At 50.6% G+C, this 69267-nt stretch overlaps 4 protein-coding genes and 1 long non-coding RNA gene across 7 annotated transcripts; 2 read left to right on the top strand and 3 right to left on the bottom strand.

Moving 5' to 3' along the window:
* Positions 1–15438: 15438 nt before the first annotated feature.
* On the bottom strand, positions 15439–20240 carry LOC309686761. Its single transcript, XR_014270579.1, has 3 exons — positions 20175–20240; positions 18303–18382; positions 15439–15497 (listed from the first exon to the last, which is right to left on the bottom strand). It is a non-coding gene; the product is annotated as an uncharacterized lncRNA (long non-coding RNA).
* A 3061-nt stretch (positions 20241–23301) lies between these two features.
* Positions 23302–38916, bottom strand: GUK1 (guanylate kinase 1). Of its 3 annotated transcripts, none has more exons than XM_082479316.1 (8): positions 38858–38916; positions 32242–32355; positions 30357–30398; positions 29105–29201; positions 25380–25518; positions 24337–24421; positions 23935–24020; positions 23302–23477 (listed from the first exon to the last, which is right to left on the bottom strand). In XM_082479316.1, the coding sequence occupies exons 1-8, from the start codon at positions 38898–38900 to the stop codon at positions 23442–23444; spliced, it is 642 nt and encodes a 213-aa protein (XP_082335442.1). In that variant the 5' UTR covers positions 38901–38916; the 3' UTR covers positions 23302–23441. The 3 variants fall into 3 exon arrangements, with proteins under 3 accessions (XP_082335442.1, XP_082335443.1, XP_082335444.1); XM_082479317.1 differs by lacking the exon at positions 38858–38916 and adding an exon at positions 33061–33257; XM_082479318.1 differs by lacking the exon at positions 38858–38916 and adding an exon at positions 32740–32757.
* A 35-nt stretch (positions 38917–38951) lies between these two features.
* MRPL55 (mitochondrial ribosomal protein L55) lies at positions 38952–40059 on the top strand (the record flags this gene model as incomplete). Its single annotated transcript, XM_082479754.1, has 4 exons — positions 38952–38980; positions 39358–39456; positions 39606–39789; positions 39864–40059. The coding sequence occupies 4 exons, from the start codon at positions 38952–38954 to the stop codon at positions 40005–40007; spliced, it is 456 nt and encodes a 151-aa protein (XP_082335880.1). The 3' UTR covers positions 40008–40059.
* Positions 40060–40295: 236 nt separating this feature from the next.
* On the top strand, positions 40296–44350 carry LOC309669303 (multiple myeloma tumor-associated protein 2 homolog). The gene is made up of 9 exons (XM_082479929.1): positions 40296–40312; positions 40790–40891; positions 41039–41192; positions 41292–41337; positions 42299–42381; positions 42520–42592; positions 42941–43020; positions 43337–43477; positions 43669–44350. The coding sequence occupies exons 2-9, from the start codon at positions 40798–40800 to the stop codon at positions 43925–43927; spliced, it is 930 nt and encodes a 309-aa protein (XP_082336055.1). The 5' UTR covers positions 40296–40312; positions 40790–40797; the 3' UTR covers positions 43928–44350.
* A 3797-nt stretch (positions 44351–48147) lies between these two features.
* On the bottom strand, positions 48148–62655 carry ARF1 (ARF GTPase 1). The gene is made up of 5 exons (XM_082499663.1): positions 62533–62655; positions 52407–52586; positions 51586–51696; positions 50812–50936; positions 48148–49738 (listed from the first exon to the last, which is right to left on the bottom strand). The coding sequence occupies exons 2-5, from the start codon at positions 52552–52554 to the stop codon at positions 49577–49579; spliced, it is 546 nt and encodes a 181-aa protein (XP_082355789.1). The 5' UTR covers positions 52555–52586; positions 62533–62655; the 3' UTR covers positions 48148–49576.
* Positions 62656–69267: the final 6612 nt, after the last annotated feature.

Raw genomic sequence — 69267 nt, 5'->3', positions numbered from 1 at the left:
ATCTAAACATAGTTAAAAGAGAGAAAGAGAGACTTGAACATGATAAATGAGGAAACACACGGGTTGGACGTGCTCTTGCCAACTGTTCTTAGATAACAAACAAAGCAGAAAATAAAGAAAAAAAGGAAACGTTATTACTACAAGTGCTTTCCTATCCTTCTGGCTGGGTTCCCAGCATGAGCGGGGCAGGTTTCTACTCTGCTCACCCAGATTTATTGTTACACCAGTATCACCAGTAAATATTTAAATAACCACTTAGGTAATTATACACAGAGCTAATTATACGGTCATGTTTACACGCAGAAAAGAGGAGGATGAGAGAGAAATGCCCGGAGGAGTGCCCGGCACCGGGCGAGCGGTACAGTACCTTCCCCGGGAGCCTTGGGGACAGGAGCATCAGTGAAGGCTGGCTGATCTGATCCGAAGGCGAGCGTGGGGTGGGAAAGGGACGGGAGCCTTCCTGGACGTGTTTACATAGGTGGGCCCCCACCCGCTGACGCTGGAGAGGTCAACAGCTCATGTCTCACATCTGGACGCCACTGGGTCACCCCGTGCCAAGAAGAGAGACCACGTGTCTTTTCATCCCCAAAGCTCGCAGGACTGGAAGGGCGTTGAATCAGTGTCCCTCCTTCCTTTCCAGAGGTAGATAGTGGGGTGGAGAAGGTGCCCTCAGGCTGGAATCCAGGAATGGAGCCAGTCCCATCTGGCCCTGGGCCATGCTGATGCTTGAAGCAAAGGTTGACTCTCAGATCTGCAGTGCCAAAGGTCCAAGCTCTTGGGCATCCAATGGGGTGATGGCAGCACCTTCTCCACCTCCACCACCACACTAGGCATGAGTACGCACCTGCCTGTCTGCCGTGCTGAGCACCCAGCTATCCAAACCCTACACCACCACCACCAAACCCTACACCATCACCAGCAAACCATACACTGCCTCCACCAAACCCTACAGCATCACCACTAAACTGTACACCATCTCCATCAAACCCTACGCAACTTCCACTAAACCCTTCACCACCACCACCAAACTCTACACCACTACCAGCAAACCATACACTGCCTCCACCAAACCCTACAGCACCTCCCAATGCATGATGTCCCTAGATTGGGACCATGGGTCTGAGCGTTTGCTATGGTCTCATCATGCCCCACGTACAGGGCTAAGGCAGACACCCCCCACCCCCAACCTTGCTGTCTGCCCTGTCCTACCAAAGAATGAACCAAGCTGGTCCCTGCTGCCCATCTGTCTTCACTCCACACAGTGCCGGGTGGGAAGGAACCAGGAGAGCTGGGCTGCCGCCAGGTGCAGAGGACCATCATGGGATGGCACCCTCCTTGCTGTAGCATCACCCTCGCAGACACAGGACCCGCTGCATGACCCCCGCAGTAGGACAGCATAATCTCTTATGGTCTCAGTCCTTATGGTCTCAAACCTGTGCAGGTCATTGGTCCTGAGGTGGACAGCCATGCTCGCTGCCCCTCCGGAAGCCAGCAGCCGGTTGGGCTTCAACGTGACTATGCACACTGCTTTGCAACAGGTTGCTCCGGGGATTGAGCAGCAATGAAAAGCTGGAGAGAAGAAAGAGTAATATCGAATCCAGCTGTGAAAACAAAGATTTAAACTCGCTGAGCCTACAACCTCCCTTGGCCAACGCGCGGGAAAAAACGCGCCAACATTTATTCCTCTCCCCACGTCCATCCAACAGATATTTTTTCATGAATGAGCGTGTTGAGGCGGAAGGGGAAGGAAGGGAGATGCAGGAGGAGGAGGCGGACAGCCCTTCCACGCCTTTTACACAGGGGAACCTCTGTGGTTCATGGAGAGGCAGGGCCGTGGGGCTGAGCCAACAGTGCTCCAGTGCTTGGGGCTGATCCACAGCCCGAGACAGACGGGCAGCTGGGTGAGGTTTTTCTCTCTTTGCTTATACAAGAGGCTGGTCCTGAAGGTGGAGATCTTCCTGAGAGAGCACCAGGCACATGGGAGCAGTCTTTGCTAGACACATGAGCGGCTTAGGTGCGTGCTTCCCTGCTCACACCAGACCCTCCACCACCCCACTGGGATGCGGTGGGCTCCTGCTGCCAGAGCAGGTACCCCTGGTATCACTAGGGCTTGCACAGGGGTTGAACATCCCCATACCATGGCGTTCCCAAGCAGGGATGTGTGAAGCTCCACTGTGAGGCCAGGGATGGAACACAGAGGATGCTACAGTCACAGTTTAATCTGCAATAATATTAAAATCCGCTCCCTCCCCCCTGAAATGCAGCAAGCCCCTTCCTCATCTCCCAGTTTTGTGCTCACATTTCTTTTCTTCCACGCTCTCTGCCAGCCCGGAGGCCGGCTCAGCATCCTCCGCTAATTGGAACATTGCTAAGTGCAAAGAGGTAAACAGCATGGAAAACGCTGCGGAAAGAGGGAGCAAAAGAAAAAAAAAACCCTCATCCTCCTTCACTTTGCAATGCATCACCCTTAGAAACACCAAATCAGGGTCTCTGACCTACAGGCAGCTGTTGGAAGACGTCTAGGTTTCTGCCGGTCAGTTGAGGTCCATCCTCTTCGCTGCGGCTCTGGTGGTGGTCACTGGCTGGGCACCCAGCCCACCACATTTTGGTATTCCAGGAAATCCCCCTGGAAATTTTCTGGAGCAACTAGCTGCAATCAGTGACTCGGCCATTACTAGAGGGTGGAAAAAGAAGATGAAGTTGTGGGAGGCTCTTCTTGAAAATTCAGTCTTTCCATCTCCGGTTCTTTTCCTCCCTTCCTCTCCAAGGCATCCTCCCTTTAGCTTCCAGTCAGAAATAAATAAGAAACCGCAACACCATCTGTGTTTCTGAGAAAAATTAAGAAGCAACAACTTAAGGGACATGAACCAAAACCCCAGATTGCGTTCTGCACCATTGCTATAAGATGGGTCGGTTTGCACACAGATGGAGCCTGTAAAGGGTAAAGGCCTGTGGAGTATCTGTGCAGCCATGAGGGGCTGAAGCCAGAGGAGCAGAGTCCCGCAGCCAACTGGTGGTACCCAACTCACCGAGCCATGATGAATATGGAGCCTGTGAGCTTCCTTGCATCCCTGGCTGCTTTTTGGGTCCTTACTGACCTCAAAGCCTGGGACGTTTCACCTCAACCCTCTGGAGCCCACATAAGTGCTGTCTGGTCAACTCTCTGCTGTCCCTAGGGTGACCCAGGCAGAAATGAGCAGGACACCCCAATTTCCAGCTCTCCCAAAGGCAGCAGCCCAAGGGAGATATGGTTTTGCCTTCTCTCAAGCAGTAACAGTGCTGTAAACCATGAGTCCCAATCACTAGCACCAGACACAGCCCTGTGATGGAGAGCAGCAGAGACACAGCAAGGGAAGGGAGTTGCCTGGTGGTACACAGTATTCAAACCAAGCCCAGGAGGTCCCACAGAGGGTCCCTCCCATGGCACTGCCACCCTGTCCCATGTGGGACTCACCCCCCAGCCAGCTACATCATGGCCTCCCACTTGGATGTGTCTCCTCTGCCTACACCCTTGACAAAATGTCATCGTATCGCCCTGCCATGATCCCAAGCTGCACTTTGTGTCCATCCCCACTGGTTTTATCTACACTGCTGGCTCCAAAAATGAGCAGGCCTTCTCCTGGCACACCTAACGTCCCATCTCACCACCTTCAGGATGGCAGATACAGACCCCAGACAGCCCTTGCTCTGCTGCTGTTCATTCAAAGGTCCTCATTCCAACCCCGTTTCAGAAATTCAGCTGACCAAGTGGGTTTTCTCCTTTGGCCGGAGCCCTTCTTTTCTGCTCTTGATTTAATTGTTCAGCTGCAATAGCCAAGAATTTCCAAAACCTGGCGGAAAAATTAAAGAACCGGTGCAGGAGCAAAACCACCCCTGCCTTGGAGAACGGCGCTTTCGTTTCCTGCCAGCCATCCTCTTTCAGGCACTGAGAGCAAAAAACTTTGGGCCTTTCCAACCACTAAATCACCCCATTGGACTCATAACAGGGGCAGTTGAACTACACCTAGTTCCACCTATTGAAATGACGGCAACAGTCTCCATCCCACAGGAACTGACCCCTCTACTGTCGCCGATGCTGGTGGAAGTGCTGATGACATATGAACGTTAGTGACCGTTATGAATTTCCAGTGGTGTTTGCTGAAGTCGGAGCCGATGCAGAGCCAGGGGTGGAGGGGAGTGAGCTTTGAGGGACTGGAGATGGGATGGGGGGATGCTCAACCCAACGGAGAAGCCAAGGGCTGCACGGAGGGGGAATTATGGCTTTGCTTAAGAGACTAAGCAAGGTGTAGGCTGGCTAGCCAGGATGCTCTGCATGTAGGGTATCTATCCCAGTCATCACACTGAAGTCCTGCATTCAAAAACACATGATGTGGTCGGTGGGCTTCATAGGACCAAGAAATGGGGTCATCACAGAGCAGCGCACATGGCCTCCTCTTGCAGCTCTCAGCAAAGTCAGCCCAGCAGAGAAGTCCACCCACATACTCAACCCATCACCTGCCCCATCCTGGCCAGCCCCGAGGAGAAGTCATCACTCCCCCACCAGCTCCAGTCCCTGCCCAGCCCCTGCTTACAAAATTTCAAGTGCTTTTACCTGCGATTTGGGGAATGACTAATTTCATCATTTTTCATGCTTGTCCACGCAACAGCCCCATTAACGCGGTGGAAGAGAAGGGGAACTGGGGGACGTTTGGCCTTTCAGCTGTGCGATGGAAGGGGATGGGTGAACCCTGCATCCCTGGGCTGGTCTGTTTTCAAAAAGCAATTACTGGCAGGGAAGACGGCAAATCCTGCATTCCTCAGCGAAGGAATCCGGATGATGTCACCTCCTGCCCGGTGGCAGGAGCGTTCCTGCCCGCCACGGGCAGCCCCTGCCTTTGCTACAAATATTTGTTTTGGCTTGTTTTTTGGAAGCTTCCCATTACAAGGAATAACAGCAGGATGGACTCTCCTACTGTAAGGCTTGTCTCTGTACCAGCACATTAGCACGGGCCACAGGTTAATAGAGGTTCACACACGCCAGCCGAAATTTTACTGCCAGTAGCAGAAGTGGGGTGGGTTTTTTCTTTTACTGTTTTGTTTTGTTTTGTTGTTTTTTTTTCTCATCTGTGGTGGAGTGCAGACTGAGACATCAGAAATCTCTTAAAATAGAAGGCTGCCTGCTCCAGAAAACCAGTTTCAACCAAATTTTCTCAATTTTTTAGCACCTATATTTAGATTGGAGGCATGCAGATGTGCCTATAGTGCTGTGGCTTTCTCTCCTTCCCTTTCTAGTAGGATGCACCCAGTAGGATATATCTAGTAGGATACACCCAGTAGGATACATCTAGTAGGATACACCCAGTAGGATATATCTAGTAGGATGTCTAAAGCAAGTCAGGATCTTTCCTAACCAACTGGCCCAGAATAAAGTGCCCTTTTGCCTGGAAGGGGAGTCCCAGTAGATGTTTCTAGGAAAAGAGTCGCAGGGTTATGGGGCAATTGTGGGGTGGGGTGGAGGCAGGACCACGCGCAGGGTGGTGGCTTCTCCTCAAAAGGAAAAGATCTCTCGTTGTCTCCTCCAAGAGTGTTTTTAAGGCACTTGGGTGGGATTTAGTTGCCTAAACTTGGGTGTTCAGTTCTCCTTGGAGATGAGCTCAACGTCTGCCTGGCCTCTGAGGGCTGGTCTGGGATGTGGCTCAGTTTCCAACTCTTCTCTCTGCTCCTCTAAATTACACTACTGCATGCTTTCAGGAACCAGGAGACCAGAAGCACACCCCGTCCAAGACGCGGTATCCTCCTGCAAGTCTTTCCTGCTAGTTTATATTTTTAACTACCCTTAAAAACACCCATCCCGTGCAAAGGTGCTGTTTGCACCCCACTGTTCACCCACTTCTCCTTAGCACCTGTGGTGCTGGAGGAGGAAAGGTGGACACAACCGGAGGGGTCAGGAACCGATCGTAAAGTTGGTGTGTTATGGCAGAGGGATAAATTGCTTCCTTATGCTCCAGGATGACCCATTGTTGGCACCTGAAGGAGTTTCATGCTCTCAGACCCCGACTGCAGGTCTGACAGGAGCAGGACAGTTCTGCCCTTCAGTGGAAAATGTTAGAAGAGCAGTAGGGTGCTTTTCATGAGATGCTTGTGAGGTTAGACTACTCTGAATGCCACAGATGTTGATAGGATCTCACTAAAGTCCCTGATTTTATTAAAACATGAGTTATGTCACTGAGATCCCAGCAAAGGCACAAAAAGAGGAGTAATGGGAATGGAAACGAGCTCTAACACCAGCATAAGGTATTGCCCCTGTATTTGAGTGTGTGGATGAGCTGGTTTGGGTTATAAAAAAAAACACGTTTAAGCAATCGCTTTTGGAGGTTTCCCAAGCTGATGCCTCTTGCATCTGCTGATCATCTTGTTCTGCCAGGCCAAGGAGGCTGTGAGCGCGGACGGGAGCCCCAGGCATCACGGTCTGGCGCTCTCGGTGCCAGATATGGCCTTCAGTGGCACAATGGCTAAATCTGGACAGATTCCCACCATGCTGATGGGGGAAATCATCTCTCCTTCCCCACGGGGACTGCAAGCTGCTGAGGAAGCAGGCATTTTGCACAGCTGCTGGGCAACCTGAGCCCTAAATCATAGAATCATAGAATGGTTTAGGTTGGAAGAGACCTTAAAGATCATCTTGTTCCAACCCCCTGCCATGGGCAGGGACACCTCCCACCAGCCCAGGTTGCTCCAAGCCCCGTCCAACCTGGCCTTGAACACCTCCAGGGATGGGGCAGCCACAGCTTCTCTGGGCAACCTGTGCCAGGGGCTCACCACCCTCACAGGCAAGAATTTCTTCCTGGCATCTCATCTAAATCCCCCCTCGTCCAGTTTGAAGCCATTCCCCCTCATCCTATCATTACACGCCCTTGTAAAAATCAACCCTTCTTCAATTAGTGCAGGACTTTCATCAGCGCTCTGTTGTTTTTAAGCTCCGGCGATAAGAGGTTTCAGTGAATATTTCAAACCATACATAAACTACAGCCGGCCAACATAAACACCGTAAAAACGCTCCCTATAAATCACGCAACAGACTTCACCCTCACTAGAACTATTAACATTTTCTGGAATGGCTAAAAAAAAAAGTGCTGTGGGCTGCCAGGAGGCTCTGCGGCCACGAGATGTGGGAGAGAGAGAGAGAGAGAGAGAGAGAGAGAGAGAGAGAGAGAGAGAGAGAGAGAGACACGCAGCGCAAAAACTTGCAAGAAAGCAGCTGCTGGGAGCAGTCCTTCCTCCTCGTCCTCCCACCTCGGGGTCTCCGGGCGAGCTCCATTCACGCTGGACTAAATAAATCAGCCCCAGGCCCACACGTGTCCTGGCCAGCGTGCGAAACTCGCGTGTGTGTACCGTGAGACGCGGTATTTCTTGCAGAAAGTCGCCTGCTTTTTCCCTGCTGCTCTTCTGGCCTGGCTGTATCCATCTCCTCCCATTTCCCAGGACATCCCACTCTGCTCTAGCAGGTAGGAGTTAAGGTTCTCTGGCAAACCAGCTTCAGAAGTGCCCCGTGGACCCCCACAACCCATGCTGACCTTGAGGACCGAAGCCGGAGATCAAAACCTCCTGCATTTGCCACCGGAGCTTTCTCTATCTCCAGACACAACCAACCTCGGTCAAACCCTACAGCAACTCAGAGAGCAGAGAAGGGGTAGGTCTGGAGCAGCCCCAATGCAGGGCCAGCCCCAGCTCTGGTCTCCTTGCCGTGGGTCCCACCCCCTGAAAGACCAGCAGCGATGCAGCATGGCCCTGGGCCATCTCCCAGGCTGGTCCAAAGGAGAAGACATAGCCACTCTCCCCCTCTCCCAAAATGATGGCAGCCTGCAGTCTGTCTCACCACCCCAGGGACATCCGGGAGAGCTTTGCTCACCTGCTGGAGCTCCTCACCTCTCCACTCACATGGGGATGCCAGGCAGCTCTCCATGCCCCAGCCAGGGTGGTGGGACGTCTCATACTCCACCAAACTGGCGTTCCCCACCAAACGCCACATCCATCCTGTGCAAACCTCTGGGTTCATTCAACCAGGAGCTGAAGCTACAGCTGACCCCTTCTCGCCCATCTCCCTCTGGTCCCAGCGTGTGAGAAATGCTTTGTCCGGGGAGTTTGCAGCCTGAGAGCAACCACCTCCTGCGAAGCCAAGCCAAGCACGCAACAAAGCCCCATTGAAAGGCAGCGCTTCCTCCGGGTGGCCTTGGAGAAATGGCTACATGAGGGCTGAGCAGCTCCTCCCAACCTCCCTATCGCTGCTCCAGCAACTGGAGCATTGCGCCAGCCAGCAGCTCGCTCCGCCGCCCCAGCAAACCTAATGGGTTGTGGCATCTCGGGTGACCCTCAACACCTACATGCGGGCAACCAAAACCAGCCCGGGGTGTTCCATGTGGAGTCTGGGTGCTGGGGTGAGCATAGGGTCCTGGCCCCGGTGGTCTCCCCTTTCCTGGGGGACTCAACCACAACCCTGGGAGAAGCCACACTATCAAATGAGGTTCTTCTACAGCAGGGATTGCTTTGAAATGCCCGCAGCATCATCTTTTCTCTCTCTCCTCTCCCTCCCCTCCTCTTCTCCAGCATCGCTTCCTTTTTATTAGCTTGATCCGTTTTGACTTGAAACTCTCCAGAGCCAGGGCTGGCTGACGTCTTCCCCGGAGCCACGAGGTGCTCCCACCCCACCGATCACAAGAGAAGAGGAAAGGGCTGCAGAACACCCCGCGGGGGGGAACCTGGCAGCGCTTGCAGGGGTCACCCGAAACACTGCCAGGGCGAGGGAGACGAGACCACATCTGTTCTTGCATCGTGTCACCAGATAGCGGCTCCTCCGCGGGGCTGGGAGCAGAGAGACAGGCAGGGGGGGAGGCAGCGGGGAGCTGCCTGCGCTGGGAAGGAAACGAGGACATTTATTTCTTTGTGCGGCCGCTTAACTATTTCTGTCGGGGAGCAGAGAGGAAAGGGCTGGGCAGAGCGGCGAGCAATACCATTGTGTGTCCCCCCACACCCCCTGGCAGGAAAAATAAAAGGATGATAAAAAACGTGCCTGGAGGAATTTGGCTCAGGCTCAGGTTTGAACCTGACATCAGGTTTCCGAAGCAGAGGCTTTCCAGATGAAGGGCAGGGCGTTCTCCGGTGGGGAACGTCATTTGGGGTCATCAACTGGGTTGGATTAACTCTGCGTTGACACAGAGGGTCAGATGGAGAAGGGGTTTAAGCACCCGAAGATGCCCCGGGGCCAGACGGGAGCCAGCAGCGATGCTTCAGCCCAGTGGCTTGGCCACTGCGGGGGACAAGCCACATTTCTGGGCCGTTTTCCCATGATTTTGTCCATTTACATCCCGCTGGTGAGCCCACAGGTGCCACCTGCAGCTCGCTGCCTTGCTGGCCTCCACCTCACCTTTGAAAGGCGCTTCGCACGAAGCAGACGCCTGTAAGGCTCTTGGCCAAGCATGTGTTTTAAGAAGGTATTAAAAGTCGCAGACAGAAATAACAAAGCAGAGCAGAAATGCGGCCTTGGGAGATGCCGAGATCCCTCGGTCCTTGCTGTGTCACAATAGGTCTCATCCCCATTGAAATGGGGATGCTGCATGTAAATTCACCCAGAAAATAGGGCCTCGCGACCTCAACACCATCCTGGCCCCTGTGGAGCCGCTGGTGCCACCCTGTCACCCCCCCCGGTGCTGCTGGGTCCCCTCCTGGCAGAGGCCAGCTGGTGGTGGCATCTCCCAGGGGTGATGGTTGGGGCCAAGGCTGTTATCATTAATGATCAGGGTGATGGGACCAAGTCTGGGGCCAGTCCCAGTTGGGGGGAGCAGTGGATAGGTGAGGTGGGGCAGTGCTGCTGCGTTTGGTGAACCTCGGCAGGCTGGAGAAACGGGCTGGTGGGACCCAGGTGAAGTTCTACAGAGGAAAAGGCAAAATGGTGGCCCTGGTGGGGGACAGAACACAGGACAGTGGGGAGTGACTGGCCAGGAAGCAGCTCTGCAGACAAGGATCAGGGGGCCTGGCGGTCAAGTTGGACGTTAATCAGCAGTGTGGCCTTGCAGCAGAGAAGGCCACCCCTACGCTGGGCTGTCTTGGTGTAGTCAGTGGGGTGAGCGCTGTTATGATCTTCTCTGTTCTGCCCTTGTTAAGACCACAACTGGATACTGCATCCAGTTCGGGGCTCCCCAGTGCAAGAAGGATGCTGGAACGAGTCCTACAGAGGCTTCCAAAATGGTTGTGGGCTGGAGAATGGAATGTCCGAGGAGAGGCTGAGAGAGCTGGGTCTGATCAGCCTGGAGAAGTGAAAGAGAAGAGCTTACGGGTGCGTGTAGCTGCCTTATGGGAGCTTATAGACAAGGTGGTCCAGATGCTTCTCAAAAGCGCACACTGAAAGGCCAAGTTGCAGCCAGAACAGTTTCAACTGGATATGAAATTAAAAAAAAGTCTCCATGACAAACACTGGCACAGAGAGCTGGTGGCATCACCGCCCTTGGAGATAACTCGACTGGACAGGGCCCTGGGCAGCTTCATCCAGTGTCAAACTTGGCCCTGCTCCGTGACCTCCTGAGGTACCTGCAGCCTCTGTTGTCCTGCAATTGCACAACTCACCCTCGAGATTCCTGTCAGTCCCACCTTGCTCAATATCTCCCAACACCTCCTCACCCACCAGTGGCCGGGAGAGGTTGGCATCCTCCCCCAGGAGACTGCTCTGTCCCCAGGGTGAGCAAAGACAGACCACAGAAGAGGGTGTGAAGGTCTTAGAGGAGCTCTGTGGGTTATAAATGGACCCTGTATAGAGCCACTACATGTCCTAGGGACAGCCCAGGCCACCTGGCAGGCAGACCCGGGGTCCCTCTCAGCCAGAGAGCCATTGGGACATCCTACAGCGCCAAAAAATGCCACCAGGCCCCTCTGCAGAGGCTAGAGCGATTGGTTTATCTCCTTGCGAAGTCAGAAATGAAGAAGTTGTAAGTTTGGGGTGAAATAGCAATTAACCCCCACGTGCCTTAATTAATTAATAGGATGGGGCTCCTCATTTTCTGTCCGTTTCCCCGGTCCCCTACTGCTACAGCCCCGCGTTGCGCTGATGGCGCTCAGCAGCCCCCCCCAAACTCCTTTCTTTTCTCTTTTGCTGGCAGCAAAGAGCAGAAAGCACAGCAGTTTACGTGGCCGGTCCCCAAGCTCTCCAAGCAACAGACCGGGTCAAAGGGAGCCGTGCAGCCTTAGAAATGACCCTTGTGCTGGTTGGATGAACCTTGGGTGGAAGAACTCCAAAGAAGCCATAAATTATGGGAGAGGCAAGTCCTCCGCAGTCCTCCTGCAGAAATACGGTGATCCACCTCCGCAGTGCATTGCGGGGGAAGGAGGGGTTTCCTTATTACACGCACCGAAAAAAAAAAAAAAAAAAAATCTTCTGTTATTTTGGTCTTGGACAACACCCAAGGATTGTCTCAGAAATAGCTCTCCTAGCTTGCAGGAGTACAAGGCGCAGATTCCCCGTCCGTGACATGCCCCTTTCCCCCGGTTCCATTGGATTTCCTTCCTCCAGGCTTTGTAAGGAGGCTTTGGACAGAGGACAGATTGCCCTCCTGTGGCATTTCAAGGTAATTTGGGTGCAAGGAGAAGATGCCTGTGGCCTCCTAAGACTCTTGGGATATGGGGTGTTCGCTCACCCCCTGCCAGTAGAGGGGACAGCTCTCTACCATTAAGCACAGCTTAAATAAATTTATCAAGCCAAGCTCCTGTGCTTAGTATAGAGGGAAAGGGCATTTTGGGATGGGAGGAGATGGACTCCCCGGGGCGTGCGAGAGAAATGCCTCCCTACCATGCATGGGGCACAGCACGGACCAGGAGGTCCTTCTAGCCCCACTCTCAGGGACAAATGCTGGTTGCAACCGAGTTTTCTATGACTGTACCAGTGACCTGGAGGTAGAAGGGATGTATTTATGGGTCACCCGTCAACCATGAGGAACTTCTTAGGGTTTTAGTGAGGATGGAACCGATAAAGGCTATGGAAATCTCTACATGAGATTCATCTAAGGACCCAGAGGTGTTGATAGGGAATACAAGTTGGAGAAGGAGATCCCACCCCAGAGAAGCATCCTGTGTGTTTGGTAGCCAACAGAAGAGTTTGCTCTCAAGGAAGGCCGGTTGGCCAAGAAGATGAAGCCACCAAGGAGCAAGTTCAGCTCTTGCTGGCGGTGATGCTGCCAAGCCACTGCCCTCCCTGTGCCTCAGTTTCCCCAACTGCACAGGAGAGAAGACAGCCTTTGTGAGATGTAAGGATGAAAAGTGTGCTCACATCCTTGGACATTATTTTAAAAACCAATACAAAAGCACTTTACAGAGAACATAAACTTATCAATGGACCTTTTGTGCATGGGTTAGAGACACCAGCTGCAAAACCGCATCTCCTGCTGGGCTGAGCTCCTACGGGTGCTGGTCTCCGCCTGCGCCTGGTCTTTAAAGAGAAGCTCGTGATATGTGAGCACGTACCACCCAAGCTGATGCTCCAAAAGCAAGCAGGCTGCGGACCCCAACATTTGCTGTACGAGCAGAAGTCTCAGAAACATAACCCAAAGGACCAAGAGCAGGACTAGCAGGACAACCAGACCCCGAAGAATCTTCCTCTCCCCACTTCTGGTGGCCCGAGACAGGGAGGAGGTTTGGGCTGGGGACATAGAGCACGTAGGGGTTTCCATCAGGAAAAAGCTAAACCACCGATGGTTTAATCCCAAACTCCCCGGAGATGGATTCGCACTGCCCCACGATGCGACGGGGGGTGATTTATGCTGACAAAGTGTGCACAAACTGACGCCAAATAGGGACTTTCTGTCTCTTACCACCGGCAGGAAAGGCAATACACGAGCGTTAGGGTCGCGGCAAACGCGTTCCCCACCCAAATGATGGGTAAAAGGCAGAAAACGAAGAGCAGAGGAGAGCGGGGAGGGAGCAGAAGTGGATCAAAGCAGAGGGAGGGGGTCTGCAAAGTGCCAGCCACCGTCCAAGCTAAAACCATCCGGCAAAACATCAAAATAAAGCAGAGGGGAGGGGAAAAAAAACACACCGAAACCAAAACCAAACCGAAAAAGTAACATACAGAGAAGCGCTGGGCTCAGTCCTCGGCAAAAACGTCCCATCCTTCCCCGCCGTGGCGCGCGGAGCCGCAGGCAGCGCTCCCGTCCCCGCTTTTCCTCCCCTCCCACCCCTTCAAACCCAGCGCTCGTCCCGCCGCACCGGCCCGGAGACGATGACGTGGAGACCTCCACCGGTGAAGCTTCCCGAGACGGGAGAGCTCCTCCGAGTCTGAAGCTGCAAACCCCATCGTTCCCCAGGACACCAAACATTTCTTTCCCTTTCTTTTGTGTTTTTGTTGGGTTTTTTTTTTTTTTTTTTTTGATTCCCTTATTAAGCACCCAAGAAAAGTCCAGGAAAAAACTGAGAATACGGCGATGCTTCGAGGAGCCAAGAGCTTAGGGAAAAATCAAATAATTCCTATAGTCGAAGGGTTTAGGGCTAAGAATAGCAAAAAGAGAGCTCCTTGGAGGAGGAGAGGGGAGGCGGAAAGTGGAGGTGATGAGAAACGCTTCCTTCTTGTTCGGGTTTTCTTTTTCCTTTCTGTTCAAACCGGGGCGAAGCGGAAAGGAAAGACGGCTGCAACCGCGACCCGTCCTTCCAGCTATGGTGACACACCGCAGCGTCCTCAAAAACCTCTTCCCCCCTCCCTCCCCGATTTTTCCTGTCGAAGCAAACAGCCCAAAGCCGCACTCCTCGCTCAAATTTTACATTTTTAGTCTTTTACGGTGGCCCGGGGTGGGGGGTCCCTACCAGCCCCATCCCAGCCCTTCTTCACCCCTTTGCTCCCTTCCCAGCCCCGTTTGGAAGCGGGGGCGGCTGGAAGCATCGCTCCGCTCTGCGGATAACAGCTGGAAAGGAAAACAGCTGGAAGGGGACAAAGAGGATGTTTTCTTCCTCCTCCAGCCCCTCCTGCTCTCAAGCCAGAGGGTTTTGCCCCCCTCCCTCCCCCCCGTGGGGCTCCAGTTGAGGAGTTGGGGTGATGTTACCCCGTGCTGGAACGCAACAAGCGGGGATTAAATAATTGCTGCCGTCCGGAGGCTGCGACCTTTGGCGCGCCGTTATCTGTTCCGTCGCGTTGCCAGCTCGCATGATTTTATGGCTGATCTCACAATAATTGATGTTTTCCTTAAAGGCCCCGTGCTGCGAGGCGAGATTGGGCTCTCAGGGGTTCAAACCAACAAGGTTTCGCTCGCTGCCGTGGAAGAATCTCCCCCCAAAACATCGCAACCCCAGCACGAAAATGGCCCTAAGCCTTTAAAATCTGGTGGTTCTTCGCTCTCCTGATCATACAGGGACCTGGTGCGCGTCCCCCGGCATTTCTTAAGCAGCGCCCGCCATGTGAAACTACTCAGAATAACTTGTTTTTCCCCCGGTTTTAAAGAGAAGGGGATGTCCTTGCTCCCCGGCACAGCTGGGCTGGGGCAGCCAAGTTTGCATCCTCTTATTTAATTTTTCAAGTGTCTCTCTTCTCACCAGCTGCTTTCGGGGAGGAATGAGCTGGGAAACAGCCTGGCTGACCGTGCAGGGGGGACGCGTTCCCAGAAGGGGCTTTTTTCAAGAGGGAATTAGTTCATAAGATGCTCCGGGGTTGGAGGAGGATGGAGAAGGGAGGCATCACCGCGGCGCTTGCTCCTGCGGCTGCTGCCACCCTTGGCGCGGTCACAAGCCAAACCTTCCACCCAAATTTGAGCTTTTCGAACAGATTTTGGGGGAGGAAAACACCCTCAACTAGAAACAGTTTAGGGAAATCCTTTTGTAGGCGCCCAGCTTGAAAACAACCTTAAATGTCCCTGGCCCAGGGAAGGGGGGTTGGAACTTCGTGATCTTCCAGGTCCCTTCCAACCTAAACCATTCTGTGATTCTAAATACGCTTCTAAAAAAAACTTCAGCCTCGCTCTGTTTCGGACGCGGAGCGAAGTCTCATTCGGCCTCGTTTAAAACAGCTTCAAGCGAAACTCCGGATCCAAATGTTACGGGATTGCCCGGACCCCGAGTGGAGTTGGTTTTCTGTAGCTTAAGCACTTACTCAATACAAAACATCTTATAGGCATAAAGAGATGACAATTTTCACGGCTCACAATGTTGGCTTTATATGTATTAGATATGATATATAAAATATATGCTATATATAATATATACAGTACAATATATATAAAATATATTATGAGTATCAATGAGAGGGACATGCCCCCACCCCCCGCATGAGGAACAGAGCGTCCTTTTGTCCCCAAATCCACATTTTCTCCCAATCAGCGATACCCCCCAGAGTCACCTCTCAGTACGGAGGCGATTCGGCGAGCCGTACCTTTCACAGCCAGGAAAAAAAAAAAACGGTGCGTCTGAGCCGCGGGTCTTCACCGCATAACCGGAGACCTTCGGGGGCAGCAGGAGGCGGGGGGGGGAAAGCCCTGCAGCACGACCGACCGCAGCCCCTGCAACAAAGCCAAGGAGGAGGCGATTATTCCCGGGCATCTCTCTGCCAGGCACAATACGGCAGCGTTTCAGTGCCCACCCTCAATGCTGTCATTGTCCCCTCCGGAGCAGCGGCATAGGGTGAAGCTTCTGCTCCTCTGCAAACTCCCAAAGGCTCCATCCTACCGCTGGAGAGGACCGGGAGACTTTGTTTTCCTCCTAGGGTGGGACAAAAGACCTAGGGATAGGGCAGAGCTCGGTTTTGCCTTCCTGGTACGCTATTGCCTGGTGTGAGGTTCCTACGAGAGAGGAAGGAAATAGGATCGTAGATAAAACGCATCAATGGTACAGAGGTGATGGGAAGATTGGTTTGAGAACGGGCGTTAACAGCTCACCGATAAAAGAGAGGGATGCTCTGGGGGGGTATTTTGTAGGGATCCTTCCAGGGACTTGGCATCTGGATGCTGCATCCCGTGGAGGAGCACACCGAGGAGCTGGAGAGGATCGGGTGGTGGCCACCAAGATGGTCAGGGCTGGAGGATGGGAGGCAAGAGGAGAGGCTGAGCTGGGTCTGATCAGGCTGGAGAGAGCAAGGGAGAACTTAATGATAAATGTAATTATTAAATGGGAAGATGGAGAGAAAACAGAGCCAAACTCTTCTCAAGGGCACCCCGGGACCGGAGCGGCAGCAAGTTTGCTGCACCAAGACGATGTGAAAGCACGAAGGAAGATCCTGCCTGCAAGAAGACCGGTGAAATGTCTTCCCTATGACCACGGTGGATAGGACAAGGGCAGTCAGGTTGGATTTCAGCAAGAAAAACAGCAAAAGAGCCCAGAGATGCTACCACAGCGGTGCCGTCTGCTTTCTTTTTGCTCCTGGTGTCTGCGGGTCCTAAAGCCGATGGAGCGAAGCTGCAGTGCGACGGCCCCGTGAGCGGCAGCGCCCATGCGCTGAGGGCAGATGGGGTGAAAAAACTGCAGTGCCTTCAAAATATATATATATATATATAAACAAATTAAACCGTGGAAAAGCTGCTGTGCTGGAGCTGGGCTGCTGCCCGGGGCCGCGGGCAGGGGCGGGGGGTGCGGGCGGCACTCAGGAGCCCCGGGCCAGGAGGAGGGAGCAGGAGGGATGTTCAGCCCTGGTTTGAAGCCACGAGGATGTCTGCACTGGCCGAGATGACTGTCGGCGCTATGGCTTGCTGGCCCCTGCAGGTCAAGCTACCGTAATAATTAGCAATCAGATGCAAATCGATGAAACATGTGAGATCCTCCTCTTCGCTCAGGGGAATGGCCTGACGAGGTCTCTCACCCCACCGGCGTGGGCAGTGACACCAGTGTCCCCTCTCCACTTGGATGTGGGTGTTGGTTTCTCTCTCCGGTCCACGCCACCGTGTGCAGGAGGCATCTGTGGGACCACCACCACGAGTGGGGATGCAGCTTGAGTATCAAGCTCAAGGTAGATGGGAACAGTCTTTTTCCAGTGGTGCCCAGTGACAGGACAAGAGGGAAAGGGCACAAACTTGACCATAAGAAGTTCTATCTAAACATGAGGAGGAACTCCTTTCCTGTGAGGGTGGCAGAGCAGTGGTACAGCTGCCCAGAGAGGGGGGGGGGGGTGTCTCCCACTCTGGAGCCATTCCAAACCCACCTGGACGTGTCCTGTGCCACTGCTGTAGGTGCCCCTGCTCTGGCAGGGGATGGACTGGGTGAGCTCCAGAGGTCCTTTCCAACCCTCACCCATCCCCTCTGGGATTCTATCCTGCACTTCCAGCCAGGAAAAATTATTTATTATTTAAAAAGTCTTGCAAACAGGAGCAGCAACCCCCGGTGCTTCAAAGGAATATCTGTAAATTAATGCTGGACTGATGGCTTGGCCACTGTGGGGCTGATGGCACGGGGACAGCCGCCCCGTTCTTCCCTGCACCCGCTGGTCCTGGCACCCAGGGGTCTCCTCCCCACGTGGTTTCGCTAAAATAATCCCCTCTCCGGGGCAACGGAATAAAATACATAAATTCTTTGAGCTCAACCTGGGCACCGGCACTTTGCCTTTTCTGCCTCCCTTCTTTTTATCGCCTCCTCACGTCTCCGCCAGCCAGGACGGGGAAAGTAAAATCCAGGAAAACATCCCGTTCCTCCCTCCTTTCGTGCCTGGGAGAGAGACACCAGGCGTCGGGAGGGGGATGTATCCCCGATCTCACAAGCGTCCGGTTGTACCAGTTGCCGCCACGCACAATCTGAATTGCAGATGGCTTCTGGCTATTGACGGGGCTGGAGCCACGTCCCGGACAAGCGGAGTCACAGCTGCTGTTGTCGGAAAAAGCTGAGATTCCCCACTTTTTGTCCAGTTTTGGAGCCTGGGAGCAGGGCTGAGCTTGAGGAAAAAGGGGAGCGTGGTGTCGATGCCGGCGTTTCGCCCCGGCCAGCGCTCCTTGCCGTGCGTGCCACCCCATCCGGGGTTATGGATTGGCGTCCCGCGCTCTCCAGGGATGACACAGTTGCACATCCAGTCGATGAGGCTGACCCAAATAAAGCACCCAGCAAGGCAGGCGTGTCCCGACTCCCGGTCTGGCTGCCAGGGCGGCTCTTATCCTCATGGAGCTGATGGACCTGGAGACGGCATGGCTCCTACAAACATCGCGTGCTGACGGGATGCTCCCCAATACCCTCGATCCTCCCCCATGACTTTCTTCCCAGCAGCAGCGAGGTCAGGAAAAACAAACTCTGGAGGAGCGATGTCTTGGCTGAGGGGTGCCAGCGTGAATCGGGTCCCACTGGGGTCAATTAGCCCCACTGAGGGTTATTAGCTGTTTTATGGGACCTACCTGTTGTCGGTGTTGGTGGTGCCGGTGGGTGTCTCAGTGCGATGCAGCAGCAGCTGACACGTGGCGGTCACCTCACTGTCCTGCAGGAGAGCACAAAAAGAGCATCAGCATCCCCAGGCAGGGACCCCATCACCCGGTGTAAGACCAGTCTCAGCTGTAGCCCCCTAAAAAAGGAAGCCCCCACTCCGGCATGGCTGGATTCTTCATCTGGGAAAAGCCATCCCCAGCCCACCCGAGCCCAACCCCCTCCTGCTCCCACAGTCACAACTCCTCATCCTCTCCAGCGCAAAGTCAGCCGGATTCGGGTGACTCGTGCGACGGCGGAGGATTTTCCACCGCAGCGGGTTGGGAAACGCCGGCAGGTCATACCCCGCGACTCCGCTATGGAGGGGTGACCTCGGGGAGAGGGATGACACCCCAAACTCCCTGCAGGAAGGCTCCCGGCTCCTGTTTGAGGCCACGCAGGCTGCCGGAGGTTTGCTGCATACCGATGGAAATGCAGGCACTGGATATAGCAGGGGAAAAAAAAAAAAAAAAAAAAAAAAAAAGGGAGGTTTTGCCAGAACTGGTGGCCTCAGACCCCCCAGCCATGCCGGGGCCAGGCAGCACTAACCCCATCTATGATTCCATGTGCCGAAACGGAACTCTCTGCAAGATCCTAAATGCCCGTGAGGAGCCCAGGCTGGCTTGCAATAAGGTTTTTCTCCCCCAATAACTACTTCTGCCAGCACCGTAGCCACAGCCCGACCCACCACACGCCATTCCCGTGCACTGACGTGACCACATCCCATCACACCTTCGCACCCGGGACGCTAAATCCCAGCGCTGGCGATCGGCAGCACGCACACAGACCGAGCCGGACACCGACAGGCAAGCAAGAAAACCGCGGTTATTCCTACTAATTCCCCCCCCCTCCTCGTTGCTAATTTTATATGCCGGATGCCCAATTATTTCCCAGGCCAGCTCTGCCCCGTGGTGCCTTTTTGCAACAGCGTGGAAGGAAGCTTGAAAAAATCAGGGCTGCCTCCAAACGCACTGAGATGCCAAGAAAAGCCACGGCAAGGACAAGTCTCTGGACCGTGGCAACATCGGGGGTGGAGGGAGCGTGATGCTGGAATGAGCCACGGGTGGATGGGCTTTGGGCTAATTTTGACAGCCTGAAGCTATCCCGGAGTGTGGCTCCAGCCTTTCTTGGCTTCCCCCAGGATGATTTGAGCTCCCTCCCAGGATGATTTGGGCACTGGCTTCGGGGATTGCCTGCCCTCAGGCATCCCTGCATGATGTCCTGCCCAGGCAGCATCTCGGTGCCGTCGGGTCAGAGCAGAGGTCACCTCCACGTCTAAAGCCACCTGGAAGGGGTATTTCTATTGCCAAAGACTTTGGATGGGCAGGAGGGTGGGAGAAGTGATCAACTCCTGCCCCAAAAGCGGTGTGTCAGCTCGGATTCAGCAAAACCCGCATGAGTAAGACTGCAAAGCAACTGCTTTGAAGCAAAAGTGCTATGGGGATTTATTATTTTTTTTTTTTTTGGTATCAGCTCCAAAATATCCTCAGCCCCACCCGGGTAGAGCCCCCGGAGCAGGTTTTATCCCAGCTTTTTCCCAGCGTGGTTCCTCATACCACCCCACGCACCCCTCTCGTGCGGATGAGCCTTCCTCCCCCCGCCAGCATCCTCCTCCTGCAGTGGGGATGTAGGATGAGGTGCTGCCACGGCTTCCCAAAGCGTCTCACAGCGGAGCTAAAAAAAGCTGAAAGCTGTCCAATTTTATCCCAGTCTGACGGAACAGTGAATATATACCTACAAAAAACACCCTTTTTCTGACATTTCTGCGAGCAACCCCAGAGCAAGCCCATTCTTTCACCTGGGCATACCCTGAGATGGAGCCACAGACACCTCAGCCAGAGTCACAGCCATGCTCAGGGGGAGAAATCCATCCCTGTGGTCCCACGGGGCCAGGTGACGAGTTGGTTTTTTTTTTAATGGCTGTTGGGACAGCTAAAAATAAACCCACATTTGACAGCATTAGCTTCCTCTTATCCTTCACCTCGCCCACCTTTACCCCCCAAAATGCCCCAAACCTGTTGGTTGGTGTGTTCAGCATCTTCCTGCCGGGAAGATCTCTCAGGTGGGAAATAAGGTCCTGCCGGAGCAGCATCTTTAATGACAGACTCCCCCGGCAGGGAGACTCCCATACCCTCTACTTTGATTCCCCAATCTCAGCCTCAGCCCCACGCTGAGCACCGGGAGCCGCCGTTTGTGGTTGTGTAGGACCCTGAATTTGGCGACTGCCGTAACCGCGATGCTCAGAATGGTCCTCACCCACCCCAGGGATGGCTGCATCCCCAATGAGCCGGTACCAAAAATACGGATCCAGAAAGGTATTTGTGTTTGCAAATGCAATTAATAATTGCATCCCATTTTGAGGAGGCAGAAATTAAACCTATTTCAACAGGAACCTTTGCCCACCCCATTATGAGATTCAACATGCGGCCCCTCCAAAACACCCAACACAGAGAGGGGCACTGCTGGCAGCACCCGAAAATGACTCGCGAGAGATGCTCAACAGCCGTATCGTCCCCTCAGCGACCAGCCCGGCTCCAGCAACCCGCTCCCAGTCCCTCCGCCACCCATCGCTGTCCCGACGGCCACCCCGTCACCTCGCATCAGTGCCGGGCATCCAGGCGGTCGCTGCTTCGCTCTGTCAGACACAGCGGCAGCCGCTAAAAGCAGGTCACCCGATACAGGGGGGGGTTATTTAGGGCTTCCCCACCCCGTTGTCACCAGGGAAGTGGGACACAAGTGATCTAAATTACTTCCCCCCACCCCCCCCATTTTCCAAGCATTAGCAGTGCAGCTGTACGGCTGAAGCATCGTCCCTCCCTGTTCCTGGGTACCACTCACCTCTCCCGGCAGGAGACCCGAAGGCAGGGCTCGGGGCTGGCAGCCGCGCAGCGCTGGGGACGTTGGCAGGAGGTCTGAGCAGGCAGCGGTTGGGCATTTCCATCTGGTGACAGCACCGCAGGTCCCCACGCAGTGGCCGGAGACCACCGGACTGAGGCCAGCGCTGTGTCCTACACCTCAGCGTTTTGCCGCTCGGCAGCGCGGGTCCCCCCTGCACTTTCCTGCTGTCATTTCTGCCATCTAGAGGGGATGTTTCCCCACTGCAAATGCGTCCCTCAAAACTATCACAAAATCCCACGATTCAGAAAAATATCACAGCCGGTCGCTGGCCACCACAGGAAGAGCCCGGCCACCACCGCAATTCACACCGTCAGGACGGGGAAAGCCAGATGCTGTGAAGCAGGTACACCCCCCGAAAATTTTGGGGGAGCATTTCCCTGCTTGTTTAACCAAAGCTGGAACCTCGCTACATAAAATTCACAACAACAGAAAGGATTTTGGAGTCTAACCTAGGAATGATATATTTAAAACAGCCCAAGAGAGGTAAACGATCAAAATGATCATCTTTCTGAATGCAAGTGAGGTACTAAAAGGGTCACCCAAGGTCTGGTTCTGCTTACCGGCATCCACAACGTGGAGGATGGAGTTTGGTAAATTAGGAGGCGACCTGGATTGAAAGGAACCGCAGGCATGCTGGAGCAGAGCAGCTGGATAAACTGGAGAGACGGGATATGAAGAGGATGAAACCAAAGGGTTGAGCTTAAGTTCCAAGCCTGCCCTGGTAAGACGTGGTTTTGGAGAGAAGATATCATGGCCTGGCACTGCAAGGTCCAGCCGCTCGTGGTCTGCACGATGCCAGCTTGATCTGGGTTTGGTTTTGGGGGGAAGACAGCTGGAAGACACCACCTGTGGGACGGCAGCTCTGCGGGACTTGTCATTTCTTGAGGATCAAATGCAAACAGCCTGCGTCCTCCAGGACAACAGGATCTGGGACATGCAACCCTGCAAGGGGCAGTGCCACACACCTATTTGCAGCAACTGTTGCTTCATCCCTGCAGCCCAAACCCAGGTGAAGCACCTGGAGGTACCAGGGGCAACGTTGCTTATCTCTCTCCCACACTCACCTCTGGTGAAGGTCAGGGGGCTTCGAGTATAGGGGCTCAGTGAGGAACCAGCCCCGAGGAGGAGGCTCAGGATACGACCTGCTGGAGGAACCAAAGGGCTCAGAAGTTACATGAAAGCATCGAGGTTAAGGCTGAAGAAAGCTCGGGGAGAGAAGCGCAAAGTGTCCTGCCCACCCTCCTTGGGCAAAGCTCTCCACGTCTCAAACCAGAGACCAGTACGAGGGACAGGGATAGAACAAATGGATCCCTCCTAGGAAGAGGACGTCATCCAGAAAGGCTGCAGCAGCTTGGAAAAGAAATAATTTCTCCTCCAACTTGTAGGTATAAGAGCATCTAAAAATCTACCTACGCCCAAATTCAAGTGGAACAACAAAGTACCAGTGAATGACAAGACTGCTGCCAGGGTGGCAGAGAGGAGAAGCAGCTCACATTACTTTTCCCCCAGAAAAAAGGCAGTGGATAGATCGTATCCTGCAACCATTCCCCTTCTGCTCTCGGCTTATTAAACACAGACAGTCACAAGGACTGCAGTTAGAGCAGCCAAGCCGTGCCGACGTGCCGCTCGGCCACAGCGACAAAACAGGCAGAGACGATGGGGAACGCCCATAGGAGCCAAAACTGGATCCGCAAAGGGAAGCAGGAACCAGAGGGAGCAAGAGCCAACGCTTGTGACATCAGGTGCCAGTAAAGACGGGAGATCCTCCGTCTGCAGGTGGAAACGGGGGTCACATCGATCCAAATAGCTCCCCCTTACTCAGTGGCGTTAGCTGGCACAACAGGTACCTCCACAAATACCGCAGTGGGATCTTAAGCCACGTGCCAGGGCCACAGTTGCCCCAACAGCTCCTCTATGGCCTCGCAGAACGGCTCAGCCTCGGCGGGCGATGCTGTGCAATTGCTTCAGGAGCATCCGCCCCAAGGTACAAACCTGAGAGAGCCCACACCAAACAGAAAACACAAGCCTGGTGGGGTTTCCTTTTCTTTCCTTTTAATAGAAACATCCTAGAGTAACTCGGGAGGAGGATCAGCCTAAAGGGAATGTCTCTCGGAATGAAATGGTGTGACGTGCTTCGGGAATGCTGTGCAAAGTTAAAACATCCAAGCAGGCTCAGCTCAGGATTTCCTGGATTCTTGCGTCTTCTTGATTTCCTGCAAGGAGAGCAGGAAAACAGCTGGGCACGTGCCACTCTTTGGGAATAACTCATAGTTTCACAGCTCTGGAGACCATGAGCGATCATCTCCTCAGAGCAGCTCCACAGCATCACAGGACCAAGGTCAGAGTTTACGCACGAGCCTTTAGGGACATGGCAAGGTTTGACTTCGAGGCTCTTCAAAAAACTCACACCCCTTCCACACCACCCAGGGACGTGTGTTTATTTTGCCCCTAACCCAGTATCACACTGGATCCGTTTCCCACTCTTAGGCCACTGATCCATCATCACTTTCACACAATGTGTGTTCAATTATGTCACTCAGCAGCTCCAAATAGATCAAGTGTGGGCGTGAGGCCACATTTCTGTGGCTACCTATAGACAGAGCTTCACCTGCTCAGCCTAGAGGTCCCACCTGCCTGGAGAGCGAGGCAGAAAAGCCCCGAAGGACTCACCTCCAGGAGTATCTCCTTCAATTCGGAATAGGCTTGTTCTAAATCATCATTAATAATGACCAAGTCAAACAGGCCAGGCTCTTTACCTGCAGAAGGAGATGAGGACAGAGGAGTTAGAGGAGAATATGTTCCTTGCCTGTGTCATCTCTCGTGCATGACCTGAGCTCCTGTGGCATTTTAATATTATTTCAGCCACTGCCAATGCGCTTCTCTGCCAACCACCCACAAGGAACTGCGGGGGGAAACTATGCAGTACGGTGCTTAGATCAAACTCAGCTAATGTCCAAGCCCTGCCAGCGCTCCTTGGAGAACACAAGTCAGATGTTCATGCAGAAAACAGCTCCTGAATCACCAAAGCATCCCCTCTCCCCAGGCACATCACTCAAAGGCCCCTGGACTTACTAAGTTCCAAATCTACGCGGGCTGCAGTCAAACGCTTCAGTAAACTTTCTTCTGTTTCGGTCTTTCGGTCACGTAGTCTTTTCTCCTAAACCCAATGACAAACACATTAAAGAAATGTGCATTCCAAATGCTGCAGGCAGAAACCACCACCCACCCCATGCACCAGTGCCATCTGCCATTTGCCACCGCCAGCAACCACGGGCACACGAGGTAACACTCTGCAAAGGGTGAACGAGGGGCCTCATTCACAGCCCAGAGCAAACCAGTGGCCAAGCTCGGTTTGGGCTCAACATCTCCTACCCAGAGCTCAGGTTCCCACTCTTTTTCCACTCCCCTGTATATTTTTTTTTTTTTTTTGCAGGTATTGATGAGAGATGAAATCTCTCTGCTGCCTCTGGCATCTGGTGCTGTTGGCTTCCTTCCTCAACGAGAAACACAAACCACCCGATTCACTGAGAGCAAGAGAGGAGAGCCAGGAGTTGTGGCCTTCACTGCCACGTACTCCTTGCATGGCTTCAACAAGTCGCGTGTATGTGTCCACATCCCTCTCTGAACCACGACAGTGATTTCACTTCTGCAAGAGGCACACTGCAACCGTTATTATATAGGATCCCATAAGACCAGAGGGGTATAGGATTTCTGGTGCTGCAGAGAACCAGCCTCCCTCGGTTTAACTTTTAATTGCTGGAGGGAAATCTCAGCACAAAAATCTCCTCCTCTCCCCAGCATCAAGCACAACTGATGCATTTAAAGGTCAGCCACACTGCAAAGGAGTCTATAACCCAATGCAGGCAAACACCATGGTGTGGAAATTGTATAGGAGGGACTCAAAAACCGGAGCATAGGAATATTTATCCCTGGGAGCCAGACGTTGGGGAGTTGGGCTGGGCAGAGGTAACAGCGTGCTCAGAAATGTCCTCCCCACCTACTCTACGGCCCTTAAAAACATACAGATGGACCAACGAGATGGGAACCCCCATCGCTTCAGAGCAAGATGCTGATTACCTCTAACTGCCTAACGGCAAAGGAAGGCAGTCGCTCACCAAGATGTCTATGGATGGAGGCTGCACGGAGATGTAGATGGGGTTCAGGTCTGTCCTCTTGATGTTCTTTACGCCCTGGATGTCGATGTCGAGGACGCAGATCTGGTTCTGGGCCTGAACAGCCTGCACCGCACCTTTACTGGGGACAGAGCAGAGGGAAGGGGGTCAGAGCGTCCAGCCATAGCAGTGGGGCTTTGGTGTGTCCCCCTCCAGCAGCAGGTCTCCACCTCACAGGACTCTTCCGTGCCCAAATTACGGCAGGAGAGAAGAGAGCCTGCTCTGCTCTTCCTAGACAGTTTCTCTTTCCCTGAGTGTCCTCTGCATCCCTCGGGTGGAGCGGGGACCTGCTGGCTCCTGCCAGAGGCTGGCAAAACCACGATGGAAGGTGTGGAAATGGATAATGCGCGACTATCCCATGTGCAGTGTGGCACAGGTACAGTCCATATAGCTCCTGCCTTCAACAAATACAGGAGCAATCTTCAAAGAGTAAAAACACCGAGAACTTTCCTTCTCCAGAGATTCACAGATTTCCATACCTATGCACTCTCCTGAAGGACACTTGACGGAAATGGATGCTCCTGCCTGAGTCACAAGATGCACAATTAAGAAAATATTTTTTAAGTGATGGTTCTTGCATGTCATTAAAGACAGTATCTCTTCCCCACCACAGAGAATTGCCTCGAGCTTGTTCCTGAACACCTACAATTCTCCCTTGAGGAGACCCTCTCCTGGCGCACTGGAGGTACCTGGACTAGTTTCTGGGTAGTTTCTGGGCTTTTCAGTCAGTATTTTCACAGTACCCGGTACACGTTCTCCTTCAAGCCAGGGCTCTGTGGCTCAATGGACAGTGCGGAGAGAAGCCCTGCCAAGAGCTCAGAGGTGGCACTGCAGGTTTCGAGCTCGTGAAGTCAGAAGCTCATGCAACAGCAGCAAAGGTTAAGAGAAAACGCTGTCCTACAGCCAGCCTCCAACTTGCCTGATTCCCTGCCCATACCCAGGGCACTTCTTTGGACCTCATCCCATCACCCTGTACCACCAAAGTTTGCTCCCTGATGCCTTCTGCAGAGACACACTGAAAACAGACTCCCTTAAACAAATGCACCTGTGTTGTCCTATGCCCCAGGAAAGGGGAGTCACAGCTCCAGCGAAACAGGATTTGGGACTCCCAGCCCTCCTCCCACAGTTCTCACCAGCCCTGCTCCTGGCTGTGCCAGCTGGAGAAGACAGGGTCCTCACCAGCACGAAGGGAAAGCACCCATGGGTGTCCCGCAGCAGCTGCTCATGGCCACAGCGCTGCTGTTGGCAGAGGGTGCAGAGGAAGATGTGACGGCACAGACAGAGAGTCCTGAACCCACGGGTACTGCAGCTTCACAACAGCTCTCTACAAACACTGCTAGATAGGACAGAGGCAGCGCGGAGCAGAAGGTACCTCGCAGAAGTATACGGAGCAGAGCTGAGACAGGGAAAGTCTTCTGGAGCCTGCAAGCCCAGAAAAGCCCCAGTGACATGAGATGAGCAACGGAGCAGCCTGACATAGCAGCAGGAGGATGGAAGTAGCTGTTGACTTTCCTCCTGACCTGGGAGTCCCACAACATAGGTCACAAACGCCAACAGGAAGGAGAACGCTGAAGGGAAGCTGCGAGACCAGCACTGTACCCTACACAAACCCTACACAGAGGTTTGCTGCCTTGCCCAGGTGGGCAGCAGTGAGAGCACCATCCACTGCAAATCCACAAAAACTCCTCAAAATGGCTTGGTTTGCCTTGTGAAAGCCACAGGCTTCATCCAGTATCACCAGGTACCAACTAAATCTTGCTACAACCGATCTATAAAGAGCCAGCAGCTCTCAGAGCCCTAAGAGAGAGACTCCCTGCCCACACTCTGATTTCAGCCTCTAATTTAAGGCGGCTTCAAAGAAAATCTAGTTTCTGTGGGGAGGACTCAATGCTATCGCACAGACAGGGCCCTTTCAGGGCTCTTAAATTAAGCAATTAATTTTAGTTATTCATTATTATTAGCTGATGAGATTTAGGGAGCAGAAAGGATTGGTGAAAATGTCAACTATTCTGATAAGCTTGAGGGACTCTTTCCATTTTATCACACATCTGATTAGAAACATCCTTAGGCACCTGTAGAGGAAAGATAGGCTTGGAGAGTTTCTGTATTTATTTGGTTTGCAAACTGGTCTTTATTGCTTGAGATGGTTTGGGTTAATTTTGGCCTCCCACCCTGCATGCCCACCACCACAGGCAGAGCACAGGCAGCGTGAATATGCAGATGGGACCAAAGATGAAAGTGAGGGCCAGGGAGAAAAGTACCTCAGAAACAAACCCAAGGACGTAATTTGATTTGGTTAAAGTATCAAATTCCTGCAAATTTCAAGGAAATTGGCTGAGGAGAGATATCTTCTCAGCACTCACCCTGAGGAAAAGGCACCAAAATCAACTCCACCTATGTATCAAGCATCAGAAAACAGCCGTCTCCTCCACACTGCAGCCAGCTGGATTAAGCAGGACCCATGTGAAGGATAAAAGCCTGTCCTACACAGGATGAAACCAGGGATTAAGGAGCTTGAACTCAGTTTCTCCTTGGTGCTGAGTTATTTGGAAGATGAGCTGTCAGGTTTCACTTCTCTTGCCAAACCAGTGACGTTAGAAGTATCAAGGCCAGGGCAGGGGATTGTGCTTCTCCATCAGCCTCAGAGGGAGCACGGCCAGACCCCCGCAAGGCAGCCCTTAGCTGCAGCGACAACAGTGATGCCTGTGCACGTCACATTAAAACAGCTACATTACTGAAATGCAAAATCACCAGCTGTTCCTTCAGAGGTGTACACCCAACAGCATGTTCAGGCCGGGGGCCTTATGTTGGCACCTCCCATAAGGAAACCATCCTCAGAAGCTAACTTTGCCATCCTCAAAAATTTCTCAAAAAAACTACATTCAGCTCTTTAAGAAATATAAATCTTCCTGAAAAGCGTTTCAGGCAAATTTCTTTAATGCAACTAATTAAATATCTCAGGAAACATTTAACTTTCATCCTTAGCAGGTCCTTTACTACACTGCCACAATTTTCTCACAATAATTATATAAGATATCTGACTTCTAATTAACATTGCAGCTTAATGTTTGATTGATCATCAGCTCCACCGCCCAGGGCAATGCTATTTTAAAATCCCCCTAACTCTTTAACCCCAGTCAAGGGTGCCATGCAATTTATCTATTTGTAAGCAGCCACTTTACCAAAGCAGCATGCGTACTTGTTTCACAACAGCCAGTACAGCTATCATCGCTTCTGCTCCTGAATTCATCGTATTCAGACGATTAAGTGAGGCAGAGGTAACGAGAGTAAGTCTCCATTCTGCCCACTACTCTCTGCAAGCACTTGGAAAATATTAAGGCACATAAATAGCCTCTGAAAATCACCCCTGTGCAAGGAAAACATTAAGCATAAACTACTTCAGCACCCCTCAATCACTGGAGGCTATAGAGAATCTCACAGCACAACGATGATTTAATTATGATGACCTAACTCTCTGCAAGAGTTAACTTGCCATCTTAATAAAGCTGACAAGGACCCTGGTATCAAAATGAAAGGCTTTGCTTACAGCAAGAATCCGCCTGTTTGGGGGAAACCGGTGTCACTAAGTTAAAATATTTTTGCCTTCACCATCATCTCAGCTGCTGGCACCACCTGGGTTGAGCAGCAACAGCATCTAAATTGCATACCTCGTCCCGTACATATTTCCAGAGAACTCTGCGTGCTCGATGAATTCACCAGCATCAATTTCTTTCTGCATTTCCTCTCTGGTCACAAAGTGATAATCTGGAGAGGGAAAACAGGAAAAATGGATAGAAATTAATAGCTTTGAAGGTAAAGTTCATGGTCAAAACAACACCCATGGGCGTTTCAGGGAGAAGCACCTTAAAATCTGCTTCGGACAATGCCAGCAGAGTGCAATTATCTACTTTATAATTACTGTATACAGCATCCCCTCTCCACACCAATTGCCCAGACACCTTCTCAAAACGTTTTGGAGCCTTCTGTGTGGCCAGACATGCTGCTGTACCCCCTTTTTCATACCCTTTCCCTTTTCTCATGCAGTGGGAAACTCCCCTCTGCTCCCCATGGGTGTGGAACACATCACAGTAGGACTGCCAAGGCCCTTAATTTGAAAACATTTTTTAATAAAGACCAGAATGGGATGAGAAAGAGGGAGATAAAAGGGAACATGAAAACCAAACAAACTACAAAGGAATGTTTCTCTATCTTTTGTTAAAGTTCTTCCCTTTCACTTCAGAATGAAAACTGCCATCAGAAATTAAGTGCAAACCTCATTTAATTCTTTCTGAAATATGCAAACAAAACAGAAAAGCAGCTGGCCAGCTGCACACATGCTATTAGTACAGATAAAGGCATCTCATTAAGCAGTTGCATTTCCCAAAGCAGCGTGCAGCTGAGATACCTCACCAGAGCTACCTGGCCCTTCGGGAACCAAGTCACTCAATGCCCAAGTATGGACCAGGGCACTAAAACAGAGAGCCCCGCTTTGAAAACCTCGGCCAGCGAGTCACAGAGACGGTGTCTAGAGAAGAAAACTGGCAGCACATGCTCTGCCTCTGTTAACATTTGACTGCTTAATTAAATTTTGGGTTTGTTCTGCCAAGTCCAACCCTCTTCATTATCTTCCCTCCAACGCATGGCACATACTGCAGAAGAGCAGTAAATGGCTACAGTCTCGTTGCCACTGAGATCAAGAGCTCTGTGTGTGTGTGTGTATATATACACACACACACTCAAATATATCATTACTGAATGCCTGCTCCTCCTGCCTAGGGAAAGGCACCCTATAAACATAAATGTAGGGTGAACTTATCTGCTAGTGGGGATTCATGCACGCACTTCACATAAAAACTTAGAATTTGTCAGAGGAATTGTTTGCCGAGTCTGATGAGACAGACTCAACTGCAACACACTCACCTTTGCCATTTACTTCTCCGGGTCTTGGCTGCCTCGTGGTATCTGTAAGCAAAAACCAGCCTTGTAAATTTTGTACATCACCCAAGGAAGTAATAGTATTGAAGAAATAAAAGCACACGCGCAGCAGATTAACCCAATCACGTAGTAAGCTGGTCCTCTGTTTAAAATGATCAAAGCTTCTGGAATCAGCTAGAGCAACACACAACGACATGCAGGATTGGCTTTTAATCAAAGGATCCTAGATAATCTGAAAACAATCAATTAAGACTGTTAGGGGCTGAGCGGTCAGCATGGGACTTACCAGGCTGGGCTTAGTTTTTATCTCCGCTACAGCCTTCTTGTGTAATCCTAGAGACGCTATTCGGACCTCTGCCTCAGTTCAGGGGAATTAGCAGCGCCCTACTTCGCAGAGTTATCTTCATTTTAAAAGATCATGCAGCACCTACATAGGTGCTTAAAATAGCCAGATTTAATGAATAAGGGCAAACTCCTGCACGAGGTCGGTGAATAAATCGGACGGCCTTTGAACCCTGTTGGAAGTCATTCAAACTAGTATTATTTTAAGTATGTGCTCTGCAAACCAAAAAGGAGCCCATGGTCACCACAGAGGGTAACGCCAATTATTTTTTTTAGGACTGGCAGGAGTTAACCTAATGCAATAAGGCTCTGATCACCTGTAAGTGTTTATAAAGCGCCAGTTGCCAAGGTCTAAGTGGCCTATGGAGATTTGGAAAAACAAACAAACAAAAAAAAAATCTATCAAGCAGCAACCTGGGGGAAAACTGTAAGATTTAATTTGGAGTGAGATGAGAGATTCAGTTGAATCAAAAGCATAGGATGAAAACACACAGAGGAAAGATAATTTCAAGGTTTGTTTGTTGTTTTTTTTTTTTCCATCTCCAGTAACATTAAATTTTTAAACATCCAGTATTTGCCCTTTCATGGTAGAACGAATCTAGATCTTACAGATCTCAAAGCAAGGATTTCACCTGCAGTATCCAAAGCATTAGGATAGCAAAATAAATTCTGGTAACGTACTTAAAAACACCTTGCAGAGCTCCAGGGCAAGTCAGGCAAATGAGCTGTGGACACAGCCCAGACTCTGAGGGTAACCTTTCAGGTGTCACTCAAGAAAAGTGAAACAAAATCAGTATTGCAACAGGCAAGCTGCTTGAAGAAAATTCCCTGTGCTTACTCCATTGCGGATGCAGGAGGACTTCAGCACTGCCTGCAGCCTGCAGGCAGGTGCGAGTGGACCGAGCCGGCCAGCCAGGGGTTATTTTCACATTACAGGGAACCAACCCAGGTAGAAAAAAAGGACTCTTGGCCAGCACTTAGTGACCAGCGTAGAAAAAGACAACAGACCACTGGAGTAATGGCAGGAGGAGGAACGTACGCAGGTGATGGAGCGAACTGCTTAACTGACTGACCCAGTAATGAGATAGGCTTCACAAAACTCTCTCATATTAAACCTGAGACTCTGGTGTGCAGCCCCTGGGCTGTTAAAATCCCCATCAGTTCCCACAGGTGGATGGAAAGAATTGGCTTTTGAAGCAGATGTAGGGGACAGATTTTGTTACTTTCAGAGTCAAGAACCACTCAGAAAACTCTCATTGCCTCTCTGAGCTTTGTTTGGAGGTGTGGGGATTCACCAGACCTGGAAAGGATGCTATTCCAGACAAACCTTAGACTTGCCACTCAATACCTGTACTAAAAGGTGTCACGACTTATTTTAAACATCCCAAAAAGCCCACAGACAGACTAGAACACAGGCAAGCCATGGAAGCCCGTTATCTGGGGCATGAATACAGCTATGGAAGCAAGCTCTGGGCTAGCAGCCCTGAACTCCTCCACTGCCCTTCCCCAGAGACATACGGATACTCACGGGAGACGCTGAAGCCAAAGATGTTCTCATAATCTTTAAGCAATTTCTTTAACAAAGTGCTCTTCCCTGCACCCGATGGGCCACTCAAGACCACTGGTCTCGGTCCCTGCATGGCTAGAGAGACAGAAAAATACATGTCTGGTTAGGAACACCCCTGAAAAAAAACACAGCTATGGCTTCCCAGGGTGCTCAGTCCCACAGAACAGCATCTATGCTCGGATACAAGTTTCTGCAGGCAAATCTGAAATGATGAGAAATCACAAGCCTAGAGCTGATAGGAAATAACTGAGAGTGCAGGAAATACTGGGGAAATTCAAATAACTATTAAATTAGCAAACTGGCTGCAGACAGTGGGAGGCGCCACCTCTAAACTACTGCAAAAGGTCTGGGCTGGAAGCCCTGAGGACTCGAATATCATTTCGGAAAGCAGACAGGGGAAGCAACCAGCAAGGCAGCAGGACAGCTTCACCTTGCTTTGCTGCTGGCCCCAATTCTTACCTGGGGAACAAATACCTCGGACAAATAAAGGACGTATATCACTGCAGCACGAACACTTGTTCTCGAGGAACTGAGGTTAAACTCATAGGGCATAACCCAAAGGAGAAGGAAACTGCTCCATCTGCCACTAAACTGGGACAATTCAAGCCTGCTCTGTCCTACCTCTGTTCTCCATCACCAGGGCTGGGTCCCCCAGAGACCCAAATCCTAGGGAAGACTTTCTTTAACAGGAGGAAAATGCTGTCTGTGCCTGGTGGCAACTGAAAACATTATGGGACATCTACACCCAATAAGCAATGCCAGCTTAATACTTGTCCTTACTGATAGAAGTACAGCAGTGACAGCCACTTCTCTCTCACGCGGAGAGGCCTTGAGGAGCATTTGCAGGAGATGTTGGCAAGAAAAAAGGGCAGAAATCGGCCAGTGTTACATGTATGCAGCTCTGAATGAGGGATGGGATGCCCAGGAGATTGCTACACCTCTTATGTTGCCCATTTACATCCAAACAACTACAAACTACGAGCCTATGATGGACAGTTAAATGTTTCAGATGAGTCCTGGGATAAATATCCACACGCAAAGCCTTTACCATAAGCAGACAATGCACCGAAGCGTAGACCCAGAAGCCCAACATGTCCTCCATCACTAAACCCCAAAGCCTTGCAACAGTGGCCTGAACCCAGGTGCGATCTGGGACAGGAACACGCTTTGGCATTTATTTCCATACTTCCTGAAGCACTCACTCCAGCTGAAGGTGTCTCATGGCAAGAGAGAAGAGTTTGGTTCCTGGCAGAAAAAAAAGGCATCCTAGGGCCACACAGACCTTTCTGCAGTTGTTTCTTCAGCCAGAAAGAAAAAAACTGGGTGTTTACATGTGCCTGCCTCTCTGGGGAGGAAGAAAGGTTAATTACCACCATGTGAATAAAGAAGAAAATCCTGTACAGCAGTGCAGGAGAACCCTCATCCATCAAGACCAATTCAGCAGCTTCTAAACCAGAGGTGACACCGAGAGCAGGACAAATCAAACAGGCTGGTTTTCCTATTTAAAAACAATTACTTTCTGCAACCAGTAAAGCCTCTGGAAATGCATTTTTTTTTTAACCTCATCGGCTGGGTGTGGCCTCAGGAGCAATCAGCCAACAAACTGTATAATGCCTTTCCATTTTAAATTAGATCATAGCAATGTCACCCTGACCTTACAAATCACTTTTGAAACAGCCTTAAGCCAAATGCCATCCCTTACAAAATCAGCCGTGGATCATGCAGCAGGCTAATCTAGCCAGGCTGCCTCCCTGACCCCAGCCCGCGTGAGCTGGATACCTCCTCATCCCTAAATCCCTCCTGCACGGCTCTGCAACCGCACAGATATCTACCAGGCAGCATTACAGCTAGCAAATTATACAAGTTTCCCCTTTGTTCCCCGAGGATGCTTCATACTTGTCTGACCAGAGTTCATCCAAACCTGTACAAAAGGACAGGGTATTAATACACAAAGTCTAAGCAGATGTTAGCAGCAGCTAATGTGGGTGTAAAAACACCCACGTTCAATCACCATCCAAAAGGGAACTGACTTTTTTTTTTTTTTATTCTGTTCATGTCCTCCAGGTGCCACAGCCCTAGAGACCCACCACATTCTCCAGGGAGCTCAGAGGATCAGTCCCACTGTATGTGCAGGGCCACACTGCTGGATTAGGTTCCGTCATCCGAAAAACACAAGGCTGAACAAACTCTAGGAAGTCATTTTGAGGACCTGTCCTACCTTTCCCTTAGCCCTTGATAATTTCCAAATAACACAGGTGTTGCCTAAATGTTCAATACTGAAAGAGGAAAGCACACCCTCCTGCACCTCCTCACCAGCAAAATGCTATTCAGTACTTGCAGCAAGAAAGCAAAGGGGCCCTTACCGTGTTATCCAAAGCATCTCCCTCTTTTCTGCCCCTGCCAGTTCCTCTCACCCACATAAATAAAACGTGTGAGCCCTGATCATTGCTTGTGGAACATTGCTCCAGAAGAGAATGAGGAGCTACACAAAGTTCATCACCCTCCAGTCATCCCAGCGCACTTTGCAACACGGCTGCTCCCAAATGATGCTCCTTCATCACACGCCAGCTTCCTCAGCCACCACCAAAAGCCACTGCATGTGACATGCAGATGCCAGCACAGACCCTGTCCAGGCTTTTCATGGCTTTCCCTCCACCATGATCTGGCTGTGCCTGGCAGACTGCTCCAGACACACAAGTCCCGGTCCCTGCTTGCAGAGCCCAGCCAGGACTCTCGCATCCCAGCTAGAGGGGAAAGAGCTCTCCTCTCTCCCTCCCTCAAAATTTAATCCGCCCTTTAGCAGGCACTGATAGGAAAAGGGGAAGTTAAAGCTGCCCAAATCACTTACAATCACTTCATTCAACCCCAGAGAAACTGGGAAGGAATAAGAGGAATGGGCAGAGCGCTGGCTGGGAGCAGGCTCCAACGCATCCTTACCTTTTGCTTTTACTCCCTTTCAGCCAAGTTATAAAGTCCAGCTCCTCACAGCAGCCACCGGCTCACAATACAAGCGAGCTGGCAGAAAGCTGGGCTATTTGTGAGCTGCCTAAAGCCTTAATTACTGAGCCGCAATTTTAAGATGGCCAATGAAAACCACTCGCTGGCATTTAATCTTCTTTTGTGGTTTCTTCTCCGCTCCCTGCTCTGCCAGCTGGTAAAGCTGCAAACACTGCTCACGGGCTGACGGGTACCGGTACATGCCGGCCTGGCACTTCGGCAGAGGAAAACCGTCCCTGTCTCTGCAGGTAACCACATTGTGTGGTTGAGGTAACTCTTCTAGAAAATCACTCAGTCTTGGTTTTAGCCAGGATTTCACCTTCTGCAGGCAACACTCCTCTTCTTTTGGACTGAAATCTGCAAGCCTGTTGCCTCCAGCCACTGCTTCGCCTCAGGTCAATGATTAGGCTACTTATCCTCCACAAAGGCAACATGGAAACTCCTTCTCTTGCCCACAAGGATGCAAACCCAAGCCTCCAAACAGCATGTCCCAGCACCTCCATGGTGGGACCCTGCAGGGTCTGTGCCACCCTGGTGCTGGTGGTGCGTTTCTGCCTGAAAGAGCACTGGTGGGGTGTCAGGGGAAGATGGAGACATTCTCCTTTACCTTACTCCCTTATTTTCACAAAAATATTCAAAGCTAAAGTGAGAAAAGACACACAGGTTGCGATTACAGGTCTCACTTCTTTGGGAAATGGGCTAAAAATAAACCAAGAGACTTGCAGGTGCTTCCTCTTGCCTCCCTCCAAATGTATCCCTCCTCTTTTCCTGGAGATCTGCAGAGGAAAACAAGACGTAATTTAGAGAGGAAAAAAGGCATTTCCACTGCCAGATGAAAGGGCTGGGTCTTCGTGGGCAGCAGATGGCAAACACCTGGCTGGCAAACAGGGAATCTGTGCCAGCACAGAGCAAAAACAGTTCCCTGCAGAGCATTTTCAGAAGGCGCCTCTCCACTTGGCACAGTGCGGCATTTTGGGGGCGGTAGAGGCAAAGGAGGAACACGTCCTGGGAGGGTAAACAGAGGAGATGATCTCTGCCTCGAGACGTGAGCAGCGTCGATGTGGGAGCGGATGCCCTCTCATCCACCAGCAGATTTTATTAAACGCACAACCTGACCTGGAGGAACCGTTCCTAGCGACGAGCCAGTCTGCACACCGATATTACTGCCCTCACCGAGCTTCTCTGCTCCTCCAGCCCTGTCAAACATAGCTCCTCTCCCACCGGCAACCTGAAGCCCTCAAAAACCACAAGTAAAGCGCCCAAAAAAAAAAAAAAAAAGCCTAAGAAACTAGATCTGGTGGATACAGGGCTTTTTAAATCTCCTGTTTGGTTCCCAGCCCAGTAAGGCATCTGCACATTGCATTTTAAAGTTGTTTGCAGCACTAAGTACATATTTATTTTGAGCAGAAGCTCATTTTTTCCCCCCTTTGCTCAGATTTCAGCGTTTTCAGAGCAGCCAATCTGCAAATACCTAGCACAGAATATCTCTCTCCTCCAGCATGTTACTCCTAGAACAGTTTTGGATCCAGCCTAACCACCACAGATCACCAAACCCACAGCAGGCTGGAGTCGACTGGTAACAGAACAGCATGGCTATTTAATAAAGATCCTCATATGTGGGGAGGTGCCACACTTGGGACTGAAGACAAACAGCCACGTAGACCCCGCTGGCCCTGCGTTTCACCTGGGAGGCAGCAACACAACCAGCATAGCAAAGGACAGACATCACAAGAGTTAAAACAAAATCAATGCTGATTAGCAGAGAGGCTTTAAAGAGAAGTTAAAGTAGAAAAGAAGATTAAGGGACAGTTTCCCTGGAGACCCAAGAAAGGTCTCCTGGATTAGGATTATAATCCCATTCCCTATTTTTAACAGGTTCATTATAAGGTTGCAACTCCCACCTTTCTAAGTTTTGGGACACTTTCTGAAAACCCAGACCAGCTAAAGTAACACAACAAAGCTTAACATTATCTGAGAGCATGCAAACGCTCGGCATCTCGATGTCTGCAAGGAGCCCTTGGCCAGTCAGGTGGCACTGGCTTCTCCAACAGCCATAGCCCCGGATCCACACTTGTTCAGTAGGGGAAGAGGTGGGCGAAAGCTCTGGGGCTTCATTGGTGGTTTCCCACCACACAGACTGCACAGGACAGCTGGGCTCAGAGGTCCTGCCCTGACAGCCAGTGGGTTGTTTTAATAAAGGGAATTATTTGCGGTGTTGAAACAGGAGCAGAGCATCCCCAGTGTGGTACCCAGACCTAGTGGGACCATTCAGCCACCTTATTCCTGGAAACAATTATCTAAAAAGCACTAACTAGCCCGTCCACTGGCTGCATTGATTTGCACTCCTCACTTTGCAGGGAGCAACGATGCAGCAGGAAGAACAAGAACCGCTGGCTCAAGATCAGCAGAGGTCAGCTGCAGAAATCAGCTAGGTCCAGGCCACAGGTGAGGCCAGGAGTCACTCCAAGATCATGTCCTACTGCAAAACTGGACCAGTTTAACCAACCAACTGGTTCGAGCCAGTTTACCCACCTGGGTAAACACCTATAGAGGTGAAGCTCAGACATGTGTAGTTTTGCCACCTGCTTCCCCTCACATATGTTGTATTTCACCACACAGAGCTTTATTTTTGGGTACCTGAAGGGTGCTTACCCCAAAACCCCATTCTTACCTCACCGTCTCACACTGCACCCACAACACTCAACCAATTCACAGAACCGTAGAATGGTTTGGGTTAGAAGAGACCTTAAACACCATCTCGTTTCAACCCCCCTGCCCTGGGCAGGGACACCTCGCACTAGACCAGATTGCTCAAAGCGCCATTCCACCTGGCCTTGAACACCTCCAGGGATGGGACATCCACAGCTTCTCTGGGCAACCTGCACCAGTCTCGCCACCCTCATAGTCAAGAATTTCTTCTTACTATCTAATCTAAATCTCCCCTTTCAGCTTAAAACCACTCCCCCTTATCCTATAGCTGCACTCCCTGATCAAGAGTACCTCCCCAGCTTTCCTGTAGCCCCTGGAGGGACTGGAAGGGTCCATAAGGTCTCCCCGAAGCCCTCTCTTCTCCAGGCTGAACAACCCCAACTCTCTCAGCCTGTCCTCCCAGCAGAGGAGCTCCAGCCCTCTGACCATCTTCATGTCCTCCTCTGGCCCCGCTCCAACAGCTCCATGTCCTTCTTATGTTGGGGGGATTCAGCGTGCAAACACCCGTTTGCCTTATCTAACCGGAGGGAAGGGACATCCCGCCCAGAGGCAACCCCTCCCCCCCAGCAGCACCAAATGACGGGGATCCCAGCGTGGCTGGCAGGGACGAGGGAACAGAGAAGACGCTCTTTTGGGGCGATGGCAGGGAAAAAAAAAAAAAAATTAAAAAGCTCAGCATCCCCAAGTCGCCGAGGGAACAGCCCTCCCCTCAGTCAGAGGTCCCTGGGAGGGGGGGGACCAGAACCCCCCTTCAGCGCCTCAGGGCCGGCTGGGCCTCACCTCCCGCGGCTGGGACGGGGCCCCTGAGGGGGGGAGGGAGCTCCCTCCCCCCCTCAGGGGCCCCGTCCCGGCCCCGCCGCGCCGCGCTCACCCGCCGCCCGGGCGATGGAGCCGAGCAGCCGCCGCCACCTCATGAGGGGGAACGCTCCTTCCCGACAGCCCCCGCGGCGCCGCCGCCGCGCACCATGACGTCAAGACGCAGGGGCGCGGTCACGTGAGCGCAGGGTGGCGGGGTGGCCCACCAGCGTAGAGTGGGGGTGTGAAGTGGTTGGGGGGCGGGAGGCCATGGCGGTCGCGGGGGTCGCCTGGGTCTGAGCCGTGAGGGCGGATGGTGGAGGGGACAGTCCCATGCCGCGCCGTGATGGAGGAAGTGTGTGTGTGTGTGGGGGGGAGGTGTGTGTGTGAATCGCGGCGGGGGGAGTCGCACTGGGTTGAACCATTGCGGGGTGGCGGGGGATCGGGCTGAACCATTATGAGGGGGTGTGTGTGGGGGGGAAGCCATGGTGGGGCTGAACCATTGTTGGGGGGGGCCGTGATGGGGCCGAACCACGGTGGGGAGGGGGACACGGGGCTGTCACTTTGTCCCCGCAGGGTGTCCCCAGGAGGTGGCCTCGCCTCCCGTCTGGCCTGCGTGGAGCATCCATCCTCGCTCGCCTGCGCTAAGATGGCGGCGCTGAGCCGGGCGCTGAGGTGAGCATGATGGCGGTGGTGGTGATCCACTTGGGCGAGGGGCCGGGTCCTTCCATGGGGCGGCGTGTGGTGAGGTGATGGAGGTTTAACCTGCCACAGTGGCTTCCCACTGCCATGACTGACCGTGGTCCCTCTTGCCTTCCCGCCAGCGCCTTCCGCCTCGACGTCAGCCGGCTGCTGCCCCTCACCACCTCCGCCCGCCACAACTCCAACCGCGCCGCCATCTCCCACCTCCACAGACAGCTCTACGGCCGCCTCTACCCCATCCTCCTGGTCAAGACCGACGGCTCCACCGTCCGCCTGCGCTACAAGGAGCCCAAGAGGATCCTCATGGTAAGGGGGGGGAAGGCTGAGGGGGGCTGGGCGAGGCCCTTGGGGGGGCTTTGACGCCGCCTGTGCCCCCTCAGCTGCCCCTGGACAGCAGCACGCTGCCCGAGGCCGAGCGCAAGGCCCGGCTGCGGAAGCAGTTCCCCAGCAGGCCGAAGGCCGGGACGGAGGAGACCTTCGAGGGCATCGACTTGGACACCTACAAGCGGTTCTGGAAGAAGTGATGCTCTGAAATAAAATTTATATCTATTTAAAAAGATAAAAGGCGGGAAACGAGTCGTGGTGGTGCAGCTGTGTGTGTGTGGAGGCGGGGGGGGGGGGGGGGGTCAGTTCTGGCTCGCTTCGTGACGGGGGGTGGCACGCTTCCCCTTCCCACCCCCGCGTTCGGGGGTGCGGTGGTACCGCCCGCCTCGCAAACCACCATCACACGTCCACACTCACCCCCCCCCGCGGGTGTGCGCGGTGGTACCGGCCGGGGCGGGGCGGGAGGGCGCGCGCGCGGGCCCCGCGGCCCGGAACGGCGCGGGAGGTGCGTGTTGGGGGGGGGGGGCAGAGGGGGGAGAAGGGGGAGGCGGGAGCGGGGGGGGCGCGGAACGGGGGAGGGGGGCGTCCCGGTTTGCAGCCGCATTCCCCCCCCCCCCCCCCGCACCGCTGTGCAGCCACCGGGCGTGCGGTCACCCCCCCCACGCCGGGCCGTGCGACCCCCCCCCCCCCCAACGCCATTCACACACAACGCCCCCAAAACCGTAACTCCCCCCCCACAAACCGTACAACCCCCTCCCGGACCGTACGACATCCCCCCTCCCCGCCCTGACAACCCCCCGCCCCTTCCAGGCTGTGCACCCCCACCCCCCCCCGGGGCTTTAGTTACCCCACCGGCTCCGGGGGGGGAAGGGGGTTGTACGGCTGCCCCCCCCCTCCTCCCCCCCCCTCCAGGAGACACCCCCCTTCTGTGTGTCACGGAGGAGCTTTGGGACCCCCAAACCCGGGTCTGATCCTTTCGCAGGTGCCACCATGTTTGGCTCCTCCCGAGGGGGGGTCCGGGGGGGTCAGGACCAGTTCAGTTGGGAGGATGTCAAGACGGACAAACAGCGGGAAAACTACCTGGGTAAGGGCTGAGCTTTGCCGACCCCCCCACCCCCTCCCCATCCTCCCTGTGTCGTCCACCCCCGGACACAGTTTTGGGGTGCGGATGGAGGTTTTTGGGTGCGAGGATTATTGGGGGGGGGTGGTGGTGTTGTCTCACTCCCCGCAGGGAACTCCCTGATGGCGCCGGTGGGCCGGTGGCAGAAGGGGAAGGACCTGACGTGGTACACCAAGGGCAAGAAGGAGACGGGTCCCCCCTTGTCCCGCGAAGAAGAGCTGGCCGCCGTCCGCCTGGCCGAGCAGGAGGCCATGATGGCAGCTCTGTGAGTCTACAACACCCCCCTCCACCCGCCAAAAAAAAACAAATAGGGGGTGCGAGGCATTGTCCCCCCCCACCCCATCGCTTGGCTTTGGTTCTCTAGGGGCTACAAGAACGTGAAGAGGCAGCCCACCGGCCTCAGCAAGGAGGTAAGGGGGGGCACCACGCGTCCCCCTAGCATCATCCTGTGCACCTCAGAGAACCTTGGAATGGTTTGGGTTGGAAGTGATCTCGAAGACCATCTCGTTCCAACCCCCCTACCCTGGGCAGGGACACCTTCCACCAGCCCAGGTTGCTCCAAGCCCCATCTAACCTGGCCTTGACCACCTCCAGGGATGGGGCAGCCACAGCTTCTCTGGGCAACCTGCGCTGGTGCCTCACCACCCTTAGAGTGAAAAATTTCTTCCCAATATCTAATCTAAATCTCCTCTCTTCCAGTTTGAAGCCATCACCCCTCATCCTATCACTATATGTCCTTGTAAAAAGTCCCCCTCCAGCTCTTCTGTAGGTCCTCTTTAGACATTGGAAGGGGCTCTAACGTCTCCCCAGAGCCTCCTCCAGGCTGAACAACCCCAAGTCTCTCAGCCTGTCCTCACAGCAGAGGTGCTCCAGCCCTCAGATCATCTCCGGGGCCTCCTCTGGACCTGCTCCAATAGGTCCATATCCTTCTTCTGTTGGTGGCCCCCGAGCTGGAGGCAGCGCCACAGGTGGGGTCTCCCCAGAGCGGAGCAGAGGGGCAGAATCCACTCCCTCACCCTGTTGGCCACGCTGCTGGGGATGCAGCCCGGGGTGCCGATGGCTTTCTGGGCTGTGAGTGCACATTGTCAGCTCACGTTGAGCTTCTCATCAACCAACATCCCCAAGCCCTTCTCCTCAGGGCTGTTCTCCATCCGTCCTCCACCCGACCTGTATTTGTGCTTGGGATTGCCCCGACCCACTTGTAGGACCCTGCAGTTGGCCTGGTTGAACTTCATGAGGTTCACCTGGGCCCACCTCTCCAGCCTATCCAGATCCCTCTGGATGGCACCCTGTCCCTCCAGCGTGTCGCCCCTCCCCCCCCCTTTATTTTTTGGGGGACACACACAGAGGACACTCTTTCCCCTTCCACAGGACCTGGCCGAGGTGTGCAAGCGGGATGGTGCCGAGCGGGATGAGAAGGACGTGGACCGGGTGGTGGGCTTGGGCAGTTCCAGGTACCAGGGGGAGGGGTCCCACACCAAAACGCCCCATTTCAGGGCAATTAGATTTTTTTTTTTTTAATTTTATCATTTTTGTATGGGCTTTGTGGTGGTTTTGTGGGTTTCTTTCCATTTTCTGATGTCTGTCCCCAGCGGCAGCGCCGGCCGGGTGATGCTCTCCAAGGAGGACAAGGAGGCGGCCAAGATGGGGCTCTCCATCTTCACGGTACGGCGCCGGCACGGGTCGCGTTTTCCCCCTGAGGTTTGAAAAAAAAAAAAAAAAAAAGATGGAAAAAGGCAAAAATCCCTTTTATTTCAAAGCAAAGCTGGTGGTCGGAGCGCAGAGACCTGAAAGAGCTCCCCGTGTCCTGCGCGCACAGCGTCCGTTTGTGGGGTGTTAATTTGGAAGCCGCTCTGGCGGGTAGTTTAATGTTTTTTTTCCAAATGTGATTTAAATTTTATTGACTTTTGTTTGCAAATTGACTTTTTAAAGGGAGAAAGTCCCTTTTTCTTCTAATTTGAAGCTACGAGCTCACAGAGTCACTCCATATTTCCCCCCCACTTCCAACTCTAGCACCAGAAAGTCTCCAGCAGCCCCGAGACGTCCGGCTCCAAGAAAAAGCAGGAGAAGGAGGAGAAGGTGGAGGAGAAACGGTGAGGATGGGGACCTCCCCTTTGGTGCGAAACCACCAGAAATGGCCTTTTTTTAGGGGGGGGCAGTATTTTGCAAAACGCTTCTATGGCTCCATTTGGCATTGGGTTTGTTCTGCAGCTTTGCCCTCAAAATCTTGGGGTTTTTTTTGTTGTTGTTGTTGTTTCTTTGTTTTGTTTTGTTTTTTCTGGGGGCTTCTCCTTGGCCAAGGAGGGATGCGGTGGGCTGCACGTGGAGGGAGGGATGGGGATGCGTTTTTGGAGTAGCCATTGGGACGCGCGGGGCAGGGATCCTCACTGCTTGATCTCTTCCCCGCAGACCAGAGGGCGGCAAGAAATCCAAAAAGGAGAAGAAGAAAAAGAAAAAGAAGAAACACAAGAAGGAGAAGAAGAAGGACAAGCATCACAAGAAGGATGCTGCCTCATCCTCCTCTGATTCTTCTCCGGACCAGGATGAGAGGTTAGCTGGGTTGGGATGAAGGCTGAGCATCATCGCCGGAAAATGGAAGGGTTTAGAACCACAAGGTTGTAGCTGGCATCAGGATGCCCCGTCAGCGTCTCTTGCTTTTCCAAAATCCCTTTTTCATCCCCCAAATTGGCTTCTTGGTGTCCCCAACATCTCTGATCTTATGTTCCCCTCCATCCCTGTAGGCATCACCGAAGGAAAACCCATCAGCGCCCTGAGACATCACGGCACGGCAGCCGGCGGCGGCACGACAGGGATTCCTCTGCCAGCAGCCGGGATTCGGGCAGGAGCCCCTCGCGCCATCCCGCCCGTCGGCGGAGCCGGAGCAGAGACGGCCGCGGTCGGCACCCGTCCCCGCGCCGCAAGGGGAGGAAGAGGAGCAGGAGCCGGTCCCCTCCATCCCGTGGGGTCAGGCAACGCCACGACACCGATTCGGAGGACTGAGAGGGAGCTGTTTGTTTTGTTTTTTGTTGTTGTTTTTTTTTTTCTTTTTTTCCCAGGGGGATCTCACATAGGCTATATATTTTTTAAGGTTATTAAATTAAAAAAAGCCGCAGCTCTGTAGCTGCCGGGGCTGAATGTGGCAAAGGGCGTTACGTTTTGCCGTGCCAGCTGCCCCTTCCCTGCCCACAGCTCCTGTCCTTCAGCCCTGGGGCAGCACCGGCAGCTCCCCCCACTGCGGAGGGGGCAGGAGCTGCCCGGGCACCCTCCTCCTCGCTCCCCAGATCCATCCATCCCATCCATCCATCCAGGCGGGATTTAGGACGGAGGATGCTGTGCGCTGGGACGGGTCCAGCTGCGATGCTGGAAGTGCTGCAGATGCCTCATGTTTATGTAAAGAGACTTTAGATGCAGTTATTATTATTATTATTATGGTTTTTTTAATATCTTCTTTCAATGCCCTCGAGTGGCCGCCAGCGAAGCAGCTGGAGGAGAGTTTGTTTCCTTAAACCCTCCCCAAAGTTCATCAGCTGCAAAATAAAACCCGGGAGCTCGCGCGCTGGTGGGGGGGGTTTGCATCTTGGACCCTGATGGCTTTATGACGGCCAGGCTGTGGGGCTCTTCACAGGGCCACCTCTACTTTCCATAGGGTGATGGGTGCTCTTCATGGGGCAAGGGTGCTCTCTGTGGGGCGATGGGCGCTCTCCATGGGGTGATGGGTCCTCCCCATGGGGCCACACATGCTCTCCGTGGAGCAGTGGTGCCCTCCATGGGCTATGGGTGCTCCCCAAGGGCCATGGGTGTTCTCTATGGGGTGATAGGTGCTTTCCATGGGGTGATGGGTGCTCTCCATGGGGCCACAGATGCTCTCTGTGGAGCAGTGGTGCCCTCCCAAGGGCCATGGGTGTTCTCCACAGGGTGATAGGTCCTCTCCATAGGTTGACGTCCTCTCTGTAGATTGACATGGGCCCTCCATGGTGGCAGGTGCCCCCTCATAGGGCATCACGTACTCCCCACAGGGCATACATACAGATGCAAGCAGGGGAGCACTCGGGACACCCTATCCCAGGACCCCCAGGAGGGGACAGAGCCCCACCCAGGCTGCCCCAAGGTGACATTCGCCCCCCTGTCCCCCAAAAACTTTTAATTTGGGCAGACCTGAGCAAGAGCTGCTGTCTCCCTGGTGGGACATGAAGCGGAGGTGGCTCCATCGCCCCCAAGCTCCTGTGGGGTGGCATAAATCACTGCAAGGATGTGTCATCCCCCTCCATGTCCCTGTCCCCTGTGTGGGCATGGAGCACCCCATCTCCTGGGGACCAGTGCTTTCCCAGCCCAAGTTTGGGGAAAAATCAGAGACTTTGTGACTCAAGCAGCTGCAGGCAAGGGTGATGGATGTTCCTTTTGGTTGAGAAACAGCCTTTTTGGATAAAAAACAGGAAGCCGCCCTAATTAAGGGCTGCAAGGAGAACCTCTGAAATAATTCCTCACCGATGGGGAGAAGATGGATGAGGTTGGGGCGTCTCCTGCAGACATTTGCCCTCGTCACGTCCACCCCACAGTGGGGCAGGGAGCAGCGAGCTCTGTTCCCCTCCAGGATTTTAAACCTCAAAAAACGAGCGTTTATGCGCTTGGTGCACCGAGAAAGGGGAATTTTACATCAAAAAATAGAAATATTGATCCAAATGGAGAGGGATCGCCCCGAGCAGCTCTGGAGCATCACCAGAGTGGCCGCACCAAGCACAAGGGCCTCATTTGTGTCATTAATGATGTCATTTCTCCCACTTAAGACAGGGCGGGTTTTGTGTGTTTTGGCAGACAAAAGCCCTCGGTCTCGGTTTGCGCTTTGGCAGCGTCGGAGGGGTCTTCTGTCATCTTGGTGGCCGTGCCATCGCCCTGCCAGGAGGGAGGATGGGGATGCAGAGCAGCGCTGCCGGTGCAGGGTGGGACCAGGCGTGCCGGGTGGGAAACAGGGACAGCATTCATCGTTGGGGGGGGGGGTGACAACACAGTGGGATCCGGGCGATGAGCTGAAATAAAGCCCTTCTATCCCGCTCCCCTCCCTGGCTGTGAGCACATGTTTAATGCCGCTGACACGGGCAGCGGGAGATTCCCACCCCACTCTTTTTTTTTTTTTTTTTTTTTTTTATTGGGGGTGTGTGTGACAACATCTTGGCAGGGGCACAGGGCTGTTCTTGGTGTGCCCCAGATGCCGCCCAGGGACTCGCGTGGCACAAGTGGGGGGAGCCCCCCACCCCCGCACTCCCCGCTGGGCTCTGACCCTGCCAACACTCACCAAGACCGAGCTCGGGGTGACCCCCCCCTCCTTCTGAAATTTTTTTTTGGGGGGGGTGGGGAGGGGGGAGGCTGTGACTGGTGCCTGCTGGGAGCATCCCAGTGCAGGGGAGCGGTGGGGATAGCAGAGCGGGGTTTGTGCTTAACGGGAACTCGGCGCCAGGAGCTCCAGGCTGAAAGGGGAATTATGAAAGAGCAGAGAAAAAAAGAAAAAAAAGAGAAGCCACACAAATCCCATCGTCCCACTCCAAGTCATGGGCTTCCCCTGCCTTCATCTCCCCAGTGGGCGGGATGAAAGATTCACACCCACAGCTCTGAGCAGGGCAGCCGCTGCCAGAGGATGCTGATCTTCTGAGCCCGATGCCGGAGGGGCTGTGGCACAGCCACCCCAAAGTGCTTCAGCCTGGCCCTGAGGGCTCCCTCGCTCCGGCTTTCCCCGGCAGCTGTGTTGTCCCCATCCCCGCACCAGGGCTGAACATCCCCTCTGCCGAGTGGTTGCACCGGTTCCTGTACGGACAGAGAAGGAAGGTGACCGGCTGCAGCGTTTGGCCCTGCCAAAAGGAGCTGGCGTTCCACGCTCGTCCTTTCCCCCAGGGCAGGAGCTGCCTCCCGCTCGGCTGGACGGGTGGCTAAACTCCCCAGGGATGCGGCCGAGCTCAGAACAGAGAAAAGCCTGTGCTGCCCTGAGCTGACGGCACCACTCCTACAGCTCACTGATCTCCGATAACATCAGCGCATTCCCCATCTCTTCCTCCTTCCAGCAGCAAATTCTGTGCGTAGAGCAGCAGGATCCGCGGCACACACAACAGCACAGTCCCTGTGCCAACACACCTCAGGTGAAAACCATCGCTTCGAAGGAGCCTCTCCGCTGCCAGTAGGGTCAGGGTGCCATGTCACCCCTTTTTAGGGATGGGGGACAAGAGAGGAGCACTGGGCTCCGCTTATTTCAGTGGCATGAAGCGATGGCAGCGGAAGAGCTGGCCCTTCAAGTTCAATTCCCTGCCAGAACAGGAATAAATAAATGTCCTGCCCTGTTAGACGTGCAGAGATCCTGATTCAGAGCTTGAAATTCAAGGCCAGATGAACAGCTTCAAAGAATAACCTGACTTGCAGGAGTTTTGTAATCCCTCGTCATGGTTTACCTAACACTATTTACCTTTTATTACCAAGAGAAGCGCAAGGAACAGACACAGGGCTCAGGCAGCCCTTGTTGAGATGTCTGACCAAACCCGATCTCTACCTGCAGCTGCCCCAGAGACCGGGCAGAGGAGACACCTCTTCCACTGGAGGAGCCCCTGCAAGAAGAGGAGAGTCCTGGAATAAACCTGCGCTCAGGATTAGGGCTGGTCTGGGCACATACACTAAGCAGCTGCTGTGCTGCTCGAAGGACTCTGAGAGGAAATAAAACCCGGGGAGCGAGGGGAAGCATCATCTGTTGAACAGAGAGATGATGAGATCATCCATGACCATCGGTGATGAGAAGCTGTAGCTGACTGGGGAAGGCAGGACCATCAGCTCTGTCCCAGGTCCAGAGTGGACTGCAGAGTGGAAAAACGCAGAAAAAAGTGTTTAGGAAGGTAGGCTTTGTATTTCCCCCCACCCCCAAAAAAGCCCTGCTAATTCTCAGAGCCTATTATCAAATGGGATCAGCAGAAAGAACAATCTGTTGCAGGATGGGGCTGCTCAAGAAGCTCAACAGAAGCCCTTGAGGCAATGAAGGGAACTCCAAGAGAAGCCAACAGGACCCAAGAACTGCTGCCCACCTCTTCACCTGCAGGAGTCCAACTGGGAAGTACATGTTATTTAGACAACACGGGAAATGTCCCAAAGTTTCCATGCAAATTGTGATGTGGCGAAAGGCTGGTTTGGATTAGCATTCATCTAGCACACGGTACTGTACAAAGAGGATACAAAACAACATGATACCAGTGCAAGTTTCATGAAACTTTTTATTCAACAAGTATTTCATTATGATTCTGCCAAGATGATCAAATGAACAGCAAGGCATAAAAAACATGAAATAGTTAAGAGATTTTATTCTAATAGCTTTAATTACAGTGCTTGTTTGTCGAAATGAAAACTGAAAACAAGTATACAAAACAGTTTGATTACTAATTGTGTATTGAAAGCAATAAAGGTTTCCACAACGCTAAATAAACCAGTTCTGATAGTTCCTCAAGTTAAAGTTTAACAGCTCCAGCTTCTTCAGTGTTTATCAAAATACAAAAGAAAAGTAAAGAGGTCTTTTTTTTTTTTCTGATGGCAAATCTGAACCTTGCAGTATGAGGGATGCCAAGGGTTTTCACACATATACAGATATGGGATTGTTCCAAAATGGGATTGAATACTTCTAGAGTGGAATGACTCTCCAAACTCTCATGCTTTTTTTTTTTTTCCTAGATGCTATACATAGATGTTTGGTGTTTTTCATGGCAAATTCTTACGTTAAGTACAGTACTTTCTGCCTATAGAGCTTAGGACTAGTACAGGCTGTGCTTTCTGTGGAAAGGTTTGCCTTCTGGAGTGGTTTACACACAAGAAAAGTACAAAACACTTTTGACAAATACGACAGGCTAAAAATGTTGACTTCTGGAAATTATGCAAGTTCAATGGAAGCGATAAGTCTCACCTGAACCGGAAGTCATATGTTTAGCATGAGTCTGCAAGCTCATCTAAACCAGGTCCAACAAATCTTTTAACGAGTATGAACAAATATGAGCATGTACTATGAGCTACAGAAAGAGCCACAGATCTGTCTATTATGATCTGTTCTTTAACCGGATGAAGCTCATGGGGTGTCGAGCATTGCTTCACCGTTTCAAAAGAATCAAAAGCCACCACATCAGAGCTCGAACAGCAGAAGCTATGTCAAATGTTTGTACGTTGAAGTGTTTTTACTTTTCCTTGACTATTTAAAAAAATACAGAATTCAGGTTAAAAACCAACCACCAAAGTGGATCTCACAGATCTCACAACCCAGCCGAGATAGTATTCAGCTCTACTGCACACGGACCACTGGCAACCCTTATGTTAACCCACTTAAATCCCTTCCAAGTACTAAACAGTGAGTTGATTCTTTACAATAAAAAAAGCTGAGTAATATTGCATAGGAGTACCAGAAACTGCCTCATTGGAAACAAAAACTATTTACATTAAATAAGAAACCTAACTGTTTTCAGGCTTGTATTTGCCACATTTACAGCATGATGCAATATATACTGTGACAAAAGAAATGAAAACAGCTTCCGGCACTCAATACCACAAAGTAGCACAGTTTGCCACATTAGAGTAAAGCAAAGGGCGAATAGGAGGAAATAAGAGGGAGGGGTGGAAAAAGAGGGAAGAGGAAGGTTTATGGTTTCATTTCTGGTTTCGGAGCTGATTGGACAACCAGTCCAGTCCTTCATAGAGACCGTCTCCACTAGTGGCACAGGTTGCCTGGATATACCAGTTCCTGTGACGAAGAGAATGCAGTCCAAGTTTGTCTGTGATTTCTGCTGCATTCATCGCGTTCGGCAGGTCCTGGGGGAAGGAAGAAGAGTCATTTTCTCCCATACTCGCTAAGGAGAAATGCCCGCCTCACTAAAGTGTCTTTGATCAGCTTTAAAGCCATTAAAAGAGAGTTAAGAGCTCTTACAGCTTCTCTTTCAGAAGAACGCAGTGGCTTACTTCTATATTCACATTACTTCCCTTATACCGACAAAAAGTCTCAAAGGTTGGACACCACGATCAAAAGCTCTGCTGGCAGTATTACAGAATAATTCTCTTCAGAAAACAGAAGTGAGACAGCTGACATTTGGATCAAGTCAGCAAGCCCCTCAGTGTTGACCCAAAACTACTTACAATTCAAGGTCCATTTCATTCACTTTCCACTAAGGAAATGTTTTCTGCCACTGCAGTTACGATTTAAGATCGACTTTTATCATGAAGTAGTGCTCAGCTTAGTACTGCTTCTGTCTATACTCCACCTTTCCTGCTCCTAGACAAGACTTACAGCATCTTTACCCTTCACAGCTGAGCCTGTGCAATGATGAAGCGGGATGTTATTCTTTCTGGAAGTTTACTAGTCATATTTAAGACCCTTGACATTTGGATTTAAGCTACCAAGGCCTTTACAAGCAACAGAAGGCAGAAGTCTCAGCTGACTTTGTGGGCTGGAAGAGTACAGCTCACAGGTCAACACAAGTACATTAAAAGTCAGCCCAGTCCTTCCACCGCTGCCAGCAGTGCCCTCAAACACCCTAATTCAGGGAGAGTCTGGCATTCTGGCCTTCCTCTCTGTTTGGAGAAAGCTTGGGCAGGTGCTGTACTTGAGCTAGGCCAACCTTAAAAATAGAACTGGTAGAATTCTTCCCTAAAACTGAAAATACAAGCATTTTTATTACCAAGACTGTTTAGAAGGATGCTCCTTTCAGATGAGAACAGGGTAATTTAATCTACGGGTTTGCTGTCTTCAACAAAACTGAATGGACATTTACTGAGAGCTTATTGACTATTACACTGAAAACACGAATGTCAAGTTCAAGACCCAGCACTCCCAAGTATGTCATACATTTTTGAGAATTCTTACAAAAAGACACTTTTATTGGCCATACCTGTTTGTTAGCAAACACTAATAAAACAGCATCTCTAAGCTCATCTTCTGCCAACATTCTCATAAGCTCTTCTCTGGCCTCGTTCACTCGTTCTCTGTCATTACTGTCAACCACAAAAATCAGACCTAGAAATAAGCAAACAATGAGAATAAGCATACACCAGAAGTTATTTACAAACAATACCTACTTCTGGAGGTCAGAACTAAGCTTTGAAGAGAAAATAATGCAAAACAATTCTGTATACATCAGAAAAATACAGTTTTCTGCAATCTCACATCTGAAAGAGTCTGTTCTTGCTGAAAGCTGGTGTTAGTTTGCATTTGCGTTTTTGAAACTTGTGCACTTCTATGTAGCCACTCCATATTTTCCAGTGAGTAGCAACTCTTGACATCCTGTGACAAGACCCAAATGCATGCACATTATGAAGGCGCAGCAGTGGAAGAAGTGACAAACTCTCAGTTCGTGGGGCTGTTACAGCTTGTAGTAAAGCCTCCGCTTTGAAGTGAGGCAGAGAGCTGTGACGCTTACAGAAGAAAAGCAAAACTCCCAACGTACGCTGATTCAGATGGACAAGGAAGACAGGTTTCTAGATTTCTTCCCATCCCTCTTTGAACCTGCACTAGCTTAACAGAAGAGCCAGAGCAGCACACAAACACACCCTTTTAAAATAATAAATATTCCCTCCTGCCCTGCAAAGTTATTGTAGTAAGGCCATTAAAAAAAAAACAAACTTTTTAGGTTCTGGAAACCTGCTATTTAAGCATTTAGACTCACCTTGTGTGTTCTGGAAATAATGGCGCCAGAGTGGTCTGATCTTATCCTGGCCGCCTACATCCCAGACTGTGAAGCTAATATTCTTGTATTCTACTGTTTCCACATTGAAACCTGAAATAAAAATTGTGGCAAAAATCTCAGTTAAAGATAGCTGGCCCTGGACCTATTGTATTTACGAAGTCACACAGAGAACATCATCACTAGAAACATTACCTTACATTTACACCTACTTTAAATAAGCAGAATCTTACAATGAAGCCCTCAGACAAACACGGGTTCTCTCAAACTCCTGCTCCCACCACCGTTCCCACCTCAAACTGATGAATAGCTGTAATTGCTACCTGAGCAGCTACAAAAATGCAGAGCAAACTAAGTTACATCAAAAAACCACCCTGGGCTTTAAGGACTGCAAATAAGGTATGTCTCTGATCACACGGTTCTCACAGTCACCCTCCAAAAAAAAAAAAAAAAAAAAAAAAATGGGAGTCACCCTCTGTTTCTCAGTCTAATCAACTTGATGCCACAACACGCTTAGGAGGGCAGACTGCCCTTCTTGCGGCCCGGAAAGGGTTGTTCCACAAATGACTGAAGAGAGGGAATGGAATGAAAAAAAACAGAGTAATGTAATCTCCTCCCATGCCAGAAAATTCAGCTGTGCCGTCTTCATGCCATGGTTTTAGCAAGTGTTTGTTCTGACAGTCAAGTCAGGGTGAAGCACTAAGTCACTTAAATCAACAGAGCTGTAGCAGAGATAAGATACTGCTGCAAACAATAAGACCCAAATCTCAAAGCAAACAGTTATATAAATGTAAAAATCTTACCTATAGTAGGAATAGTAGTTACTATTTCACCAAGTTTAAGTTTGTACAAAATAGTAGTCTTTCCCGCAGCATCCAGACCAACCATTAGAATACGCATTTCTTTTTTGCCAAAAAGGCCTTTGAAGAGGTTAGCAAAAATATTTCCCATGCTTGAGATATGTTCTCACTGGCCAGTGAAGTCTAGAGGAAAAAGATCACAGTATCACTCAGGAGTTACCAATGGCTGTGTTCTGACCAGGGCATAATCAACCACCAAAAAAAAGTATCAGATAACACAAATTCTTTAGATACCCCCAGCCACCACCGCACATTATTTGTCCCCATATTGAAGCAACACAAAGATGAACAGCTATGGTAAAATTTACTTTAAATCTTTCAAATATCCTTTCAGAGATTTTAGTATTAAATGCTGTTCTCAAGCTTTTGTTTGCAAAATTCATGGTTTGCTTTCAATGCAACTGACCACTTCAGGTACTCTGTCCCCCATTGTTATGGGATAATTTGTCTGCAGCCTAAAGTGTCACCATAAACACACTTTTTCTAATTGACCTGCAGCTAAAAAAAAAATTTAAATGTATGCTCATCTCTTTGCTGCTTAGCACAGCAATAGCTGGTTCTTCTTGTGTGAAGGAAACTCAGAATACAGCTTGGATTCTCTCCTACTCAAAACAGTTTCCTTCCTCTCAAACCCTGAGGAAATGGCCTGTGAGCAAAACGAAAACACAAAGCAGTATTACTTTCATCAACATTGGAGGGAAACCTTCTCTAGGAAGCAAATCCACATTTACCGAAACTTAACTATTGAAAATTAATAGCCACATTAAAAGAGGCAGGGTTAGAAATGAATGCTTTTTCCTTCACTGTGAACACTTCTGCTTGGACACTCAGAAGTGACTAAAAACATCATCAGAAGCTTCCTGTTTAGGAACTGGAGAAACTGCCTCTCCGCTCCAGCCCTCACAGACACTCCCTGTGCCCTTGGCATGGGATCCACCCCACCACAACTTGTCCACTTCTTCCACAAATTTCCCCCCCTTCCCAAACTTACTACAGCACAGTTTACAGTGAGTTTGAAACCACCAAGAGAACGACCGTTCTGCTCACATAAGGCATGAAAAAACCAGCCTGAAAGCTTTACAGTGGGGTGTAGATGAGGATGTTGCATAGCGATAGAGACAATTCACACCTCTACTGCTGCTTTGTCTAGAAGCTCTCAGGCGTCAGTTTAAAAAGAGACTGAGCCCAACTGAAAATAGAAGCTTAAGACAGTAAGAGCACACACAGCCAAGATGTGCAACACTCAAAGGACGGGTTTCCTGTAAACCAAGTCACACAATTTCACGCGCAATACGAAGTCTGATTCATCTCTTGAAGATATCCTGCATTTCATAAAGAACCTGTGTGCTTGAAGCATAATTCTCACTGGAAATAGACTCTACAGAATACACATTTAAGACCATTAAAACAAGCTTTGAACTGAAAAGCACTTCACAGAACAAAAGTCTTGTCCAGCTCCATTTAGCTCTGTGCTAGGGATGTATGAAGTCGGGCTTCCTCACTCAGCACTGGGAAAGGCCTAAGCAGTTCTGCCCTCCTCAGGAAGCTTTGCTGGATACATTTTTTTAACCCAAAAGTTAAGCACTGTAACATTAACTAAGTCACATGCACAAGCAGCTCCACAGTGAAGTTCAGAGTCCACTCTGGAGTTCCTGAATGACATCAATCACCACTTCAACCTGCTGAAGTAATTCGAGTCAAAGATTCACTTATTTTTTTATGGTCGAAGCTCAATGCAATCAAAACTTTAAAACTAAGCTCCTCTATAAGCCAGACAAGGCAGCCTGGGGATTAAAACCAAATGGAAGGTTTAAAAGTTCTACTATTTCACAATTTCCTTCATATTTCTGAAGCACAACCATGAATATTCAGCTCCCACTCGAATATAGGAAAGCTGTGTAAACAGGAAAGTTAATTAGGAAGTAGAGAAAACAGTTTTGCTAGAGTCCCTATTTATCCAAAGCACTCACACAGCAGGAAATCTCACTCCCCAGCCCACAGCAGCAGCTCCTACTGGGCCGGAGGGGAGGGAGGCTGTAAAGCTCTCCTTTGTCCGGCTGCTCGTGCTTCCTCTATCTTCCACTTCATCTGAAACGCAATAGTCAGAGTTGAACTGTAACCTTTTACCAGAGCTCTTGTAACCCTCCTAAATGAGTGTAAGAACTTCTGTAGCAAGAGAACCCTACAAGCCCTGCAAAAGAACACATTTCTTTTGTTTCTGCATGTTTAAAAGCATAACAGGTTATTAAATGCTTGGATCCACACCAGTGATCAGGTAACATGGCAAAATCTTAGCATTTAAACCCCATGACATCTTTCCGCACTCTGGAGAAGTCGCAGTTTGCTGAACAAGTTGCTTACACTTGGCACTAACAGCAGTGAATCCCGTTAGGTCCTTGTTGTCCGGGCAGCTATTTCCAGGTTAAGCCTGCCCTCCACCACTGAAGCTGCTTTTACACCATCTATTCTCCCTATTTTTACTTTTTGTGAAGAATAAGAAGTTAAGATACATTTAAGCACTTGGCTTCCATTTCCTTCTTCTTGTCTTCCACATTCCTACTACCCAAAGCACTTCTGTAACTTATTCGATACTTCAGGGTAGGTGACAGTGCAGAAAGTCCAATTTATTTTTATAGGCAGCAAAGTGTATTTTACAGCCCACACCTGCAAGACTACTGTTTTGATGTTGACTAGAAAGTAGTGGTATTATTGCTGTCTACAAGGAAAATACCAGGAGAAACCCATTTGCAGAACTCCCACAAATCGTTGTGGGTCCCACCAGTGACCTGTTTGTTGCTGGAGCAAAAGAGAGGGCCTCTGCCTTCACCATCGGTGGCACCATCCCCCAACCAGCAGCTAGAATCATTCATGTTCATCTACTGCCACAGAAAAGGAAATTATACTCCCGCATTTTCATATGCTGCACTCTTCTCCCTACACTGTCCCTGCCAGTATTTCATTATTTTCTATTATCTCAGCAAAAGCACCTCGAGTTCCTTCCCCTGTATCAATAAAATCCTCAACCTAATCCTCATCACAACCGTGACCAGCCACCAGAGTCTCTGCTTTGTGACCATTTGTGCTGCCGTACACTGCAGACACTACCGCAGCAGAAACTGCCGCGACAGTTTAGAGCTGCTTCCCAGGACTTCGCTGCCACTCATTAATGCAACTCAGCTGAGGGATCACGCGATTACTTCCAGTGTTACTTCAGAACTGAATCTGATTACTTTTAATTCTCATTTCAGTTCATTAGTTGGACTATGAGAACTAACATACTCAGTCTGAAAATACAAGGAAATTCAAGACCCTTTTAGGTTAACCAAGCAATCCTGTTGCTCTTCAGGTGTCTTTAATGTCTGCAATCTGTATCAAGACTGGCCAATATATTGCCTATATTCTATACTGAAGCTTCACTTCCTTTTCCTCAACTCAAATGTTGTCAGTAATTGCTACACTGATCATTTTTGAAGCAGAAGTTCAATAAAACATAAAAGCAGCTTCCAAGCTGCTTGTAGTAATTCAGCACATCTTCAAAAGAGGTATCTACTAGGCTAAGTAGGAAGATTTGTGTATGAAAGGGAACAATTTGAATAAAGAGCACAGAAGTTTTTTGCAGAGCTTTGGGTGCACGTGACTTCAGCTTCCAGAAATGGAAGCTCACCACCTCCCACCAAACCCAGATCACCCCAAAACTGAACTGTTTGTATGACCCTTGTTTCTCCCTGCCCAGTGAAGCCCAGAAGCACACCTTAATGCAGTCTACTCCACCTCAAGATCCTCACAGCAATAAAAACCTGTCGGGCTGGTTCAGGTAAGATATGTGCCATGGGTAAACAGCCAAAAAGACATTCACTGGATAAGACTGCAGTTTTGTTTCAGGAAACGAGGTATTTTCAGCAGCCTGTTTTCTAGTAAGTGATACAGTTAGATAAGCAATTAGGAGAACAGGCAGCCTTTCTTCAGAAAGGCTCAGTGTAATGAGTTAAAAATGAATGAGTGTCTGCAATAGCTGGCAGCCTGGTGTCTGTTAAAGCAATACGGCCCATGAGTAAGAACCAGAATTTGCCTTTATTAATTGTAGGTGGTTAGAATAAAAGCTCTGAGGAGTATCTCAAGGCCAAAGATCATTCAACACTTAATCTTCTGCAGCATTTTACATTTAACCGTACGTTAATGTATTTTAATGTCATTTCATTCAGGCTGTTTATCTTGAGAAGTCAAATACGCTTCTTGACCTCCAAACTCCTTGGATGAGCTGTGTGTTAACAAGCCATCCCACAGAAGTACGACCAGAAGGGTATGCAGTACGTTAAAACAAAGTACAGCTACATCTTGAACTCTCTGCATAACCTTAGTTTTGCACCTCTGGAAACGTTCTTTTTAACCACATAGTGATTAAACTTCACTGAGCCAGGAGTTGTGGCAAATGCCACGGTTTCTTTCAGGTTTACACTGTTTCTTTAAACATGCCATAGCAGACAAAATCAGAGGCTAAAACAGAGGAGATCATATGCATTATTTAGTCAAATTATGCCCGCAGTACGGAAACACATATATTTCACTTCTACGTACCAGCACTTACCACATAAGACTCCTGCAGGGGAAAAAAATAATGCTCAAAACTTTTCAAGTGGCATAACCAAACTTGCTGGGCATAACCATTTTGGCAATCTGTTCTCTATAGCCAAAACATACGAGCAGCAATGAAGATCAGTCAAGAAAAGCTTCGTTCTCTGTTCCTTCTCTGCACAGCACACTGAGATACAGAGGGCATTCGTCATCTCTGGAAATTATTACATCTCCCTAGGACATTCATATCTTGTTTGTCTTTCCTTGAAACAGGCATTTAAAACATGGTGCCACTACCAATGACGTACCGCATTACACAGTTACAATCAGTCAAAATACCAATGCTAAAGCACAAGCTAAAACCCCTTACCAGTTGCAGATTTACCAAAAAGCTTTTTCCTAGTAGTTTTCTGCATCTTGTTCTATTTGCTTAGACATCTATAACCAATAAAACTGGTGCACTTATGAAGACAATCGATTTACTACCAAAAACACATCTTCATTTAAAGGAAAGTCTATTTGGCACTGGCCTAAGCATTAACTCCACCTCTAATACAATTAGAAAACCCTCAAACCCATAATTTCTAACCTGGTATTAATACACTAGTTATATCAGTCACAGGAGAACAAAAATTGATCAATTTATTATTTAACAGAAATATTGATTTGAAATCCAGTCAGTCATCACTAGTTGGCCTGTATTATGTTTCTACTTTATGGCATTCTAGAAAGTTTTAAATTAAAGTGTCAAGAGACACAAAATATTCATACAAAAGATCAACAGACCCACGTGTAAACAAGAGGTGAGAAAGATTTAAAAAAAAAAAAAATCAAGTTCAACAGCTGTTACTGGTGTTACATGCAAGAACAACTGGCAAATAATTTAAAGTGCAAATCTAACATGGCAGCTTGTTCTTTACAATATAAAGCGTGATTTAGAAGAGAACGTGAGAAGTGATCCAACAAGAATAGAACACTGCTAAAATTTAGGATTAATATTGGGCCACAGCATTTCACACCACCACTCAGCAGGCACAGTCAGTTAAGTACAGCTGCATTCTTCCGAACTGGAAGTAATTTCTTTACAGATTAAAGTGTTCCATTACAGCAAATTTTGAAAAACGCTCTTGATCAGAAAACTTCTTTATATATAGCCAGTGTGGCCCAATACATGATTATTCAGTTATATTCAACTATTTTTAGAAGTTGTTTACTGACTTTCCATATCTGATAACCCAAGTGAAAGATGACTACATATCAACTGAGGCCCTTTAATTTCAGGGCCTTAACAGCGGAATTTAGTTAAATAATTTTGAGTTATCTGAGACTTTAGACCACATTAACATCCCTAGGCATAGACTAGGCGCAAAATTTAAGAGCAGTTAACAAGTAGGCTAGGTTATTTTATCAACGGGGGATCATCTTGGACTTAAATATCATCATTAATAAAGGCCATCTCGAGAACCTCTTCGAGCTTTTCAGTACTAGTAAGTCCCAACTCCCTTATAGGGGAGGGTTAACTGTGGGGATCAACACTAACCACTGCAGCAGTTTTCCCCACTTCACATTGGAGGCAATTCTGCCAGGAATGAGATGGAAAAGATGTCCTAAGTTATCACAACCATGTTATTTGGAAAGGTTAGAGGAAAAGTACCGGCATTGAAGCGTAATGTAAAATAAAAGTTAAAGGTATGCTACTGTACTCCCATCTAAAGAGGCACAGTTGGATTTGGCCACCAAAGGCTTGCAGTGACCAATTAAAAAGCACCCAGACACACACTCCATGTTCAAGGCAGAGGGAGGACAAGTCAACTGCAAGGGAGAAGCCAGGTGGAAGAAAATCCAATACAGAGCTGCTCCTTATGTAGCACCTTCATTCAACCAAAGTAGGTTGAACGTCTTGCTGTCTATACACATTACCCAGATAGCGCATTTTCCACATGCTGTAACATTCTCTTGAGAGTGGAAGGCTCAGAATGGCAGAAAACCAGAAAATATTTCCATTTACAAGATCAAAAAACAAACAAAAGACAGAAAATCTCCCTTGGGGTCACATCTATTTCTCAGACACAAGAATAACTCATTCCTAAAATACTGGTTGGAATTAAAAAAAAAAAAAAAAAAAAAAAAAAAAGAGAGTCAGTATCAAGCGAAGCGAAGAGGGCAGGTCTTTTGACTTGATACTCAAAACCCAAATCAGAGTTATTCCCTTAGTCTCACCTTCAAGCAGGGGGAGCAAGCTACTTCTGTTTCACAGCAAAATCTCAAACTAGTCTAAGCAGTTATACACCACCACGCATAACTCAACAGCATGCAAACCAACACATAGGAAAACACACATCTGGTCTGAAAAATATTTTATTTAAATGATAGGTTGACAGGTGCAAAAGTACAGAATAAGTCACTGTTCGTGCTTTTAGATAAAGCATATCCATCATTTCACTGTGGACTGTCTGTAGCTGCTCAGGAAATAAAACAGTGCTGAGAATGTAGTTCTGACACCCAAGTTTGGGCTGCAGCTTCATATTTCCCTGTTAAACGGTGGGTATACTGCTGTGAGAAGTGGCTATTACAAAACATTTTCAGATAAGCATTGCACAGTTTTTTGAGGCTGAACTATTCACAAGTTTAAAATCTTAAATTTTAAGCCAAATATCCTGTTACTCATTCCTAGTAACTGGGCAGTAAGTCAACATTTACACTCATATTAGAAATGGCAAGAACTCGCATGAGAGCTTTGGTAATAAAATTGGCTTTTGGTTTGGGGAAAATGTCAAAGCTAAGCCTACGCAGCTAGGCTGCGTAGTTGTTAGGTACAAGATCAGCATATGAATAAGAGCTATATTAGACATGAGATTTTTATTAGAATTGAAACATCAGCAGAAGTAGCACCACAGTCCTTCAATGTTTGCATGTGTTGGAAACAAGAAATAAAATTGGATACTTGCAAGCAGAAAGAAAAAAAAATGCTGAATAACACAGAAAAACAGCTGCTGTAGTAGGAAGCTGATTATAAACTTCTTTACTCATCAGTTAAAGACTGGGAATAATGGCCGAGGACAGTGCTAGCTCTAATACAAGCTCTATTGCCTTCCAGTAGCAAAACTTTCAAGAGATTTCTAAAAAAGAATCAAAACTATTCCTTTCCAGAAAGAGTTCATTTATGTTCACCATATTTATCCACTGTAAGGCAATCCAGATGCTTGTGAAGGCTGTTGAAATCTGTAAAAATTCTTGCTTAGAAGTCTATCTTTACACATCTCAACATCTTTTATTTCTAAAACAATCTTTTATTTTTAAGAAAAGGTGGATCTTTAAACTTCACCACTGCAAATTCAGCTGGAATCTTGCGTTATGAGCTTTTCCTCCTTTCACCAATTTATGTAATCAATAGCTTATCTGATAATTGCGCCTCAGCAAGATGTATGAATGCTACTGCTTAAAGCAGGCTTTCAAACAGGTGTAACTGGAGCACAACACAATTTGGTGAATTATAAGGACTGGAATCCAGCCCCCTGCTCCCACACACTTTGTTTGCCTTGAAAAGCTGTGACTAGTCCTGCCGCCCCCCCTCCTCAGTCAGCATGACTAACACACACAGGGAACTAAGCGCACTGAGCAAAAACACACCACTCCTGCCCAGTCCCTTTTCAGATTCCAACTGCATTTCACAACCAGGCAGTGTAAAAAAAAAAAAAAAAAAAAAAAAAAAAAAATCAGCAAATGCCTCAGACCATTGGGAACTGATTTATGTTCTGGTGTTTGCCTTTTAACATGATCCAGCAACTATTATGTATATCACAGACTATCACAGCAGTAAAGGCTGTTTGAGTGGAGATGACGTCTGCTTGAGCCATTTTTACTCCTGATGCTCTACCACAGTGGAAGCGTCAAGAAACTTGGCAAAGCAATTGAGTTTAAGAGGTTCAAGTGAGGCAAGTTTCCTCACCCTTTCACCCAATGTAATTACTACAACAGGGAAAGCAGTCCAACAGGGTTCCCAAGCACTGTGGACGTGTTTTTAACAGAGGAAGTCAGAGGCATCATACCAGCCTCAAACTTTACTTTCAGCGAATCCTATTCTACATCTGTAAGATTATGCGTACTTACACGGACCATTTGATTATAAAACCCATGAATAGAAGTGAAGATATCCTCTCATTCAGTTACAACACTTTTCCTGAAGAAGCGCTCCAAATCAGTTGCAAAAATAGTAATAATGATATTGCCAAATGACCTTGGACAATTTACTTTGACTCAATTTCTTTGCCTGAAAAATAAGGTTAATAGAATATCCTGCAAAGGGCTGTTGTAAGTCTTGCCGCTTGCAAAACAAAGTTCAAAGTATTATATAAATAGTTCGCATTTTAGTTATTGACAAAGTTACATTTCAAAACAAGACCTCTGGATACAACTCTAATCAACCTGTGGAATTTGGTTTGGCAAGAGCCTAGCAGCAAAGCAACAAGGTCAATGTCAAACACAACATTTAAGCAGTTTTACGACCCAGCAGAGTTTTAGCTGTGCTCTCCTCCATGAAAAGGTTCACAGAGCTGGCCTATCACTTTATCAGACAGAGGTTATCAGCCCAAAGTATCATGTTAACTACTCACAGAGACAGGATATAGTATTTTCAAACAGAATATAATATCCTCCCACCGGGAGCTGCTATGCCAAGGAAAACTGATCTCTTACACCATTAAACCCAAGCCATGGATCGCAAACTGAGTTTGCTCCAGGCTAACACTCAACTTCTTACCATCACCTCCTCAACCCAGCTGAAAGCCCAACTCAGCAGCCAAGAGCTTACAGGAAAATAACCTCTCTCCTACGAGTTTCACCCGAGCCTCATTTCTCCTACCGATCTCCAAGGTCCACTACGATAAGGGCTTTCGGGGGGGGGACGGGACGGGACACGACACGAGGAAATACTTCTCTCTTCAGACCCGTTCACGGGCGGGGCAGAGGCCGGAATGAGCGAGTTTGGGGAAGGGAGAAGCCCATCCCGCCGCATCCCCTCCAATTCCTCCGGCAGGGGGAGCGGCGCGGGGCCTTGTGCAGCTGCTGGGGAGTTGGAGCGGTCTCTCCCCCTCCCGCCCCTGCCCACGCCTCCCCAGCAGGGAAGAGACAGGGCTGGCACCCACCCCGGCCCAGCCACCCAGCCCCAAAGCCCTGAAGGGGTGGGGGGGGGACACGGATGGGGCAGCGCTCCAGCTAGGCCCGCCGCTCCCCAAGGCCTGAGCTGCGGCCGGGCTGCGGCCTCCTCCTCCTGCCCGGTGAGGGCGGTGGTGGGGGGAGAAAAAAAGACGGAAAGAAGCGACGGAGCCCGCTCCCCCACGACCCGCCGCCCCTTCCTCCCCTCAGTGCCAAGGCCGCGGCGCCTCACAGCCGGCCGCGGGCCGCCGCCTCCCCCGCCGGCCGCGGGGTGTGGGCGGGGGAGCGGGGCGGCGGGCAGGAAAGCTGAAGGGAAAGAAGGGGAAGGTGTCGGTGAACCCACCGGCTTCGGCTGCTGCCCCCGGGCAGTGGGTCTGGCTGTCCTCGGGCTGTCCCGCTCGGAGCCGACTCCCCCCTACGCCTCTCGGCCGCTCTCCGCCCAGGCACACAAGATGGCGGCGCTCGGCGGCCACGTCAGTGCCAGCCCCGCGCACGGCACCACGGGTAACCGAGGAGGGCAGCAGGGGGCGTGGCCTCAGCGCGGGGCGGAGAGGGGGAGAATAGGCGAGGCTACGGCAGGGACCCGCAGGGCTGGAAAGGCGGTGGGCGTGTCCCGCCTCATGGCCACGCCCACACAAAGACCCGCCCCTCCTCGTTGCCCCGCCCAGCAGGCGCGTGACCGGGCGCGGCGCGGGGCGGGGAGTGGGGCGGGCGGAGTGCGCAGGGACGTGCTCATGCCGTAGATAGCTAGATAAATATATATATATATATATATATATATAAATACATATATATATATATAAATTTAAAAGCGGCCGCGGGGTTCGTGCACGTCTGGTCGTGGCGGTGCGGCCCCCGCCTTCACCGGCAGCCGCTGGGCCTCCGCGTACTTACCCCGTAGGAGTCAAAAGAAAATCCTTAATGCTCTCTTTTTTTTTTTTTTTTTCCAAAATAAAGTGGGGCTGCGGCTCTGCCGCCACGTCAGGTCTCCTTTGAGAGGGTCCTGGTTTAGCCTCAGTTGGCAAGCAGGACCACGAAGCCGCTCGCCCACCCGCCACCCCCACCTCACCCGGGTTCGGATGAGGGAGAGAATGGGAAAAGTGAGGAAAAACTCGTGGGTTGGGATAAAGACAGTTTAATCAGTAAAGCTAAAAGCTGTGCACGCAAGCGAAGGAAAACAAGGAACTCGTTCCCTGCTCCCCATGGGCAGGAGGGTGTTCAGCCATCCCCAGGACCGCAGGGCTCCATCACGCGTCACGGTGACTTGCGATGACAAACGCCATCGCTCCGAACGTGTCCCCTTTCCTTCTTCTTCCCCAGCTTTATACACTGAGCGTGACGTCACGTGGCATGGAATATCCCTTTGGTCAGTTGGGGTCAGCTGTCCCGGCTGTATCCCCTCCCAAATTCCTGTGCCCCCCCCAGCCCATCGCTGGGGGGGTGGTGTGAGGAGCGGAAAAGTCCTTGAGAGCTTCAGCAACAACCAAAAGCCACCAGGTTGCTGTCACACTGTTCCCATCCCAACTCCGAAACACAGCACTGCACCAGCTGCTGGTAGGAAAGTTAACTCTCTCCCAGCTGAAACCACGACAGAGAGAAAACAGAGAGGATTTGGTAAATTTTTCCCTGTTTCTGGTGGTGGAAAAGGCTAAAGACATGGAGACGACCCGTAAGATGGAGTGCACTGGGTGCTGCTCCGGCCCCTCCGTGCCTCGGTTTCCCTATGCAGGGAAAAACCCTTTTAATTTTTTCACCTTAATCATACACAGATGTGGGAGGGAATCGGTGAACATACAGCAATTTTTTAATTCCACGTGGGGAAAAAAAAAAAAATCACGTGGTTGGAAAGCTCAAGAGATCGGTGTAGAAACCACTGTTATTGCACGTGTGCAATAAATTTGGGATTATTTCCTTTCTGTTTCGGGGTAACTTTAAGATAAATCAACATGATGTGCTGTCCCAGGCTCAATACTAGATGTTTAATACTAAATACTTCCTTTATTAAAGACAGGAAGAGGAGTTTTGAAAGACAGCAGGAAGCCACGAAAACGGCTTATTTCTAGATTTCCCCCCAACGCTCATAGGAAATGAATACCTCGAAGACATCCATCTTCCTGTCGAAGGGGGTTGAAATCGCCCCAGCAGCTGAAAATGTTACACGGAGGCGAGAGAAGACAGACGGACAGATGGATGGGAGCCCAAAAGCTTCTTTTCCTAAAAAATTGGGTCACGCGCGCGTGAGAGAGAGAGAGAGAGATGGCAGCCAGAGGGCTGAGAAATGCCAGGAGGAAGCCTGGGATGGAGGCGAGATCTGCCCCGTGCTTCTTCCAGGGAGGCACCATCCCCCTGCGCGAGCAAGTATGAGTTAATATTACTATTATTTTTACTTAAGAAAGCACCTAAATTGCATTAAGATCTCCCTAGACAGCCAAAAACCAGCCGGAGCGCTGACAGTCTGAGAAAGCGATGGCGAAGACACGCAGCGAAAATGAATTAATTCTTTTTTTTTTTTTTCCCGCGCTGCAGTCGCCGAACCTGTCTCAAACGGGGGATTTCAGGAAGAGAATAACTGTCGCGGTGAACAGATTGCTGCTCACCTCGACGTCCAGGCGGCGCGAACAACTACCGCTGGGATGGCAGATGTCCCCGTCCCTTCGGCGCGGGCTGTTTGTGAACCGTTTTGGGGGCACGGCATCCTCCAGGACCTGGTTTAAGAGATACCGAGTCGAACCTAAAAGACAAAGCGGGGTTTAATCCTTCCGCAACGCCTTCGAGAAAGGAAAGGAGAATTTGCCTTCGCGTGGGGCTTCTGGGGAATATGTGTCCCGGCTGGTTGGGGGTATTTTGGGTGAGCCCTGGGGCAGGAGCCGTGCTGGGAGGCCACGCTCTGCGTGTCGGTGGATAGGCTGATGTGAGGAAGCTGCTCTCGAGGCTGCAGCGAAACTCCGTTAATGCATTTATCCCCCATCCCCAAATCCCCTCCCGCCCACAGCCCTGCCGAGCAACCGCTTGTTTTACAGCCCTGTCTCCGTGTCCGGACGGTGAACCAGCTCAGGGCGCTGCTCTGGGTTAAAAATAACCCTTCTCTCATTTTTTTTCCTTTTTTTTTTTTCTTTCCTCCTTTTTTTTTTTTTTTTTTTGCTTTATTTTTAACCCAGAGCAGTTCCTCGCTTCAGCTCACGGGGCCCGGGGGGGAAGAGGAGAAAAGATGCTCATCCCACCATCCCGTCACCTCCCCGGCAAACACCCAGCTGACGGGGGTGCCAGCCGAGCCGCAAAGCGACTGGGTGTGTGTGTGTGTTATTTTATTATTATCCTCTACGATACATCATCTCCGATACATGATTTCATTATTATCATCTCGGCGGAGATGCTGTGTGCGAGGTAGAAATTTGGCCCCGTTGGTCTCGGAGTCGCGAACGACGGCTGCCGTGATGCAAGAAGAACACTGCCCGGTGACTCATGACATTTATGGGAAGGAAGAGGCCTCGTTTTTGTTGTTTTTTTTATTTTATTTTGTGTTGGTTTTTTTGGTTCTTTTTTTGCAGCTGGGAGAGCAGACGTGTCGCTTGCTTTCTCTTTTCTGTGAAAAGCCGATGTGGGAGAGGGATGAAATGGGAAGGGATCCCTCGGGGCGGCTCGGCGGAGCTGCTGGCTGCTCCTGAAGTTGCAGAAAGCCCTTTGGCTTTTTTCTGGATGTCCCCTTCGGAGCTGGAGAGTTTTCCTCCCTGCCGGGAGCCTCGGATGACAAATCTACTGTCTCAACTACACCCTGTTCTCGCTGCCTTTTGGAAAAACAAAACAAAACAAAACAAAACCCAAAACCCAACAAACTCCCAGTGTTTGTGAAAGGTGCTTTTCTGAGGTTATAAAAATATAAAAATGCTTTCCCTTTTGTGTCCACCCCAGGAAAAAATACCACGGGCTGGGTTTGTTCTAGCTCCAGGGTCCCTAAAAGTAATCTTTTCCCCCAGTGTGAGCAAGTTGTCTTTATTGAGAAGACACTGTTTGATGGTAATCTGCTGGTGTCTGGGATGAGGGGATGGATGGTGGAGACCAAATCGCCGGTGGCAGCGATGTCCAGCCACCGGATCCCTCCTGGTGGCGATGATGAAGTTATTTTGGGATATTTTGGGGCGATGCCAAGGCGGGCACCTACGTGGAAGGGGCTGAAGGACACCGGGGTCGATCACTGCTCTGTTTTCTGCTGCTCTAAAGCTCCTGCTCTGCGAGGCCGTGTTGTCAGGTTGGGGATTGCTCACCTTTTGAGTCTCCCGCGTTGGGGTGAGAACTGCGATTACTCACAGGAGCTGAGAAATTACCCTCCGACAGCAGCTTTCTACCTTATCTACTGAAAAAAAGAGTGATTATTTCTTGGATTTGGGGTCCTGGGGTCCCCTGTAGGTGGGTGTGGGCTGTTGAAAAGTCTTGCTGCTCACGTTTTACCATCCTGGCAGCAAAAGGATGGTGGAAACGGGGAGAAAAGCAAGCTAAACTCTAAACGTCTCCCTTTACAGGCAGCAAAATAAGAATATTTGAAGCAAGAGCTTGTATTTTTTTCTGTGGTTTCTCCACTCAGAGCTGACTTAGGTGGCAGAAGGACCCACGCAGCCCGAGCATTTTTGAGAGCATCTCAGATGTGGGACTGAAACCTGGAGAGCAAATGAAGCAGATCGGCTCTCCGCCCGTGGCACCAACTCCCGTGGGATCTTGAGCAAATTGCTCCAGCTCTCTCAGCCTCACGTTTTTCTCCTTAATTCGGAAATAGCTGCACTTTGTGACTCAGTGACGTGAGGTGTAACCTGCTGGTGAGAAGAGCTCTGTATAACATCAGCGTTGCTAATTGCTGACACCTCTGGATGAAGCTCTTAGCTGCATCTGCAGTGAGATAATTCCCTGTTTGAGCAGCCTTAGTGATGTGTTTTGGTAGCTGGGGAAGATGGGTTAGAAAGGAGAAGTTGGTTCCTCGCCGTCGTCTATCCATCCCTCCTCCCTTCAACTGCTACAGGGCAGATGTCCCCTCTGAGCGGGTCCTCCAGCTCTTCCTCAAGTCAATAGAGACAAAGAGATTCACCCGTCCTGCTCCAGACATCACCTCCAGAAGGTCTCCATTGCTTGTTGAGAGAGGTCTCCAGGGGAGATGTCCACATTCAGCCAGCGGGAGCACTCCTGGGATGATAGGCAAGGATTTTCCATGCTCCCCACATCGTTTCGACACCAAGCCCTTAATTTATTCAGTGTTTAGATTGGAAGATGCACTCTGGCAGGATGCTTTGCCTGCAAAACGCTCTGTGACCTGCTCAGCCTGCCCCTGGAACTCAAATGTCTGTGGCCGAGGAGCACTCACTGGCTGCACCATCTCCTCGGAGCAGTTCAAATACAGAGGTGTTACCACCAGCACCAATCACATCTGACAGCATTTTGGGCATCTGCAGCGGCAGTCGAAATGCATTCCTGAGCGTGCATCTGAGGTATCTTCCCAAAGTGCTGTTGTCCTCTTCTCCCCTCCTCTTTAAGCAGCCAGAAGGGGATGATGAGCCAAATTCACCTGCACATGTGGGGAGATGCTGTGGCCACTGACTCACAGCAGCTCCTGAACGCTCAGAGCCATGAGCTGGGAGGCCGCTTGTGTTTTAGGAGTGAGCAATAGTGTCAGTATTTGACCTGTGAGGGCCTCTGGTCTGGGGAGTTGAGCAGCTCAAGACTCATGACCTGATAATGGGGTTGGTTGGTATCATGATTGGTTGGTCTCTCCACCTTCTCTGATTTTGGGTTTGCCCCATGGCATCATTTTTATGTTGGGGGTAACATGGCAGTGCCGCAATCAGATCTGCACCGATGGAGCTGCAGCTGGAAATGCAGCTTCATTGGGTGTCCGGATCCATGAGGCACAGGTCCACTTGGGATGGAGATGTGGACAAGCACCATTATCCCCTTGTCTTTGGGCATCCCTTTAGGACACCAGACATTCCTCACTGGTGCTTCCCAGTCTTCATGGCAGGGCCATGCGATTACCCACAGCTCAAAGGTTAATGGTTGGACTTGGTGATCTTAAAGGTCTCTTCCAACCAAAACGATTCTATGATTCCATGAAAGTATTGGATGAGATCAGGTCCTTAGGGATATCTTAGGGAGATCTGGGATACCTGGGATCCTCGAGGCTCAAGCACAGAGATATTTGCTCCTGTGAAGTGGATAACTCTGAGCTGCTGTGGGGAGTAGAAATACCATCAACTGGGGAGTCATCTAAAGGTCCCACAGCCTCTCCTGTTTGGTGGCTGTGTGCGGGAGGCAGCTGGTTGCTCTATTTGTGATCTCCTGATCCACTGTGCCCACCACGTGGACTCTGGGTCCCGCAGCTTGGGACATCCCTCTAGGCACCACTGGTCCCAGAAGAGCAAGGAGACCAAGCTGCAACCTCACAGCACATGTCTGGGACAAGGGCTTCCTACGGCTTTGAAGAAAGGAAGAGTAGCAACCATTTTGGGAGGTCAGAGGCCTCGTTTTTGTAGCATGTTTCTAGACTGCTATTGGCACACCTTGCAAACAGATATCTCACGCGTTGTGACTTTGCATGGATGGTGCATTGCTTTCCCTCATCTGCAGCCATCTTGGAGCTTGAATTCAGCCTGGCCACGCCTCCTTGCAGGGAGACTAGGCTCAGGCACAGGAGTCCTTGTCCACTGGTGTTTTTGAAGATCTTCAGAAGATGCTGGGATCCCTTTCAGGGCTGTGAACCGATGACCCAGCTCTGCTGGGGCTCAGCCTGCTCAGACTAACTTTGTGGGCAAGCCTGGGTCTATGCAACTGAGTTCAATGGTCAGTGTTCCCCTTCCAGTGAAGTCTTGTGGGGCGTGCTGAGTTGGGTCTGGTCTCTGGGGCGGGCAGTGCAGCAATGCCAGAGCATATTCCCTTGCCTGGTCCTACCCTCAGCTCATGGGACACTGCCAGAACCATCCCGAGTTGTCTTCTGGAGGGGGAGATGCTCTCTGAGTGTAAAGGCAAAAGGTAGGAGCATCAAAAATATCCCATTTGGAGGGCTTTGTGCAATTTTACAGAGCTCCGTCAGGGAAAGCTG

This window comes from Vanellus vanellus (assembly GCF_965231255.1).
Source record: "Vanellus vanellus genome assembly, chromosome: 2".
NCBI lineage: Eukaryota > Metazoa > Chordata > Aves > Charadriiformes > Charadriidae > Vanellus > Vanellus vanellus.
The sequence above is the reverse complement of the archived record's forward strand: the minus strand, read 5'-3'. Positions and strand labels throughout refer to the sequence as shown.

Bases quoted from the DNA above. Each gene is read 5' to 3' on its own strand.
- GUK1 (XM_082479316.1), bottom strand. From the start codon at position 38,900: ATGAGGTGGCGGCGGCTGCTCGGCTCCATCGCCCGGGCGGCGG. The intron at 32,356-38,857 runs GTGAGCGCGGCG...CTGTCTCTCTAG, and splicing joins CTCCATCGCCCGGGCGGCGG to CCATGCAGGGACCGAGACCA. The intron at 23,478-23,934 runs GTGAGTCCTTCG...CTCTCCTTGCAG, and splicing joins TGAAGGAGATACTCCTGGAG to GAAATCAAGAAGACGCAAGA.
- LOC309669303 (XM_082479929.1), top strand. From the start codon at position 40,798: ATGTTTGGCTCCTCCCGAGGGGGGGTCCGGGGGGGTCAGGACCAGTTC. The intron at 41,193-41,291 runs GTGAGTCTACAA...TTGGTTCTCTAG, and splicing joins GAGGCCATGATGGCAGCTCT to GGGCTACAAGAACGTGAAGA. The intron at 42,382-42,519 runs GTACCAGGGGGA...GTCTGTCCCCAG, and splicing joins GTGGGCTTGGGCAGTTCCAG to CGGCAGCGCCGGCCGGGTGA.
- ARF1 (XM_082499663.1), bottom strand. From the start codon at position 52,554: ATGGGAAATATTTTTGCTAACCTCTTCAAAGGCCTTTTTGGCAAAAAA. The intron at 51,697-52,406 runs GTAAGATTTTTA...TTTTTATTTCAG, and splicing joins AACTACTATTCCTACTATAG to GTTTCAATGTGGAAACAGTA. The intron at 49,739-50,811 runs GTATGGCCAATA...TCCTTCCCCCAG, and splicing joins TAGTGTTTGCTAACAAACAG to GACCTGCCGAACGCGATGAA.